This window comes from Pinus tabuliformis, chromosome 2_1 (genome assembly GCF_031772625.1).
Source record: "Pinus tabuliformis cultivar Carrire ecotype Pingquan chromosome 2_1, CPIR1, whole genome shotgun sequence".
In the NCBI taxonomy this organism is placed as follows: Eukaryota; Viridiplantae; Streptophyta; class Pinopsida; order Pinales; family Pinaceae; genus Pinus; species Pinus tabuliformis.
The window spans coordinates 812,823,065-812,895,153 of record NC_142299.1 but is presented as its reverse complement, the minus strand read 5'-3'; the positions used below and the strand labels follow the sequence as shown (position 1 = coordinate 812,895,153).

At 37.7% G+C, this 72,089-nt stretch overlaps 2 protein-coding genes across 3 annotated transcripts; one reads left to right on the top strand and one right to left on the bottom strand.

Annotated features, from left to right (window-relative positions):
* Window positions 1-50,334: 50,334 nt before the first annotated feature.
* LOC149203078 (protein TIFY 9-like) lies at window positions 50,335-52,228 on the bottom strand. Its single transcript, XM_089400101.1, has 6 exons — window positions 52,039-52,228; window positions 51,692-51,884; window positions 51,476-51,578; window positions 51,186-51,342; window positions 51,005-51,062; window positions 50,335-50,842 (listed from the first exon to the last, which is right to left on the bottom strand). The coding sequence occupies exons 1-6, from the start codon at window positions 52,166-52,168 to the stop codon at window positions 50,737-50,739; spliced, it is 747 nt and encodes a 248-aa protein (XP_089256227.1). The 5' UTR covers window positions 52,169-52,228; the 3' UTR covers window positions 50,335-50,736.
* Window positions 52,229-58,271: 6,043 nt separating this feature from the next.
* On the top strand, window positions 58,272-61,664 carry LOC149203077 (uncharacterized). 2 transcript variants are annotated; one of them, XM_089400099.1, is made up of 6 exons: window positions 58,300-58,732; window positions 58,840-58,930; window positions 59,144-59,204; window positions 59,562-60,174; window positions 60,327-60,423; window positions 61,327-61,664. In XM_089400099.1, the coding sequence occupies exons 4-6, from the start codon at window positions 59,921-59,923 to the stop codon at window positions 61,435-61,437; spliced, it is 462 nt and encodes a 153-aa protein (XP_089256225.1). In that variant the 5' UTR covers window positions 58,300-58,732; window positions 58,840-58,930; window positions 59,144-59,204; window positions 59,562-59,920; the 3' UTR covers window positions 61,438-61,664. The 2 variants fall into 2 exon arrangements, with proteins under 2 accessions (XP_089256226.1, XP_089256225.1); XM_089400100.1 differs by lacking the exons at window positions 59,562-60,174; window positions 60,327-60,423; window positions 61,327-61,664 and having other exon boundaries at window positions 58,272-58,732; window positions 59,144-59,478.
* Window positions 61,665-72,089: the final 10,425 nt, after the last annotated feature.

Genomic DNA, 72,089 nt, shown 5'->3' with positions numbered 1-72,089 from the left:
TGCGATGCAGTGCACCCTGGCCATGGAGCAAGTGCATTGATCCAGTTTTGACCAATTTTGAGTAGTTTTTCATGGAGAACTTCTGGGAGACGCTGTAATCTGTTGACCTTGTTCCTTTAGGGGTTAGAACAACACTTTTAAGGACCTAGGAGCCCTTGGTTTATGGACATTTCATGCTTGGTGTTGTAAGGCACAAAAATGTCTATAACAGTTGCCCCCTAAAGTATGAGGCGGTTAACCTTTTAGTGTCGGGTGAAATGCTTTATTATGAGGATCCGAAGTTCTTTCAATGCTGGGAGGAGACCTGTAATAAGATACAATACAATACATTATATTCATATTGTTTTTCATGATCTAGCTGAGGTGGGCATTCCCAGGCTCAGCTTTATAAATTCATTTTCATGTACATAGGACAGACAATCGTCTGATTGTAGACTGATGATTCTGATAGAGCCATCATCCTTTTGGTAGGATGATTATCTGTGCTGCAATGCTGTACATTTAATGTCTTTATTTCCCTAGATATATATCGCAGCCCGGATGGATGAAACTAGATCCGGGGTCTTCAATCTCGTCCGATCTTCACTCGAAGTACAAGTCGATCCATGTGAAAAATGTTCTGAAGTCGAACATGGAAAGACATCGCTTGATTACCAGTCAATGATGTAAACTGTTAACAAGCGCGAGAGGAATCACCGATAATGATAATGATCCTCAAGGTACTGTAGTACAATTCATGTGGTGTGAATAAATGACTTGGCGTCGAACACCACGCAAAATCTTTCAGTCGAAGGTCATTGATGTAAACCTGTCGCTGGAAGTGAGAAACTTGCCATTGAGGCATGCAAGCTTCAAAGTACTGAATGGGGTGTTCCTAGACCAACCTCTTGGATAATGAGCTGATGTCGACAAGAAGTGATCCGTCACAGGAGGGCCTTAATGAATCCCACATCAATGACACGGAACAGAGCAAATGATTTTGATGGAGGTGAAAACGATCTGATGATATACGGTTCAGGGTGGCGGTCATGGAAAAATGGAGTATAATGTATGGTAGTGGGTGGGACACAGGTGGCTTCTCTGGATGACTTCTCTTGAACATGTCGGCGACACTGATGTGATGGATTGGTAGCATTAACCCCAAATGTGGATGGTATGGTGTGACCATGGCGATGTGACCGATGAATGAAACAACCCAACCCGACTCGGACACGGAGTAGAAGTGTCATGTTCAAGAGCGACTTGCTACCAATAAAGATTCTTTGAGTTTTCTTCCCAATTTTTCCCCAGTCATTGCTGACCAGTACCTCTTTATTTTTGTCAATCTTGAGGAGGATAACATATGCTTGTTCTATAATTTGCCCTTCGGGCAAACCCATCGCTATGTTTTAACGAGCCTAGCGATAGTGAAACTCGTTCTCGTCTAAAGACAAGTTCGTCGCTATTAATCTTTTTAACGAGTTTAACGACAAAGATAACTCAGTCCTTTTCAATTTTAGAGAGTCTGAAAAGGTACGTAAAGGTAACTCCAAAATTCCTTTTTCGTCATCTAATCCCTTAAGTTCGAAAAAGTATAAAACAATACAAAAGGGATGAATTTTCGATAGTTTTAACGAGCCGAACAAAACAAGCGCTCGATCTTTTTGTGTAATAATCCCTCAGGTCCAAAAAGATTAAAATCTAGAGGAGGGATAGCACTTCCTGTCCCTTTAACGAGTTGGAAGGCCAAGGACTCGACAATCTTTTCATATTTTATGAGTCAGTTGAAAAGAGCTTAAAGAAGACTCGTCTTTTGAGGAACGAGTGATAAAATGGGTAGCAGCTGATTCCAGGTAAGGCTTGGAATTTTCCAATCACGGCAGTGTCACAAGGATGGCTAGTGAAATCACTCTTTGCAGCTGTTCCTCAAAATGGGTAAACAATCAAGTGGAGGTGAATGATCGGCCAATGAAAAAGTGGAGGTGACGGTGCAAACACGACCAAGGCTTTAATGGCTGAAGTGCTACATTCACGGTGGTTATTTACCGGGGAATAGTTCATTTTTTAATGAGCTTAAACGCGGGTGGAAACATTTGCTCATGTCTTATGTTTATTTTTTAACAAGCTTGAACTATGTGCTAAAACTGCTCGAGGCGGGTTTATTTTTTAACGAGCTTGAACCCTGCGGTAACACTGCTCATGGCGGGTTTATTTTTTAACGAGCTTGAACCATGCAGTAACACTGCTCGTGATAAGTTTGCCTGCCCCCAGCATAATAACGCAAATCAAGGTGCGTGCCCCCCAAGCTTCATTGCATTCAACTCGGTGGTTGGAATGAAGGTTTACCTTTGAGATTTGGAAAGGGGATTTGTTTCATTTTTTAATGAGGTTGACACAGTAAAAGAACTATCCTCATGACTCCTTGTTTCATTTTTTAACGAGGTCGACACGAGATAAGAACCATCCTCGAAATCCACCATATATACAGTATTTGATAGAGAATCAAAAACTGAAGGATGATTAAGGTTGCTGGAATAATCTTCGCGGTAATTTGGAAGACGGGAGCGATGGTGGTAATATTCCCATGGTGCCTCCCCTATCATTGAATGAATGATTCCTTCGTCTGTTGAATGTACATGCGACAAAGGATTTGAAGAGGTGTCATATTCCTTAGACTTATCTATCCAAACACTCGATGAGCGTTGATTTGGGTTTGATCCATGCTGACAAAATGTTTAGGAATCTTCTGAATCCATTAGATATAGAAGACTTCATATTCCACTGTGGCCATTTCCGCCAGATTACTCGGAGGCGGTAGGGCAAAAGTACCCATTAAGGCAGGGTCTTTTAGGAGACCTACTCCGATATTTTGGAGCGAATGATTGCTTCCATGGATCATTGGAATGCTTCCCGTAACTTGTGAACTGTTGGGGAGAAATGTTTGTTGGTCGACGATTGTAATTCCTCCTTGGAAGGGAAATGCAATCTTCCTGAAGTAGGTCGACACAACTGCGGCCATGGCATATATCCAGGGCCTTCCCAGTAGGATGTTGTAATCAAGGTTTCCGTCGATTACTTCAACATCAATTTCTACTGTTTTACCCCCCAGCTCAACTTGCAAGTTACTTAAAATCCCGTATGGAGTGTATGATCGTCCATCAAATGCTTTTAACATTGTTGACGATCGCGACAAGGGTGGTGAGCCTAAATTTTTCCAGCAACTCATCGACATAATACATGTGGATGCCCCCTCATCAATAATTGTTCGATGAACAGTTTTGTTGAGGGCTTTCACTTGAATAAGGAAAGCTAGTTGAGTTGGTAACTGAGGGTCATATCCTTTATGATCAAAGGCCACAAGATTGGAATCCATTGGGTCAATCCCACCTATTGCTGATAATAAAGCTTGCTCTTGGGAGAGGCAATTTTGCGGTACCTCAAGTGTCGACATAGCGGACAGCGATTGGGCCAGGTCCTCTATTATATTATAATTCTATGCCGTTTGTGCATGAGGATTAAATGTTGATTTGTGTACTACTCCCTTTGGCAACTTTATCATTTGTTCAGGAATGATGGGTGGCACAACTTCGGTCAAAGTTGTTGTCGAACTACTAGGTTGTTCATTAGCCTTGTTATTCGACAGCCGTGGATTCCCGTAATCTTTATTCCTTGTCAAAGCATTGTTTTGCTGCTTTGAGATAGAAAACATAAGCACTTGAGATCGGGAAGCATTTTGATTAGCAACCAGTTTGGTTCCCGGGTTTGGAAACGGATCAGTCAATACTGCTGAGGTTTTTCAACTCTTAAAGAGTTTCTTAACTTCAGCTTTATGTGGACAATCTCTCGTCCAATGATCCTCATCGCATATATGACACCCCAGAGGGGGTTTCCTTCACCCAGAAGGGTTTGTAGAAGGTTTTTCAGGAGATGACTCATCCTGCTTCCTTTTTATCCCTTTCTTTTTCTTCTTGCCCCCTGGTTGCTTCAGTTGTTTGCCCTTGTCGGTCGACACGGTATTTACCTTCGAGGCAAGAAGTTCCTCATTTGCATTTTGACTAGAAATCTCACGGGCCTTTTTAGATGTAGCCTTTGTCGATTTCGTGTCTGTTGCGCCAATCACGCCATCGCCGGCATGAGAGTCATTGTTTGATTTAGGAGGACGAGGAACTGAGAATTCTGGTCTAGGAGCGTCAGGTATTTTATCGTAGAGCATGCCAGACTGAGTGTAAATCAAGTCTAAATATTGCGCACGAGCGATAACTTTCTCTTCTGTTACGACTCCCCCCTTTGCCACATATTTCGTGATGGAAGGCAGTAATGACTTGATAAACCATTCAGCTAAGAGCTGATCGGGGACGTACGTTTTTACCATCCTACAACGACGTCGCCACTCATGTATATGATCAGATATGTGAGTGGCCATTGTCTGTTTGAAGTTGGTAAGAAGTTCTGTTCCCGTTTCGTACCTTATTGGTAACTGAAAATGGGTTAAAAAGGTTGTGGCTAAGGTACTGAAGTTGTCGAACGAAGCTCTAGGCAATTCAATGTACCATTTTGCCGTCGGAACCGTTAACGTCCTCTGAAAGAGGCGAAGCCTAATCGAATCATCGTTTAGGGTGTTTGATGAACACCACAGATGAAATGTCATCACATGATTCGACGGGTCTTCACCCGGATTTCCATTAAATTTAGGAATATCTGACGGAAGTTTATGCAGAATCGCTGGCCACCAAGGGGCATAAGCAATTGGATCATTCGTCAGCCGCTTTAGATCTGGTAATTCTAGAGTTGCTACAAAGGGCAACTTTTGATTCAGGTTAGGCGAAGCATACCTAGGATAAGATGGAATTGCCTGAGCAGTGGGTCTTCGTATACCAGCATAATGTATTTGATGCTGGCAACTTTGACAAGGTTGATGGGCATAACCATTATAATATGATTGTTGATAACCGCTTTGGAAATGCGGTTTCCCATTACTTACAAAGACTTGTTGCTCGAGTCGTTGATATGATTGCTAGAATTGCGGTTGTTGAGATTGAACCAGCGATGGTTGTTGGACCATTTTCTGTTGCCCAATACTGGATGATTGACCAAGATGAGGAGTCATAGTACTTGTTTGAGCCTGAGTTGCTCCAGATAAGGAGTCACTAACCTGAGGTTGTGATTGAGTCGTTGAGACAAGAGGCTGTTGTATTGCAACCTGAGAAACTTGGGGTTGACATACAACAGGTAGTGCTTGTACTTGCGATGCAGTCACCATAGCAGGTATAGTGGGAATATCCGACACAAGGTGGACTGGTTGCATTGAATATACAACCCTTGGTTGTTGAGGCAGTATTGGTACCCAACCGCTGGATGTAATTCCAGTTTGACCTGAACTTTGTTGTAAACTCCCATATGGTTGTTCTCTGGGAGGGAACAATGAAAAGGCATACTGCCCTCCATATGGTGGCAATCCAGTACTTAAAGGGTAGATTTTCCTTTGAAGACACATTGGATCAATTTGTTGAGTTTCAACATAAGAAATACCAGATGATAATCCGGATGAAGAAATAGGAACTAACCATGTCGTCGAAGCAGTCCCTGATTGGACTCCGGCTTGTTGTTGATAACTTGCCGGGACATATGGTATACCGGCGAACATCGTTGGAGTAGCAGCAGGAGACTCAGCTGCTGCTGTGTCAGACGACACAGTCCTGGATGTCGATGGATGTTCAGACATATCTAGTCTATCCAAAAGATTTCCTAGCGATTCTACAAGAACTTGCGATGAAGGGAGACTAACTTATAAGACCAATGAGAGAACAGTGATGTTATTCCGATTAAAATAAATTTTAGACGCTTTGACACAACTTGTTTTTTCAGTTTTTAAGAGTTGAGAAAAAACAAAAGATGACTCTAGTCTTTGTTGAGAAGGTAAATCCCCTCTACGGATAGAGGCGATCCCTACTAGCCCAATAGGGGTCTAGCAACAATCACACAATGCTGCCACGCATGTTCCTAGTTACAATTAAACAAGAAGTAAAGAGCACCTACTTGGATTCCTGCGCTGTCGTGTGACGAAGAGATGTTTCCTTCTCTCCTTCGCTTCAGCTGGTCACAGTCCTCTGCGATCTCCGCGAACGGACACCTGCACACACGAAGAGAAGGCAAACGCAAGCGTGAAATCTAGTAAAAGTAACTATATGCCAGTCAGAAAAGACATAATTCACATTTATCCATTGCATAAACAAACGAGAATGGAACAATAATAGCAGTCATCTATTATTAATCAGAATAGAGAAGAGTACAACCAAATGTTCTGACGTCGGTAAACTCCTCAGGAGGGATCAGTCAGCATGTATCTCAAGCATTCACCTTTGAGGATGGTTCTCCCAAGACAAACAACTCTCTCTCTCTCACACAAATATCACAAATAAACTTCCCAAAGCAATCAATCACTTCCACTCCTAACACACCACACCTATAGCAGCAATCTGAGCACTACAGGCTCTGTACAATCCAAGCTAAGTCTAGCTAGTTTCCACTAGTTTCTCACTAGCTGCTCATGGTAATGGTGGAAGTTTATATAGGAGAATGAGTCTCCTAAAAAGGTGGAAGGATGAGCTTATCTTCAAGGGGAGTAGTTGCAAAGGGTCGAACAGACATGCCACAGAAGGGAGTCGATATTCACAAAGATAACAACCAAGCCTGGAGAGATCTGGAAGGCTGGTTGTTTGAACAAATTCGCCCAAACTGGATCAGCGCGGATTATATGGAGACTGCCGCACTGTCAGCACATAACAATAACTGAACAAGTCATGTCAGCGCGGAAGGACACGCGAAAGCCGCGCTGTGCGTCATCGCGGAAAAGTGATGTTCTTCCGCGATGGAAGCGCACGAAATACACTGTGGGGCGCTGGTCATCGCGGTTATTTTATGAACAGACGCGCTGATACACAAAACTTTGGAAAAATGGGTTTTAAGCCAGTTCAGGGATCAAACACTTAGTGATTGTGACTTCTGGACACAGCAGGGTGACTGACAGGAAGGCAGTGATAAATTACTGTGTAACAGATGCCCCCTAAAGCATGAAGACCAAGAGAGTGGGAGGGGTGAAATGCTTTACAACACACGCCGAACTGGAACACCACCGGGAAGTACCGAAAAATCTCTGACAATCATATACATGCAGTCTAGGCATGGGCGGAGCCATCCAAAAGACATGCGAGACTGGTCTATGGTATGGACGCAGCCACCCAGCTAAAGAGACCATAATAATGACAAGGTATGGTCGCAGCCATCCATGAAGACTCAGGTATGGGCGCAGCCATCCATCAATGAGTCATGTAATGATTATCCACAAAATCGCAACCTGGACCACAATGAGCAAGGATCCAGGGTCTTGCGCTCCATCTCGACCCGAACAGAGTACAAGTCCACACATGTGAATACAGGGGTTGGAGTCGAACATGCATGAACATCGTCTGATTACCGGCCAATGATGAGAACCGTTAACAGACGCGAGAGGTACCACCAATAATGACAATGGCCCTCAAGGTACTATAGGTACAATCCGTAGCGTGTGAATCAATGAGCTGGTGTCGAACACCCACGGAATCATTCGATCGTAGGTCAATGATGTAAACCTTGCGTCGAACACGAGGAACCTGCCATTGAGGCATGCAGGCTCCAAGGCACCTGGAAAGAGTCTCTAAGTCACTTTCTCGGATAATGAGTTGAAGTCGACGAGAAGTGGCCTTGATCGAAGGTGGGCCATGATGATTCCCACATCATCGATACGAGACAGAGGTATAATAATTTGCGACGAGATAGCGAACGAGGTTGCATTGGGGCAGAGGACAACTTCTCTTGAACATATAACGGCACTATAATGGATTTGGGAGTACTTGACATCAAATGAGCAGCGGATAAGATGATGACGGCAATGAACAGATGAGAGGTCAAATAGAATATCCCAGACCCATGGAGGCTAGTGAAAACGAGATGAGAAGACCCCACCCAGACACGAAACAGCGGAGTGCCATGTTCAAGAGTGACGTACTGCCGAGACGACTGTAATCAAAGTTCCATTTTCCCCACCTTTGCAGGCAGGTACCCCGATTATTTTTGGATGACAAGCTTGACGGGGATAACATATGCTTGGTGTGTGTCATGTTGACAATATCCGATGTCATTGAGTGTTTAACGAGCCTGACAAAGGAAAAACTCGGCTTCTTTTCTTGTTTCGAGAGTCTGAAAAGAATGCGGAAAAGGAGACTCCAGGGGGGGTCCTTTTTCGTACAGTTGTGTCTCTCGAGCCCGAAAAAGTATAGAACTGTGCTCGAAAGAACCGCCCGGTCATTACAACCAAGGAGTACTTTTCATAAATAGTGTCGCCGACCGGAAAAAGTAAAAAAGTGGTCGAAGACACGTCGTTTTAGAGCCAATATCGAGTGCGAAACGACAAACACCCGGCGATCTTTTTGGTTTAACGGTCGGGAAAAGAGCTTAAAAACGACCGCCCTTCGTTCCCTTTAACGAGCTGAAAGGGAGCTCGGCCATCTTCTCTTGTTTAACGTCGGAAAAGAGCTTAGAGACGACACTTTGGGAATCATATGAATCGTGAATTGTCATGACCAAGCTGCGATACCTGTACCTGCACAAGGGCATTACCCGCATAAATCCATTCGATATACGTAAAAAACATATGGAAACATGCTTGAAAACAGAAACAAGGCTAGTTTTATGGCTAAAAATGGTAAAAACCCAAAAAATATGGTAATTTAGGAGTTTTTACTATAAATAGGGGGAGGTAATAAGTCATTTTTACCATTTTACTATTTGGAGTGCGAAGAACGTGGAGAAACCAAAAAGTTGACGGAGCGATTACCAGCCCATCCGGAGACCATTTTCAGATCTGCTTCTTCCAGGTAGGTTCCCAGTCCTTTGCCCTGCATTCTGGTTCATTTTAGGAGTTTTTTAACGGTCGAATAGGCCCAATTGGGCATTTTTTATTTGCATGGGTGCGCCCTCGGTCAGCGCGGAAATTGCCCACGGGGTCGCGCTGATCGAAAAATAGCCAATGTAACCAACTTCGGGTCAGCGCGGAAAAGGCGTGTTCTTCCGCGCTGACCTCGCATTTTTTACAAAGAGCTGCCATTGTCAGCGCGGCTGTTTCTAAAACAGCCGCGCTGGCGCGGAAAAAATTTTGTTTTTGAAAATGAACGTGAATTTTTACATGGAAGCACTTCTGATTGGTTTTTATTGTTCATGCAGGACACCATGGCCTTTCAATGGCAAGAGAGAGTCCACGATGTAGAGGATGTGGCTGCTTGGGGAGACGTAAATTGCTGCAACGCCATGCGGGCGTGTGGATTCATGAAATTCTTCCTTACGCCGCGTCTGAGGGCCCAACATGATCTGCTGGAGCTGCTGATCAGGGCATGGAACCCGGTGGACCAAAAGTTCACCATCCGTGGTCACGACATTGATTTTGACCATATGGATATCTTTTTCTTGACTGGGTTGTCGCGCCGAGGTGCGAGGCCCATCTTAGAGGGGCAGCGACCTAGCGGTGGTACCCTGGATGACTTGATGGCTGAGGTTTGCCCGGGGGCGGTGAAAACGCGGAGTGGGAAGTGCTCGATCCCCACAGTGAGAGACATAGTGCTGCGCACCATCCTGTTCATGGTGACCCGGGCAGCGGGCAGCATGGCGAACCATGAGGCATCCAAGACTCATCTCTTACTAGCCCTCGAGTGCCTCGAGCCTACCGTGTTTGACTGGTGCACTGCAGTGTGCAACAATATGAAGAGGCAATTGAGCAACTGCCGTCGCGGAGAGACGAAGCAGTTCGGGTATGGATCGATCCTGGTCCCGCTCATCCTGGAGCGAGTACCAGCCATGCGACTGCAGTCTATGGCTGTGGATGCCCCCATAGATCCTCGAGAGACGAGGGCCTCACGATGGGCTCGGATTATGCCACGTGGGGGTGGCGGCCGACCACATAGCTGGGGGGTATATTTCAGAGACTGGTTGGACCAACAGGAGATCTTCGTACAGGATTGGCCATATGCGGGGATGGATTTCCGCAATGATCCTGACTTGGTGCTGCCTCCGGGTGAACAGTGGGATGATGCAGGTATGACACTTTTTGTCTTTTGAGTTTTGTATTTTTTTTTTTTTTTTTTTTATGTACATGTCCTAATAAATGTCTTGTCATGCAGATGTGGGGCCTACTAGACCGATTGGCCTGGCTGCCATGGCACGGAGAGAGGGCCCGGGAGCCGGAGCTTTGGCCTTAGCCCCTCCAGGGGCCAACACACCAGAGATTGTGGCTCGCAACCTTGAGGGGTTGCTGGAGGGGGTGCCGGACTTCCAGGGGGTTGAGGAGGTTCCTGTGGAGCATCAGATCCACACAGTGGGTGTGGAACCCAGAGTGCACCGCCTTCTGAGGCGGGTGGCACGAGCGGCTGTGTACTACAGAGAGCACCATCCAGCCGATTAGTCACCTAGGTTTTATTTCCACTGTTTATTATGAGACATTATGACTCAGATGTATGAGATTTTGGGACATGTATTTCTATTTTTGAGCGCCTCAGTGCGCCACACGATATATATATATATACATACCGGTTTTGGATGAGTCGTTTGTTACATGTGATGATGTGTTATCTTGTGTTATGCGTTTGTTCAGTACAATTTGTGATCTTATGTATGAATTTGCACGACACTCGACTCATGGATTTTATATGTTTAATGCAAGCTTAAAAACACACGTGCAAACTATGCTTGGAATGATTTATTTACATATGCTTACGGTCTTACTATGCTGTTCTTTCCTTCCTTGTATGATGTTTATCTGTTTCGCAAATGTCTATCTAATACACGATTTGCCAATGCATCAGCCAACGTATTTAATCGTCTCGGAATATGCTGATAAGTAATGTAATCGAAATTCCGTTCTAACAATCTCACACGTAGGTATAACCTTAATATGCGCTGGTCTCTGACGGAATATCGCCTGTTTAGTTGATGGACAACCAGCTGGGAGTCCAGGTTCACCACTAGCTCTCGGATGCCGAGGTCAACTGCTTCGGCAAGTAATTCTATTACAGCACTGTACTCGGCAACGTTGTTAGTGGTACGACCTAGGCACACACCCTGCAGGTTTATCAACTCCCCGTGAGGATCGTAGATCACCCACGCTGCCGAAGACAAATTACAAGTACTACGGCAGGCACCATCAGCGAAACCAACATAAGGAGTACGAGACATCTGCGCAGGAAAGAGAAAGCATAATAAGGGGCAAAAACACGCCTTCACACCAAAGCAAAAGAAACTCATGCAGTAAAAACTCAAAAACACACGTATATACAAAGTGACTGTGAGCGGCTATGCATAGTACTTCTTCAGATACAGCCCATTTCGGGGCTTGTCAAGAGGATTTCCTTCATAATCAATCAACTCATATGCACCCTTTTGTAAAACACGTTTCACGATGTAGGGACCTAACCACATGGATTCGAGTTTTCCTGCCCCCAGCTTATCCTTAGCTTGATCGTAGAGCAGTACTAAATCTCCTTCAACAAAGGAACGAGGATGAATATTCTGATCGAAGTGAGCTTTGACTCTCTTCTTCTGCGCTTCGATAGCCAGAGAGGCCAAACGACGAGTCTCGTCTAACCGTTCTAGGTAAAGAAGCCGTTCCTCCACCGGAGTGGTGTTGGGAAGCAACTCGACAGCTAATTTTAATGAAGGAATTTCACATTCGACGGGAAGGGTAGCCTCCAGTCCATAGACCAGTTGAAACGGGGTGAAACCGGTGGCATCCTTCACAGAAGTCCGGTAGGCCCACAAGGCTGGGAAAAGCATTAGATGCCAGTTCGATTTGTGTGTATTGACGGTGCGTTGAAGCATGGTGATCAAAACTTTGTTCACAGCTTCAACTTGACCGTTAGATGGAGGATAGTACGGTGACGAACTATCTTGACGCAAACCTAACTGGCTCGTTAACTCTGTCATCATATGATTTCGGAAATGCTTTCCATGATCTGTAACAATAGCCTGAGGGACTCCGAAGCGAGTGATGATATGATTGAATAAAAACTGCGCCGCTGTGTGACCGTCTTCGTTTAATGTAGGCATCACTTCGGCCCACTTGGTGAAATAATCCACGGCAACGATAATGTACCCATGCCCCCCGGCCGAACGAGGGTTACAGGACGTATAATCGATGCCCCATTTGGCAAATGGACCTACGGTTACAACAGGGTGCAGTGGTGCAACAGGTGCACGCATCTTCCGGTGGTAAACTTGGCATTCGTGGCATGCGCGTACAGCAAGGATGCAATCCTTGAATATAGAAGGCCAGAAATAACCAGCGCGGAGGATCTTTTGAGCGGTAGCGTATCCGGACATGTGGCCGCCACAAGCGCCGGAGTGGCAGTCATTCATGACTCGCTCAGCTTCCTCGAGAGTTAAGCATCGGCGAAGAATAGAATCGACGCCGAGGCGGTACAGGGTGTCGCCTAAAATGCGATACGGTTGAGCCTGATGACGTATCCGTCGTCGGGCTTCCTTTGATGTATTGGGACGAAACGAAGACGTTTGTAAATATACAATGATGTCCCCGTACCATGGGTCGAGAGTGCTGATGAGAAAGAGCGTTTCATCCGGAATTTGCTCCTCTGCGTAAGATGGTGCAGATTGAGATGGTAAGGAACAGAGCAGTTCAGCAAAGACCAGTGATTTCTTGGACTTGGCGGCAGTAAATTCCAAGTCGAACTCTTGGAGGATTACAATCCACTTCGAGTATTTGCCCCCCAGCAACTGACGTGATAAAATATAGGTCATGGGGTTGCAGTCAGAGATCACGGTCGTTGTGCGCAACAGGATGTAATGACGGAAACGTTGGACGGCACATACAGCGGCCAATGCCAACTTTTCGACATATGCATAGCGAGTCTCCGTATCAAGGAGGTTGCGACTAAGATAGTATACAATGTGCTCCGAGCCATCGTCATCGTCTTGCACTAAAACCATGCCGATGGTGGTATCGGCAGCGGCCAGATAAAGGGTGTAGTCACGGTGGTAATTTGGAGGTCTTAGGAGCGGAGCTGAGACCAGAAGGTCTTTAAGACGCTCAAAAGATTGCTGAGCGATAGCGTCCCAATGAAAGGGCGTGTCTCGCTTTAGTAATCGCGTGAAACCCTTGGCCACCTCGGCATAATTTGGGATGAATCGTCTGAGAAAATTGGCTTTTCCCTGCAAGCTTTGTAATTGCTGTAGAGTGGCAGGGGGAGGAAGATTCACAATGGCCTCGACTTTAAGGGGATCCAAACGGATGCCCTCTCGGGAGACGATAAACCCGAGTAGTCGGCCAGATTCCACGCAGAAGACACACTTATGCGGATTGAGTCGAATACGGTAGTGTCGACAGCGAAGGAAGATTTCGCGTAAATGAGATGGATGGTCTTGACGTTTAGCTGAATGAGCGGGTAGGTCATCCAGGTAAGGCTGTACGATGTTTCGGATATCATGAAAAACATACGACATCGCACGCTGGAAAGTGGCGCCGGCATTTTTAAGACCGAAAGGTAGCTTCTTGTAAGCGAAGGTGCCCCAAGGACAAATGAAAGTAGTCTTGTGCTGGTCTGCGGGGGCTATGTTGATCTGGTTGTAACCAGAAAAGCCGTCCATGAACGAATAAATTTCGCTTCCTGCGCAATCATCGATAAGCTGATCAATAAAAGGCGTAGGAAAGTTATCTTTTGGACAGGCGCGATTGATATCGCGATAGTCAACACAAACCCGAATAGTGCCCTGTTTTTTATTGACAGGAACTATATTAGATACCCATTCCGTGAGGGGAATGGCATAAATGAAACCAGCGCGAAAAAGCTTTTCAACTTCGGCCTTGATGGCTGCAGCCTTTCGAGGGTGCACCGGGCGTAAACGCTGACGAACAGGCTTAGCCCCAGGATAGGTAGGGATTTCGTGCTCCACGATACTGGGGTCAATGCCGGGCATTTCTTCGTAAGACCATGCGAAAACATCACGAAATTCACGAAATAGATCTATGTAGATTTGAATTTCCTCAGGAGTACATGTGACTCCAATATGAATATTTTCGACAACCCCTGTTTTGACAGAGATGTCGATAGCCAAAGTCTGCGTAATGTTACCCATGTTCCCTTCCGAAGACACTTGATATAACTGGATAGGTGTTTGGAGAGGGATATGTGGGAGACATGAAGCAAACTTTCCGAGACACGTGGCCATTTCCGAATGAGGAGGGAGGAACGAAGAGCGATGGTGGTGATCTAACCAAGGGAGCTCTTCGGGAGACATAGTCTCGATAATAGCCTCGTCGGATGGGAATGATTCCTTCAGGGGGTCCGAGGTGGCCTTCTCTCCCAACCAGGGGAAGGTTTGAGGTGAATCGGGAACGCTGCCTGGAATAGCAGGTCCGGAGGTTGAAGCCGATGCAGCAACTATTTCGATGTAGTTGAGCTCGGCTGGGCTCAACGGCATCATCTCGCCCCAAGAGTCTTCTTGATTCACGGGAGGGAGAACCCATGGATCAGAATGCGTCGTGATCATGTTAACGGAGGCGAGATTTGGAGGTGGGAGGGGAAAGACTCCCATCAAGGAGGGATCTTTAAATAATCCTGCACCCACACTCTCGAGCGATTTGAAGGTATGCTCCACGAATGGTACATTCCCTTCAGAAGAGGAAGCAAAAAAGGACAGCTGGTCCACCGTGACGATTTTTCCTTGATGGGGAAAACGAACGACACGGAATAAGGAGGAAGCCACGGCTTGCATGGCATAAGTCCAGCTTCGTCCTAGAAGGAGGTTGTAAGTGAGGTTAGCGTCAACGACTTCAACCTCGACTTCTACAGTTTTCCCTTCTAAAGAGATAGGTAAACGCGGGAGGATACCAAGTGGACGAGATTCTCTTCCATCGAACGCCTCTAGGGTGGTGGGAGACTGGCTCAGAGCAGGCGAACCAATAGCCTTCCAACAAGCAACCGACATGATGCAGGTTGAGGCTCCTTCATCAATGACAGTACGGTGAATCGTCTTGCCTTTGATGAGAACTTGTATAAGGAAGGCCACCTGATGAGGTAATCTCTGCGTGAAACCTTCGAGGTCGAAAGAGATGAGATCCGAATCTGCAGGGTCGATGCCACCAATTGCTGATAGCAGGGACTTCCTCTGGGAGGGGCAGCTCTGGAGGACTTCTAACGCGGACATAGCAGACGGAGCCTGAGCTAAGTCCTCGACAATGCTATAATGCTGAGCGGCACGAGCATTGGGGTTATAAGATGACTTCCTGAGTACACCTTTGGGAGGGGGTCGGGGGATCGTCTCGGTGCTGGGCCGTTCAATGTGAAGAGGGCCAGAACTAGACGCGGGAGCGCTGGAGGGGACCTCCGGCTCCTTCCCGGCTGAAGATGGATATTCTTTCGTTCGAGTCGTGACGTGGACGGGGATGGTTCCTGCCATGAATACTTGAGAACCGAACGAGGAAGAGGATTGAGAAGGGTCTGCCACCTGATGCGTCTGCTGGGATGGGAAAGGCTCTTTAAGCATGGCGGGGGACCCTGAAGCACCTTTTAAAAGCCGACTAACCTCGGACCGCCTGGGGCAGTCCTTGGTGTAGTGATCCTCCTCGCAAATGAGGCAGGGATACTTAGGCTTCCGCTTGGCTCCGTCCTCGGTGGGAGGTTTAGGAGGATTCTGCTTAGGTTGTCCGGATTTTTCTTTGGCCTTTCCTTTCTTTTTGCCTTTCGAGGATTTGTCTGCCGCGGTGGACTGAACGGCATTTACCTCGGAGGTATTCCCAGGAATAGATGGGCTCTGAGAAGCATTCTCGTTAGAGGCGTTTTGTTTCTGCTTCCCAGAGTTTGCGGTTGATTTCTTACTTGGTGAATTCACGGAGCCAATAACTCCATCCACAGACGGTTTCGGTGGAGCTTTGGTTTGTCCGTGCCTCGGGGCATCTGGCAAATAGTCATACAAAGTACCTGACTGAGAATATACTAAGTCAAGGTATTGAGCTCGCGCAATCGCTTGCTCTTCAGTTACACACGCCCCCATTGCAATATCTTTGGCAATTTTAGGAACAAAGGACGTGGTAAACCAGTCGGTCAGGAGTTGATCGGGAATCCAAAATTTAATCAAACGACGGCGCCTTCTCCATTCATGTATATGATCAGAGATGTTCGTTGCCGTATCCTGTTTTAGAGACGTGAGCAAATGGGTCCCAGTCTCGTACCGAATGGGTAACTGAAAATGAGTAAGAAAGGCCATAGCCAACGAGTTAAAGTCTGAAAACATACCGCGATGAAGTTCGATGTACCATTTTGCGGCTGAACCAGTGAGGGTCCTCTGGAAGAGGCGCAGTCGGATAGAATCATCAAGCCATGAGTTAGATGAACACCAAAGGTGATATGTCATTACGTGGGCTTGAGGATCCTCTCCGGCTTTGCCGTCGAACTTTGGACAGTCACCTGGTATTTTGGTTGGAACCGGTGGCCACCATGAGTTATGCAAAATAGGATCGTTTGTTAACTTGGACACATCGGGTAGTTCCAACGTAGCCAAAAATGGTAGCTGCGGGTTGAAAGACATTTGTGGCTGAGGGTTCGAGGCGGTATTAGGGTTCCACCCAGATTGGGGTTGCCCCCACGAACTTTGTCCAGACGGACCTGGCCCAAAAGGACCGGCCGCATAGGAATTTTGTCCCGATGGACCTGGTCCGAAAGGACCTGGCACATAGGGAGTTTGTCCGTGGGAGTTTTGTCCATGTGCGGACGACTGTCCCTGTGTTTGCCCCCCAGCTCCCCATGAATTAACAGCTTGCCCGCCAGGTTGACCATATTGATAATTTTGATAGGGAGTGACCTGTGGTCGCTGATAATTTTGGTAAGGAGCATACTGATTTTGCCCCTGGGGTTGCTGGTAGCCATGTGACTGCTGGGTCGCATACGGAGCCTGGTAGGCAGGCTGCGTTTGATATGGAGGTTGATAACCTGTTTGAGTCTGAGGCCCAGAGTATTGTCCTTGAACCGGTTGAGGTTGGACTACACGTCCCGAAGGTTGACTTGGTCGGATTCGAGATGGACCTGGTTGGCCAGCAGGATAGCCTTGCTGAACGCCAGGTTGTCCATGTGCCACCAAGGGTTGTCTTCGCGGAACGGGTGGTCGAATTGGTTGGATAGCTGGTTGACGCCGAGGCTGGCCAGCTTGTCCAGGTTGACGGTGAGGGTAGACCCCGGGTTGATTTGGCTGTATAGACGGTTGGCCCGTTTGTCCCCCACTGTAACCGGGTTGGGAAGAGGGTTGGGCTTGCTGTACGGCAGGCTGCCCTCTTGGGTATATAGGCTGGGCAGAGGGTTGCCCCCCTTGCCCAGAAGGATTTGCGTTTCGAGGGGTAGGTGGGCCCTGTTGAACATAGGGTTGTCCACCCTGGCCATAAGGATACCCTTGCTGGACGGCTGGTTGATTTGAGGGATTGTAAACTGAGCCAGTTTGTCCAGAGGGGTACCATGGCTGGAAACCAAGCTGGTCTTGAAAAGACGGTTGCTCTGGCTGCCCAATAGGTTGATTCTGATATGGGTATGGCGGACCTCCCATGTCCATAGGTTGTTCCTGGTAAGGTTGACCTTGTGGATGCCCAGATTGTCCTGGGTCAGGCAGGCCATATAATGGTTGCCCTTGAGGGGGCTGCATATAGACTGACGGGTCCTGATGGGGTGGTCCTATGGGCTGCCGAGGAGGGTCTCGGTTTCCAAAGTACTTAGTAGTGTGGTCATACCTGACATTCAAAGATTCCTCGTTCTCTTCGAAGGGGTGACGGGGGAGACCTGAGATTTCCTCAAGGAACTCACCATTTGCATCGAAGAAGAAAACAGGACCATCGTAATCTGGGTCTGTTATAGGTTCCCCATAAGCATCATACGGTCCTGATCCTGGAATGCCTCCAACAAAAGAACCAGCTTGAGGAACTTCAGACGAGGGAATCGGTACAGCACTGACGACCGGAGTCGAACGTGCTACACAAACAGTAGGTTGAGCGGGAACTGAGGTGACGGGCGGGTTGAGTTCTGACGTGAGGGGTGGGAAAAGAGGCTGCGAAACAAAAGGGCCGATCGAGGCAGCGAGAGTAGGATCCCATATAGTGGTAGAAGTTGTTCTAGCATCATACCTATCCCTTAGCGATTGATATCGTGGAGGGAGGGGAGATGAAGACGGGATCGGGGTCTCAATGTCTGTGACCGCGGGTGTCTCGATGTCTGTGACTGCGGGTGTCTCACCCGTGCTGGAAGCTGCCCCCTCCATTGGAGATGACATACTTAAAGGGGTACGGGGGGTTTGGGGGGTATCCCAATCTTCTTCCCAGACGGGATTCCAATCCTCCAAGTAATCTGGGTTGCCTGGGGACCGTACGTTAATAGGCTGGATACTCGGAACAATGGGAAGAGTACCGCCTTCAACTGGTACCTCGGGAGCAACAGAGGATTGAGAACCTTGGTCACTTATACCGGGAGTTGATGGGTCAGCCAGGATGACCAGACCCCTTAGAACTCTTAAAGGAAACTATCGATAAAAGCCTACTCAAAACTATCGCACACAAGACCTAAAAAAGGAGATGTTATCGTAGCCAAATTAATTTTTAAGACGCAAGGACCAAACTTGACCTTTTCATATTTCAGGAGTCGAGAAAAGGACAAAGATGACTCCAGTCTCCTTCGAATGTTTAATGAGCACGAAGTGACAAGACGCTCACAGGCACCTTTTCGTTTAGGGAGTCCGAAAAGGATCAAAAGTGACTGCTCTGGAACTCTAGGTAGAGGGTGTGCCAAACTCTTCGCAAAACCACAGAATACTTTTTAGGGTACGGGTGGTCAATCTTCGTGAATGCTGTGTTCACTGCATTGCGAATTGTAGGGCGGCCGACTCGGCTTCCTATGGATAAAGGATAAAAGCCTAGTGGGGTCTCCCTATATACTCGACGGTACGTGGGAGCGCAGTCCGTATTAGACCACTATCGAGTCACAGAAGGAGGAATCACCCAACCTAATGTGAAACAACAGTGACTATGTTTTAAGACGCCGGAACACGTCTCTAACCTAGACCTCTAAATATTTGCGTTTAGTTCCAATGCGTTTTTAGATTGATTTGGTTCATTTTATAGTTGATCTTGAGATTAAGTTTCGATTTCAAGCTCTATCGTATGTTCGCTCACAATTACTTAGATGCAATCTATATGCAAAAGAATTTCGTTTCGTTCGATGAATTCTAGCTACGAGAGAGCAAAGAATTTTTAAACAAAACGAATACAAACAAACAAGCAGCTAAATGCAACTAAAGCGAGGAAAGGAAACTTTTCTTTTGAAAATGGAAATCAATGAAATGTTCTTTTCCTTTTTGAATTTTAAAGTAAGCTACTAATTCGTTTTATTTTAGTGACATAAATCACCTAAAGGAATTTGGAGGAACTTGAACACCAAGTAAACTACTTAATGAGAGCACACGAAGTTCCCGAAAACACTCAACCAAAGTCTCGAAATCAAAGGGAAACAAGGCAATGCACGAGCTATGTGATCTAAGCTCTGCAAAACAAGCAAGGATCGCAAGCAAGGAGGGAGCGAAAAAGACCACTTGGAAGCACAAACCAATACATTCTGACAATCACTGAAAAAATGCGAAAAGCGAGTCTAGAACGAGCTGGTCAATCAAGCAAACAGGGATCCTCACGGGAGGCTGACACACACACGGCCACTAGATGTCCTAGGGTTCAGAGCGTGAAATCAAATAGAGAAAAGCAAACATCCGACGGACCAGAGTCGCAACCAGTCAATTAGAGACCCAAACACAATCCAGTAATCGCAAAAGTAAGGACGAAAACACGAACCAAGCAGCTAGAAGGGAAGTTGTTTGCAAACTTAAAACCAAGCAAAACGAAACTCTATGGAGTTGAGCTCCGTAATCAAACAGTTCAAAGTTCAGAGAGTGAAAAACAAGTCATCAGACAAGTGGGGAGAAGAAGGGAAAGTCACAGCAAGAGGTTCAGGAGGTCAAATTGGACGAAAAAGAGTTTTCCAGGCTCAGCGCGGGTAGCCTTCAGCAACTTGGCGCTGACAGGGGGAGGCCTTCAGCAACTTTGCGACGTCAGCGCGGAAAGTCAGGGAGAAAGCGCGCTGCCCTAGGACAAACGAGGTCAGCGCGGATATAAGGCACACAGACGCGATGATCGAAATCGCAAAGAAGAGGGGGCGCGATGTCAGCGCGGAAGAACACGAATAAAGCGCGCTGCCCTTGAAAACGAGGTCAGCGCGGCTGTTAGACGTACAGGCGCGATGAAGAGAAAACCAAAAGAACAGAGTCGCGATGTCAGCGCGACTGTTCCGAAATAAAACGCGCTGGGAGTAAAAAACAAGGAAAGCCAAAATAAAAACTTCCCAAACCAAAGGCAGGAGCTTTTTAATGATAAAGACGCTTTCCAGAAACACCCAGAAAGTTCATAAGCAACAAAAGACAATCCCAAAAACCCACAAAGAGATCAATCAAAGCCAAACACAAGAGTGGACTCAAGAGACAAAAAGGCTGATCCCCAGTGGAGTCGCCAAATTGTTGAGAAGGTAAATCCCCTCTACGGATAGAGGCGATCCCTACTAGCCCAATAGGGGTCTAGCAACAATCACACAATGCTGCCACGCATGTTCCTAGTTACAATTAAACAAGAAGTAAAGAGCACCTACTTGGATTCCTGCGCTGTCGTGTGACGAAGAGATGTTTCCTTCGCTCCTTCGCTTCAGCTGGTCACAGTCCTCTGCGATCTCCGCGAACGGACACCTGCACACACGAAGAGAAGGCACACGCAAGCGTGAAATCTAGTAAAAGTAACTATATGCCAGTCAGAAAAGACATAATTCACATTTATCCATTGCATAAACAAACGAGAATGGAACAATAATAGCAGTCATCTATTATTAATCAGAATAGAGAAGAGTACTTTCTGACGTCGGTAAACTCCTCAGGAGGGATCAGTCAGCATGTATCTCAAGCATTCACCTTTGAGGATGGTTCTCCCAAGACAAACAACTCTCTCTCTCTCACACAAATATCACAAATAAACTTCCCAAAGCAATCAATCACTTCCACTCCTAACACACCACACCTATAGCAGCAATCTGAGCACTACAGGCTCTGTACAATCCAAGCTAAGTCTAGCTAGTTTCCACTAGTTTCTCACTAGCTGCTCATGGTAATGGTGGAAGTTTATATAGGAGAATGAGTCTGCTAAAAAGGTGGAAGGATGAGCTTATCTTCAAGGGGAGTAGTTGCAAAGGGTCGAACAGACATGCCACAGAAGGGAGTCGATATTGACAAAGCTAACAACCAAGCCTGGAGAGATCTGGAAGGCTGGTTGTTTGAACAAATTCGCCCAAACTGGATCAGCGCGGATTATATGGAGACTGCCGCGCTGTCAGCACATAACAATAACTGAACAAGTCATGTCAGCGCGGAAGGACACGCGAAAGCCGCGCTGTGCGTCATCGCGGAAAAGTGATGTTCTTCCGCGATGGAAGCGCACGAAATACACTGTGGGGCGCTGGTCATCGCGGTTATTTTATGAACAGACGCGCTGATACACAAAACTTTGGAAAAATGGGTTTTAAGCCAGTTCAGGGATCAAACACTTAGTGATTGTGACTTCTGGACACAGCAGGGTGACTGACAGGAAGGCAGTGATAAATTACTGTGTAACAGTCTTCTTCGATTTTTAATGAGCCTGAAGTGACAAGTGCTCAGATGGACCTTTTCCGTTAAGGAGTCTGAAAAGGAACGAAAGGAACTGTTCTGGAGATCTAGGTAGAGGGAGTACCAAACCAATCGCAAAACTGCAGAATACTTTTTACGGTACGACAGTCAATCTTCCCGAATGCTGTGTTCAGTGCATTGCGATCGATAGGGCGGCAGACACGACTTCCTGAGGATAAAGGATTTAAGCCTATAGGGGTCTCCCAAAATATACTCGACGGTACGTGGGAGCACAAGTCCGTACTGGCACTTATCGTCTCAAAGTGGAGGAATCACCCAACCATCAGTGAGGACAATAGTTACCAGGCTTTACGACGCCGAAACACGTCTCTAGCCTAGACCTCTAAATGTTGTGCGTTAAGTTCCAAAGCGTTGTTAGATTCATTGAATTTATTTTAAGTTGATCTTGCTTATGAAGTTTGCCTTTTGGGTTCACCACGAGATGTAGATGTAATTCCTAAAATGCAATCTAAAGATGATAAACAAAATTTTATCTCTTTTGTGCAATGAAAATCCTAGCTACTAGAGGAAAAGAAAGACACAATCTTTTCACAAAGAGCAAAGAGCACACTGTAAATGCACTTTCCTAAATCAAGCCAAACAGACTGTCTATATGCAAATGCACATGCATGTATTTGTTTTCGACTTTCTTAGTATTGATGCTAAAAAGAAAGTTGATGTACAAATCTGAATTTGCTTTCAAGTGACAAACACAAACAAGCTTCTTTTCGAAATCAAAAGATAAAGACGATTACGACACTTTACGATTTTGAAATGAATACTCGTTTTTGACACTAGAAAATCACAAATTCAGACCAAAGGCAATAGTAAAAGTATAATCGACCATCAACAGCAATCAAGCTTTCTCCTATGATTGAAATCGACACTTGCGACAGATCTAAATCAAAGGACGACAGTATGACTATTCTACTTTTGCAATGGAAAGCTGTAAACGACTCACCAAACACACAAAAACATTTACAGTTCTTTTGTACAAAGGGGGCGGAATAACAACAAGGAAAAGGGGTTTTAAACAGACATATACTGATCACAGGCAGCAAAATTCAGAGACAAAATTGGAAAGAATGAAGCACAAGAACCTCAGCTGCACAAGGCTAGGCTGATCAGCGCACCTGTAACACAGAGAAACTGCATTGCAACGCAGGTTGCCCTTTCGGGAAGTGCGTTGAAATGCAGGATCTCTTCACAGTACCTGCGCTGGGGCAGAAACGAGAATTCTATCTGGGTTCTGGGTCACAGTTTGCAGTTTAGTCTTTGGTTTTTGGCCGAGTAAAAGCAATCAGTAATGCACAATCAGGGGTAGATCTAAGGAGGGTCTAAGAGCTATCACAAGGGAAATCAGATAGTCTGTGAATCAGCTGTTCAAAACATAAACAGATCCAGTGAATGGATAGAAGCAACAGATGTCTACTTTGCATTTGTTATGGCAAATGCAGTTCGAATGCTACTTATAAGTTTATGAAACAAACAACAAAGAGATACACAAACAAACTAATTAGACAATCGTCCCCAGCGGAGTCGCCATTTTGTTACCGGGAAAAGTGTCAATTTAGATATGCTCTATCCCACTAAGGTGTGACAGCTGCCTTAGAAACAAACAGAGAAAACTACTTTTGTATTTTGTTTATGAACTATAGATAGAGAGGAATAGAAAGAACCAACCTGTGTCTTGCGCTAATCCTTTGATCCAATCCCTCTCTTCTTTGACAGCTTCCAGCTACCTGCTCCCTTACTTGCCCAGCTTCACCAAGTACCTGTAAGATCACAGAAGGAGAAAACTATACAAAGACATGGATCTATATTCATAAATAACTTAGGATCAGATTTAAGTTAACCATACAAATGTAACAAGCATCAATGATACAAAAGCATGGAGGAGAAACTCAAATAGTTTTTATTGATAAACAAGAAGATCCAGGAGGAGTTACAACCAATGATTCCTGACCCAGCATCAACCTCCCAGCAAAGAAGCCCCTCTTCACCTCCAACAAAGCATAGATCACTCAATTCTCTGATGTTTGTCTCAAAACCAACAGCAATTCCTTACAATGTGCAAAATTCCAGCCTCTAACCTCTGGATCTATGGGATGAGAGATCTATATATAGATATTTGTGGAGGTGTGAGTCAGCTCTGGGTTTTTGATTAGTGTCTTCTCTCTGATAGTTCTTGATGCCACTTGGAGATCTCATTGATCTCTTACTCATCCTTGGGCGATTTTGAGAGGCAAGTGTCCCAGGAGAAGTTTCTGGAAGATTCCATGATCATCCACCTCGCAAACTGTCTCCGCCACTTGTCTTTTCCCGTCCATCGCACCCTCACAGTGTATTTAGGTGCATTGCAACGCACTTCTCGTGTGTACAAGGTGCGATGCAGCGCACCATGGCCATGGAGCAAGTGCATTGATCCAGTTTTGACCAATTTTGAGTAGTTTTTCATGGAGAACTTCTGGGAGAAGCTGTAATCTATTGACCTTGTTCCTTTAGGGGTTAGAACAACACTTTTAAGGACTTAGGAGCCCTTGGTTTATGGACATTTCATGCTTGGTGTTGTAAGGCACAAAAATGTCTATAACAGTTGCCCCCTAAAGTATGAGGCCGTTAACCTTTTGGTGTCGGGTGAAATGCTTTATTATGAGGATCCGAAGTTCTTTCAATCTTGGGAGGAGACCTGTAATAAGATACAATACAACACATTATCTTCATATTGTTTTTCATGATCTAGCTGAGGCGGGCATTCCCATGCTCAGCTTTATAAATTCATTTTCATGTACATAGGACAGACAATCGTCTGATTGTAGACCGATGATTCTGATAGAGCCATCATCCTTTTGGTAGGATGATTATCTGTGCTGCAATGCTGTACATTTAATGTCTTTCTTTCCCTGGATATATATCGCAGCCCGGATGGATGAAACTAGATCCGGGGTCTTCAATCTCGTCCGATCTTCACTCGAAGTACAAGTCGATCCATGTGAGAAATGTTCTGAAGTCGAACATGGAAAGACATTGCTTGATTACCAGTCAATGATGTAAACTGTTAACAAGCGCGAGAGGAATCACCGATAATGATAATGATCCTCAAGGTACTGTAGTACAATTCATGTGGTGTGAATAAAGGACTTGGCGTCGAACACCACGCAAAATCTTTCGGTCGAAGGTCATTGATGTAAACCTGTCGTCGGAAGTGAGAAACTTGCCATTGAGGCATGCAAGCTTCAAAGTACTGAATGGGGTGTTCCTAGACCAACCTCTTGGATAATGAGCTGATGTCCACTCATGAGATTGATCATGAGATATTTCAGCTGTGAGGGATGGTTCTCTCATCTTTATGCTTATCACATCAGGTTACTCATGCATTTCACTAGGGTGCGGATGATGAACATTATGTATTTCATCTGCCAGAGTATTGAGAGGATGACTACCTTTATACAACATAGAACTCCTCAGCAACAACTCAACAGTGTCTATTATTTTGCTCTTATAAATATTCTGGTGGTTCATCAGCTTGGTTTGTAGGGCATCACTTGGGATGACTTCATTTAACGTGATTTCTTCAGAGCTTCACGAAGAGTATCAGAGGTGAAACGCGAGGGTGAACCTTCTCAACAGTATGAGCGTCATGAGACTAGGCCTATTTTCGTTACATATCAAAGAGGCTATCCGAAAGGCACCAGACCTTTGTTTGCAGCAGCAAAGCGAGTGTTATCTCCACCTAGCATGGAAGGGGCCTCGCTTTCGACATCAACACTACAGGCACAGGTACAGGACAAGGGTAAGAAGCCCAAGCATGAGAAGGGGCCTTCAGGTGAGCCATCAGGTTTCGTTCTCATTCTTGATGATGAGACAACTACGGATTCAGAGAAGTCCAGATATAGAAGGATTATCGAGGAACAAGAAACAGACATTCAAGCCTTGGAAATCCAGTTGGAGATGGCCAAATGGAACATCAAGTATCTAGAACAGAGAAATAAGCAGCTTGAAGACCAACATGCGATCATGGAGCTACAGAACATCCGTGAGAATCGCCAAGCTGCCCGACATAGGAGGATTGAGTTCACTTCTCTAGAGCGACAGGTCAATGAGGATCGAGAATCTAATCTCGAGAGGGTCAACATTTACTTGGAGAAGCGACTTAACAAGGCCAATAGAGATAATGCATTGTTGAGACACATGGCTTTCCACTACAGGGCACGGAACCAAGTTTTCAAGGCTCGGATAAGGAATCTAAAGGCGAAATTGAAAAAGACAATCAGCAAGCAAAAGAAGCAAAGGGAGCTCGATCGTCTTCATATTTTGGCCGAGGCCTCTTTAGCCCATCATCGCACTTGATAAGGAATCTCCAACCCAAATTTCAAGAGATTTGGGGCATTTTTGGTCATTTTGGAATTTTAGCACTAAAAAAAAGGCTTTTTCCCTATATGCGTCGCACACCTTGCGCGACGCATAGGATTGGGAGCTCCAAATTACAAATGGCTTGTAGTTTTGGATTTTTCATGAGAAATCATGAATTTTGGTACTTGAACAAGAAATTTGGGTGAGTTATGGGTCCCCAAAAGGTCAAAAAACATGCAAAAAATGACCCCATTGCCCCTATTTTGACACACAGGAAGCAGCCTTGGGAGAATACACTTTTGGAGGGGCAAATTAACACCAATTTGGAAAATTCCACTTGAGTTGGATAGTAGACAGGAGGGGATTTCCAACAAGACAACCTGAGCTCAATTTGGACTTCTGCAGGTGCCTCAAAATCATCAGCAACGTAGCGCGGCGCATATAGATTTTTTGCCCAATTTTTCATCTTTCAGCTCAGAAATTCGGCCAGTTTGACTAGTTTTGCTTTGTGATGTAATTTTTGACTTATCTTGATGTAATTGAGTGAACATGATGTAATTTTGACACTTAGTTACTTGTTCTAGAATATTCATTCACCAATGAGTGAAAATTTAATGAATGAATCAGTTTCCTACCTTATAGAGGCAAGTTGTTTTGACTGCCTAGATTGTAGTGCTTTGTTTAGAATTGATTGAAACAACTCCTAGAATGATGAGCTCGACCCCTAGAGGCAAGGGAAGAGGTTGGCTTGCCTATATTATGTAATTTCTAAGTCATTTTCAGGGTTGGACTCTTGGGAAAAGCTTGACACTCTATTGTACATTCACTTCTGCATTTTTGGCAAAGGAAAGACCAGGGTTTTGCAGCACTGTTTGGGATCCATGTGGCTTTATGTATTGATGGTGTGCTTCTTTTAGTATTTTTAAGTTGTTATGTGTATCATCTTCCTTCTCTCATCTTCTGCAATTGAACAAATGAAGTGTTAAGGTAGAATCCATAGATTGTTATGCTCTGCCTTTGAATTTGTTTGATTTTTCATGTTTTCATCTGTTTAAGGAGAATCCTTGAAAGTTTCTTGCTCTCCTTAGCTTCTCACCAGTCAGATCTAGCCATTCATTTTCTTTAAAAGCATCAAGACAATCGCCTACCTTGCCCCAAGTAGACCTCTGCAAAAAACTGTGTCTCATCCCCGCACCCAAAATTGCCTTTTCCTTTGATTCAACAAAAACCTTAAAAATCAACCTCAAACTCCTTGTACTTCATACTTAGCTTAAGATCACTTGCAAATTTAGTCATCTCGAGCCTCATCGATTACCTTTTACCGAGATTGACCCGGAGAGAGCCCTCTCCTGTCCTCATAGGGCTAGCTACGAGGCTGAGCGTGGTTTGATGTGGACCTAGAACCTTGTCTTTTCAGCCTGAGACAAATATAGGCTCTAACACCTTGGATAGATAGTTCTAATGAGGTATTTTGTGCATCAAATGGAGATCGTATGCCAAAGTTACGACCCCAGGAAGTTGATGTACCAATTTACCCAAACGTAGCCCATAGTTTTGGCGCTTCATCTCATAAGGTTAGGTTTTTCGATGTTGATGGTTTTTAATTATTTCTCATTAATAAATAGGCCTTCGAGACGCATTGTAACACAGTTTAGAGGCATGTAGCCACCACATCTCTCCTAATAGATAAGCTACCATCACCCGAACTAGTATTATTTCCTTTCTATTTGTAAGCATAGTTCAGTATTTGACATTAATGAAATGAAGTGTTATTTCTATTGCATCTCTATATTTATGGTTATATCTTTAATTTTTTGCATTCATGTTTAAGTTCGGATGATGCAACAACATGACATTCAAACGTCAATCAAGTAAATGGAGGAAACTCAACATAATTAGGAAAGGAATATAATCATTCTCGTAATTAATTAAGAAGTCTTATGCTCAACTAGATAATGTAACATGGAATTTTCTACAAAGTCATTATTTGTGCATATCTAGTTTTCATGTTTTTGGGATACCTCTTAATTAGTATATAATTGGACTAATTTGAAAGTGAATTTTACTAGTTTATTCCTAGATCCTACTTTAGTCCTGAATTCATTACATTATATATGAAAACTATTAATATAAATGGAAGTCTAGCTTTCTATACCTCAAACATGCAGTTCACATTTCAACACAATCCACAAATCAATTTACATTTCAATCCAGTTCAAACTAACAGTGATTATCTCTATGCACCATGAAGCTAAAGAAATTTGTGATTTTTGATGTAGGGATAATGTCAAAGGATTGCAAAAAATCCTTTCCATAAGCAACCCAAATAGAGCTTATGACAAATAGTTCAAACAATAAATGTTCATTGTTAACAAGAAGGTTAAAGATAGTTCTAATAAACACTACAAAATAAGAAACAAATATACCATGAACATCATTGATTCAATGTTGGGGATAAAGCAATTACTAGAATGAATTTAGGCTATTCATAAGTGATTCCATGACACTTTGAATATTTCTTGTCAAAAATAAAAGATGGATATAAAAAAATAAAATTAATTGTCATTTGTAAGGCTACAAGAAACAATGCTTTCAAGTTAGAAATAAAACAATAATTTGTTTCCATTCTAAAAGATAATGCAAAATTTTCTTGGAAAAAACATACTATGCACCCAACATCTAGAGTGGGGATCATGATGATGCTAAGAAAATACAAAATCCTTTCCAAGTAAATCACTTGAAAGAGTTGCATCATAATTTGTACGCGAAATCATTAGCTACATTAGTTAATAATTACTTAAATAAATAATTAATTACAATATTGACTCTTATTCCCTCACTCTTTACATTATTCTAACAAAACTTCATTACATTATAAAAACTTGATTAATTCATTTACTATACAAAAAACCCCTGCATCACTATCATTGCTATGATTATTGTAGTTACCTTTTAACTATCTACAAAGCACCTCTTACTTATCACAAGGGAATAATAATTATATTCATAGATTAAAATTATAGTTTTTATTTGTAATCACAATGTTCATTAATAACCTTGTTCAAGTCATGACCAAGTCAACAATAGAAGCTTGAGATGGTTCAAACATCTGCAATTCAATGGCCAACTACATATGTTTTATAGAACTGAAGATATCATAAGTCTCCAAATATTTTCAAGCGGGCCTAGTTTCACTTGTAGGAAATAATGACATGGTTTTATCATACATAAATTTTGAAAACCAAATTTCCCCATGAAGTATAAACAAAAGTTATGGTATCATTTTGTCATGTGAAAGGTATAGGGAAATCAAGTCCAATTTTCTAGAAGGTAAAGGAAGAAGATACATTATCCAATATTAAAAACATTGTGATTAGGGTTCTTGTGAATTAATAGGACTTAAAGCAAGCAAACAACATAGTGTATCATGATCTTATGACTTTCATCACCGTGTCATCATTACACAAGCCAAAACTCAAATGCTAGCCCCTAGCACTAAAGACTCAAACCCTATTTTCAAGTAACTTAATAGAGGATATATTCCATTTAAACTTGATGCAAAACATACCTAGTGTTGTCTCACCGACAAAACTATCTACATCCCTTACACAAATTGGAAACTGCCTAATAGGTCTTTAAGTAAATGTAGCAAGCATGATAACTAAATCGACATGCATGGTGTAATGGAGCCCTCGAAATTGCACGCAAACACAATCCTATAGTGAAAATCCAAACATAAACCCTAACATAGAATTTACATCAATAATTAGAACAATGTCCCACAAAATCTTCATGACATCTCTAATTTGCTTAAAAATGCAACGGGGATTATCAAATTTGTAAGAGTATATTTCTACTTGTTAAAATTGTCTCTATAACCACCATAGCATCATTTGTTAATGTATTCTAATATGGTTTTTCCACTCAATAAAGAAATCCATTTCTTTACCATAAGAGCCACATGGCACATTAAAACTAAAGAGAAATACCTTTGTCTATTGTAGTGGTTGGTCATCCACAAATATCTAAGTTGTGCCATTTTTTTCATTTCTCCATAAGTAGTTTAGTCACATTAACAAATTGACACTAAAATGATCTTAAGCCAAGAAAAATAATCATATAGACAAAATGGATGTGACCACCTTTTGTTTTTAATACAAAGCTCAAATGATCTTAAGCCAATAAAACTAATCATATAGACAAAAGTATGTGACCACCTTTTGTTTTTAATACAAAGCTAAAATGATCTTAAGACAAGAAAAATAATCATATAGACAAATGGATGTCACCACCCTTTGTTTTTAATACAAAGAAAATGACAAGTGTAAAGTAAACACGGAGTGGACAGATTATGATGGATAAATGGAGAACAAGACATAAAATTGTCTTATATCGTGAATAATGAGCAAAGTTAACTACCAACTACAAGGAAAGATAAATATACTCTATCCATTAGCCATAATGAGCACATATTATAACTCATTCAAAACCACCAGTAAAGAGAACAACGACGAGAAATGGATAATACAAATATAGAAAACTACTCATTTGAATGTGAATATAAAGTTTACTTACCTTCTCAACAAAAGCATAAACATGACTATTGTATGATAGATTTGTCACTATTCAAGTAACCATTTAAAATCTTTTTAAAATAAAACCTTGTTAACCTCCCTCACTTATTGCCATTTGTAATGCCTCATCGTATGAAATGTAACCTCCTTGAATTACTGCCACTTGTAATTCGTCATGGTATGAAATGTAACCTAATGAAGCATCAACTCTAAATCACTGTGCCAGCTCATCCACCAACTATAACATTATGACCACATTTAATTTTTTCAAGAGAGATCAATATAAATTTCCAACTCGGAACACCTGATTGCCATCTGTAATGCCTCATCGTATGAAATGTAATCTCCCTAAATTATTGCCACTTGTAATTCGTCATGGTATGAAGTGTAACCTAATGAAGCATCAACTCTAAATCATTGTGCCAGCTCATCCACCAACTATAACATTATGACCACATTTAATTTTTTCAAGAGAGATCAATATAAATTTCCAACTCGAAACACCTGATTGTCATCTGTAATGCCTCATTGTATGAAATGTAATCTCCCTAAATTATTGCCACTTGTAATTCGTCATGGTATGAAATGTAACCTAATGAAGCATCAACTCTAAATCATTGTGCCAGCTCATCCACCAACTATAACATTATGACCACATTTAACTTTTCAAGAGAGATCAATATAAATTTCCAACTTGGAACACCTAATTGCCATTTGTAATGCCTCATCGTATGAAATGTAATCTCTCTGAATTATTGCCACTTGTAATTCGTCATGGTATGAAATGTAACCTAATGAAGCATCAACTCTAAATCATTGTGCCAGCTCATCCACCAACTATAACATTATGACCGCATTTAATTTTTTCAAGAGAGATCAATATAAATTTCCAACTCAGAATGTGAAACATATAACTATATTGTTCTCGTTGCGATGGTGAAGATGCATGATGTGCTTTACATTTGAAGTCATAAATCTTATGATCATCTCGATGCTAGTAGAGGATTTCCAATATTTAATTTAAAAAAACACGCTGACTGTCATGTAAGAACAAAATGAACACTCACAATGAGGACTCCCTTGTATGCTTTATAATTTATAAACTATGAGTTAAATGGCCGCCTCCCATTGGATATGATTATAGTGAGGGTAATAACCTGAGATCTTTCTTTCCAAACATGTAATGTGTAAGTTATAATCCGGTAAGAAAGCGATTTATGAATTTTATGTTATTAAAATTAAACATTAAATTTTCTTACATAGATGTTATTTGTTTGCAGCAAAACACACCATTCGAATGGGTTATATTACATTGCATTAGATTATCATCGATGTGTGCGTGCCATGAATCCAAGAACGTCTGGTTTAATAAAAAAAAAAAAAAATTGTGTAATATAATTTTTTTGGTGATGTAGCGGAAGGGGAATCAATAATAAGTAATGGTTGAATCCATAGTGGATGGAATTGAAATAAGTTTAGGTAAATTTGTTATTTTAGAAGACTTTTAGTTTAACTAGGCGGAGGAGTTGCTCGAAAAGTTATGGAAATTTCGATCATATTTAGAGAAAATTTGGCAAAGATTTTTGCAAAACTAAGTTATAATTGTTAAATTTCAAAATTTTAAGTGTTCTAGGTGTAGACATTTTTGATGGTGTTGAATCCATTTCCACCATCAAAAATACGATTCAAACACTGCCTCTACAAGATTTTTTGAAATTTTTTTGCCCAGTTTCTGGCCACTTTTGGTCGTCCAGGCAATAAGCATAGAAAATATTCCACCATCAAAAACACAATTCAAACACTGCCTTTACAAGATTTTTTGAAATTTTTTCTCCGACCACTTTTGGCCGTCCGGCATACAAGATTTTTTGAAATTTTTTCTCTGGCCACTTTCCGCCATACGGCATAAAAAAATATACTAGCACAACCATATTTACCAATATGGTTGATATACGCCGATAGGTCTATATCAACCATATCTACAATCACATTTTCCAATGTGGTTGATAAACGCCAATAGACCTATATCAACTACATTAATAATTATTATGCTTATTTTTTTAAAAACCAACTATTTATGATTATTAATAAATATATAAATAATAACAACCATATTCTTATATATTTATATATTAATGATTATTATATTAATATTATAATAACAATAATATTAAATGATAATAATATTAGTAATTATAATTATTATTAATAATAAATGATAAAAATATTATAAAAAGAAAATTATATTATTATTATATTACTATAATCATATAATAATGATTTTAATAATAATAATAATAATAATATTATTATTATTATAATAATAGTTATAGTAATTATATTATATTATAATTATAATTATATTATTATAGTAATTATACTATATTATTATTATTATTATTATATTAATTCATAATAATATTAGTAATATTAATTAACAAAAATAATATTCATAATATTAATTATTTAATAATAATAATAATTATTTTAGTAAATGTGGTTGATATACCCATAAAGCTTTATTTCTATTAATGACACAAACCGTTGATAAATATATAATAATAATACTAATTTATTATTATTTTTTATAAAATGTAAATAAATAATTACTTATTTTATTAAAAAAAATAAATTTTAATATTATTTTTAGAAAAAATATAAATATTTTTATTTTATTTTATTTTATAATAATAATAATAATAATTTAATAATAAAAAATAATAAACAACAGTTAAATATTTAATTATGGTTAAACAATAATAATATTTTTAATTAAATATTATTAAATAATAATAATATAATATTAATTAATTAAATAAAAATAAAAATAATTAATTCATCTTTACATAATAATAATTAACAATGATAATATTAATATTGACCATGGTTGATTTTCATTTTGAGACAATCTTTGTCACAAAGCGACATTTGATCATGGTTGACTATGATTCACCATGTCTGACTCAAAGAAATAACAAACCATTGGGATTTATACTAAAAACCCAAGATTGACCATGGTTGACCATGATTGACCATGGTTGAACATGTTTGATTCTATAACACATGGTTGACCACGATCAACCATGGTTGACCATGGTTAACAAAGATTGTCCATGATTTTTATATGGAGACATTTTTTGTCACATTGCGACATCAAACCATGATTTACCATGGTTGACCATGATTGATATTATAAACCCAAGGGATTGATATTATCAACCGAAGGGAAAGATAAATCCAACGGATTAATATTAAAACACCATGATTGACCATAGTTGACAATGGTTGACCATGACTGATATTATAAACTGAAGGGGATAATAAACCCAACTAATTGATATTATAAACCCATAGGAATAATAAACCCAAGGGATTAATACTAAAACCCCAAGGGATTATGAACCTATGGGAATAATATTAAACCCAAGGGACTAATATTATAAACCCAAGGTATAAAACCCTAAGATAAATATTAAAAATACTAAAATAAACATGGTTGAGCATGGTTGATTTTCATATTGAGAAAATCCTTATCACAATGCGACATTGGACCATGGTTCATTATGGTTAACGATTGTTGAATATAATTAAACCCTAGGAATATGAACCCTTAGATCAATAAACACAAGGGATTTGTATTATAAACCCAAGGGAATAATAAACCTAAGGGATAACAATTATAAACCCAAGGTATATAAACCCTAACATCAATATTATAAACCCTAAAATAAACATGGTTGACCATGGTTGACTATGTTGATTTCCATATAGAGACAATCCTTGTCACAAATATGCAACATTGGCCCATGGTCAACCATGGTTGACCATGATTGATTTTCATATCGAGACAATCATTGTTGAACGCAATGTTAGACCATGGTTGACCATACTTGATTTCCATATCCAACCTTGTTTGACCATGGTTGAACATGGTTGGTTATTATTGACCATGGTTGATAATGATTAATATTATAAACCCAATGGATTGATATTATAATCCCAAGGGATTAATACTAAAATCCCAAGGGATTATCAACCCAAGGGAATAATATTAAACCCAAGGGACTAATATTATAAATCCAATGTATATAAACCCTAAGATAAATATTATAAAAGCTAAAATAAACATGATTGACCATTGTTGATTTTCATATTGAGACATTCCTTATCACAATTCCATGTTTGGTTGACATCATAATCAACCATGGTTGACCAGGGAATAATAAACCCGAGCGTTTGATATTATAAACCAGAAGGAACAATAAACCCAAGGGATTAATAATAAAACCCCAAGGGATTTTGAACCAAAGGGAATAATATTAAACCCAAGGGTCTAATTTTATAAACCCAAGGTATAAAAACCCTAAGATAAATATTAAAAACACTAAGATAAACATGGTTGAGCATAGTTTCTTTTCATATTGAGAAAATCCTTGTGAGAATGCGACATTGAACCATGGTTGACCATTGTTGAATAATATTAAACCCTAGGAATATAAACGCTTACATCAATAAACCCAATGGATTGATATTATAAACCCAAGGGAATAATAAACCTAAGGTATAAAAATTATAAACCCAAGGTATATAAACCCTAACATGAATATTATAAACCCTAAAATAAACAATGTTGACCATGGTTGACCATGATTGATTTAAATATAGAGACAATCCTTATCACAATGCAACATTGGACCATGGTTAACCATGGTTGACCATGATTGATTTTCATATCGAGACAATCTTTGTGAGAAAAAAATGTTGGACCATGGTTGATTTCCATATCCATGTGGTTTGACCATGGTTGAACATGGTTGCCTATGATTGACCATGGTTTACCATGAATAATATTATAGACCTAATGGACTAATATTAGAAACCCAAGGGATAATGAACCCAAGGGAATAATATTAGAAACCCAAGGGATAATGAATCCAAGGGAATAATATTAAACCCAATGGACTAATATTATAGACCCAACGTATATAAACCCTAAGATAAATATTATAAACACTAAAGCAACCATGATTGACCATTGTTGATTTTCATATTGAGGAAATCCTTATCACAATGCCATGTTGGACCATGGTTGACCATCATTAATTTTGATATCGATTCAATATTTGTCACAATCTGACGTTAGAACATCGTTGATCATGGTTTATTTTCATGCTGAGACAATCCTTGTCACAATGCGACATTCAACCATGGTTAACCATAGTTGGCTATGATTGACAATGGTTGACCATGATTGATATTATAAACCTAAGGGAATAATAAGCCCAAGGGATTGATATTATAAACCTAAAGGAATAATAAACCCAAGGGATTAATACTAAAACCCCAAGGGATTATGAACCCAAGGGAGTAAAATTAAACCTAAGGGACTAATATTATAAACCCAACGTATATAAACCCTAAGAAAAATAATATAAACACTAAAATAAACATGATTGACCATCATTGATTTTCATATTGAGACAATCCTTATCACAATTCCATGTTGGACCATGGTTGACATCATAATAAACCATGGTTGACTAGGGAATAATAAACCCAAGCAATTGATATTATAAACCCAAAGGAACGATAAACCAAAGGGATTAATATTAAAACCCCAAGGGATTATGAACCTAAGGGAATAATATTAACCCCAAGCGACTAATATTATAAACCCAAGCTATATAAACCCTAAGTGGAGATAATTTTTGTCATAATGTGAGATCCGACCATGATTGACCACAGTTGACCATCGTTGGTTATGGATGACCATGGTTGACCATCATTGATATTATAAACCCAAGTTAATAATAAACCCAAGGGATTGTTATTATGAACCCAAGGGAATCATAAACCCAATGGATTAATACTAAAACCCCAAGGGATTATGAACCCAAGGGAATAATTTTAAACCTAAGGGACTAATATTATAAACCAAACATTGGTAAACTAAAATAAAATATTATAGACACTAAAAGAAATATGGTTTATTTTCATGGTGAGACAATCCTTGTCACAATGTGACATTCAATGATGGTTGACCATGGTTGGCTATGATTAACAATGGTTGACCATGATTGATATTATAAACCTAAGGGAATGATAAACCCAAGGGAGTAATACTAAAACGCCAAGGGATAATGAACCCAAGGGAATAATATCAAACCCAAGGGACTAATATTATAAACCCAATGTATATAAACCCTAAGATAAATAGTATAAACATTATAATAAACATGATTGACCATCGTTGATTTTCATATTGAGATAATCCATATCACAATTCCATTTTTCACCATGGTTGCCATCATAATAAACCATGGTTGACGGGGGAATAATAAACCTAAGCAATTGATACTATAAACCCGAACAATAAACCCAAGGGATTAATACTAAAACCCCAAGGGATTATGAACCTAACAGAATTATATTAAACCCAAGGGATTATTATTATAAACCCAAGGCATATAAACCCTAAGTGGAGACAATTTGTTTCATAATGCGAGATCGGATGATGATTGACTAAAGTTGACCATGGTTGGTTATGGTTGACCATGATTGATAGTATAAGCCTAAGGAATTGATTTTATGAACCCAAGGGAAACATAAACCCAAGGGATTAATACTAAAACCCCAAAGGGTTATGAACCTAAGGGAATAATATTAAACCCAAGGGACTAATATTATAAACCCAACATTGGTAAACCCAACTATAATCCCAACGAATTAATAATAAAACCCCATGACTGACCATAATTGACAATGGTTGACCTTGATTGATATTTTAAACCTAATGGAATAATAAACCCAATGGATTGATATTATAAACCCGAAGGAATAATAAACCCAAGGGATTAATACTAAAACCCCAAGGGATTATTAACCTAACGAAATGATATAAACCCAAGGGACTAATATTATAAATCCAAGGTATAAAAACCCTAAGATAAATATTAGAAGTACTAAAATAAACATGGTTGAGCATGGTTATTTTTCACATTGAGACAATCTTTGTCACAATGTGACATTGGACTATGGTTGACCATGGTTTATTATGGTTAACCATTGTTGAATATGATTAAACCCTAGGAATATGAACCCTTAGGTCAATAAACCCAAGGGATTTGTATTATAAACCCAAGGGAATGATAAACCTAACGGATAACAATTATAAACCCAAGGTATATAAACCCTAACATAAATATTATAAACCCTAAAATAAACATGGTTGACTATGTCAATTTCCATATAGAGACAATCCTTGTCACAAATATGCAACATTGGCCCATGGTCAACCATGGCTGACCATGAATGATTTTTAGATCGAGACAATCATTGTTGAATGCAATGTTAGACCATGGTTGACCATGCTTGATTTCCATATCCAACCTTGTTTGACCATCATTGAACATGGTTGGTTATGATTGACCATCATTGATAATGATTAATATTATAAACCAAATGGATTGATATTATAAACCCAAGGGATTAATACTAAAATCCCAAGTGATTATGAACCCAAGGGAATAATATTAAATTCAAGGGACTAATATTATAAACCCAACGTATATAAACCCTAAGATAAATATTATAAAAACTAAAATAAACATGATTGGCCATCTTTTATTTTCATATTGAGACAATCCTTATCACAATTCCATGTTGGGCCATGGTTGACCATGGTTGACATCATAATCAATAATGGTTGAACAGGGAATAATAAAGCCAAGCGATTGATATTATAAGCGAGAAGGAACAATAAACCCAAGGGATTAATACTAAAACACCAAGGGATTATGAACCTAAGGGAATAATATTAATCCCAAGGGTCTAATATTATAAACCCAAGGTATAAAAACCCTAAGATAAATATTAAAAATAACAAAATAATAAAATCCTTGTCACAATGCAACTTTGGACCATGGTTGACCATTGTTAAATAACATTAAAAACCTCGGAATATAAACATTGACATCAATAAACCCAATCGATTGGTATTATAAACCCAAGGGAATAATAAACCTAAGGTATAAAAATTATAAACCCAGGGTGTATAAACCCTAACATGAATATTATAAACCCTAAATAAACATGGTTGACTATGCTTGATTTAAATATAGAGACAATCCTTATCACAATTCCATGTTGGACCATGGTTGACCATGGTTGACATCATAATAAACCATGGTTGACATCATAATAAACCATGGTTGACTGGGGAATAATAAACCCAAGCGATTGATATTAAAAGCGAGAAGGAACAATAAACCCAATGGATTAATACTAAAACCCCAAGGGATTATGAACCTAAGGGAATAATATTAAACCCGAGGGACAAATATTATAAACCCAAGGTATAAAAACCCTAATATAAATATTAAAAATACTAAAATAAACATGGTTGAGCATAGTTGATTTTCATATTGAGACAATCCTTGTCACAATGCGACATTAGACCATGGTTGAACATGGTTGACTATTGTTGAATAATATTCAACCCTAGGAATATGAACACTTACATCAATAAACCTAAGGGATTGATATTATAAACCCAAGGGAATAATAAACCTAAGGTATAAAAATTATAAACCCAATGTATATAAACCATAACATGAATATTATAAACCCTAAAATAAACATGGTTGACCATGGTTTATTTCCATATAGAGAAAATTCTTGTCACAATTCAACATTGAACCATGGTTGACCATGATTTATTTTCATATCGAGACAATCTTTGTGAGAAAAAACATTGGACCATGGTTGATTTCCATATCCATATGGTTTGACTATGGTTGAATATGGTTGGCTATGATTGACCGTCGTTTACCATGATTAATATTATAAACCTAATGGATTGATATTATAAACCCAAGGGATTAATACTAAAACCCCAAGGGATTACGAACCTAAGGGAATAAGATTAAACCCAAGGGACTAATATTATAAACCCAATGTATATAAACACTAAGATAAATATTATAAACACTAAAGTAAACATGATTAACCATGGTTGATCTTCATATTGAGACAATCCTTATGAAAATGCCATGTTGGACCATGGTTTATTTTCATATCAAGACAATATTTGTCACAATGCGGCATTTGACCATGGTTGATCATGGTTGATTTTCATATCGAGACAATTTTTGTTACAACACGACATTCAAACATGTTTGACCACGATTGACCATGGTTGACCATGTTTGATTCTATAAAACATGGTTTACCATCATCAACCATGGCTAACCATGATTGACCATGATTGTCCATGGTTGACTATGGATATAAACCCTAGTGTTAAAATAAGTATAAATAGTGGGGCGAAAAAAAAATGTGTCTCCTCCATATTTATTTCTATTCCATTTCATGTATTTATATGATTTTCTTTACAATATTTCCCTTAAGCTTTTTTAATCCTAAATTGATTTGAAAGATAGAAAATCTAATATGTCAATTGTACCAAATCTCAACTTCAAACCTACAATATATGAAATACTAAACATTAATATATTAATGCACTGTATTATTAAAGTAATTATCAAAAAATTAATATGTTATTTAATTTTTATTGATAATAAGGTTGTTTTTTGGATTAATCACATTGTAGAGATTTGGTTGACTTTTCGAACCAACTAATGTGGTTGATCCTCATGACAAATGGTGTGAAACATCTAACAAATGCGATTTTTCGTGAGGATGAACCACATTTTTTGGTTCGAAACGTAGACCAAATCTCTACAATGTGATTAATCCCTAAGACAATTGTATTATCAATATGGATCACAAAAGTCTAAGATCTAACATTAATTTTTATTACTAAAAACATTAATTAAATTATTATTTATAACCTTTATAATAGATGAATCACTATATATTAAATCACATAAATTACAAAGTAACATATAAAATCATTATATATTAAAACAATGTTTTGCATTAAATCATTTTATATTATATTACATTACAAATTGTCATATAAAGGTAATATACTTTGAACTACACAATATTGTATTGATTACAAATTATTATGTAAAAGTAATGTATGTTAAACTACACATTATTGTATTGATGAGGGTGTTAAAGACTAAAAATGGATTCTATTAAAATGATTTGGAACCATTATAGGTTAAACCAATGTTTTGTATTAAAATCAATGTCCATTAAAACATTGTATTTGTTTATAAAATCAATGTATATTAAATTAAAAATTATTATTATCAAATCAATGTATATCAAATTCCACATTATTTTTTTATAACTAAAAAACTATGAAACCACTTTAATAAAAAAAAAATTAGCACCTTAAATTAAATTTTGAGATTGCAATATATTAGATTACAAATTTTGAAATAATAAAATTAAACCTATGTTTTGTATTAAAATCAATGTCCAAAACCCTAGTGTTATAATAAGTATAAATAGTGGGGCTCAAAAAAATTGTATCTCCTCCATATTTATTTTTATTCCATTTCATATATTTATATGATTTTCTTTACAATATTTCCCTTAAGATTTTTTTATCCTAGATTGATTTGAAAGATAGAAAATAGAATATGTCAATTGTACCAAATCTCAACTTCAAACCTACAATATATGAAATATTAAATATTAATATATTAATGCATTGTATTATTAAAGTAATTATCAAAAAATTAATATGTTATTTAATTTTTATTGATAATAAGGTTGTTTTTGGGATTAATCACATTGTACAGATTTGGTGGGCTTTTCGAACCAACTAATGTGGTTGATCCTCACGACAAATGGTGTGAAACATCCAACAAATGTGATTTGTCCCAAGGATGAACCACATTAGTTGGTTCGAAACTTAGACCAACTCCAATAAGAGGGACTCCTATTTGCGTAAATATGTATACAATGATTCTTCCAATGGCATTAAGTGAAGAAGAAAATCATTGGAAGCTTATATACAATTTTTGTTGATCAGTGAAAGGCGATCTCTGTGGAGCGAACAGTACTATGATGACTAATCATCTGATCTCATTCTCGTGAATTTTTGGGTTGTGGTTGCAATATGTGTAAATTCTTCTGGTTATGACCATTTGTTTCATGGAGACAACGTTTTGGTGAAAACAAATCTCACGGTTAGGGTTTCCTCCTCGAAGTTTGGTTTCATTTTGAAGTGTTGTTATGATATTATATTGTATAACGCATTAGATATTTTTTTTACTCATTGCCATATTGCCATATTAAGCTGTAGAGCAGCTCTTGGCGTTCTATATATTATGAAGAAAATAATTGTTTTATAAATTTTTATTTTGATATTAAACATGACTCTTAAACTTCTAATAAATAATAATAATTAGTGTCTTAGCTTAATGTCTCACTTGACATTACTGAATTTGCAAATGAAAATTAATTAACTAGAAAAGCAACCTCTTGATTTCTATGGTTTTATCCTTAATCAAAATTCGCTACCGACTTACAAGTTAAGATCAACAGTCGTCTCATTTCATTTCATCGACTTGGAATTCACTAAATATGTGCTGATTTTAGGTAGAGGCAGATCATATACACATTGTGAAGTGCACTGCGTTAAGAAATGGACTTCTCCTCTCTTTGCCAGTCGAGTGCAGTTTAAGTTACCAACTCTCCTCTTAGTAAAAAGAGCAGAAAGAAGACATGGACAAGTATCAATTTATACATAAACTCGGGGAGGGAACATATGGGAATGTCATCAAGGCGAAAGTGAGGGAAACTGGTCAGATTGTGGCTATCAAGAAAAGTCATGCAAATATTACGGAGGAAGGATTTCCTACCAGTTCTTTCAGAGAAATCACAACTCTCAATATGCTCTCTCGTTGTAAACACATTATCAAGTACGAATATATTTCTAATTTTCATAGGGCAGTTCATATCGCTCCTTTTCTGTTCTATCAGTCTACAACAGATGATGCGCTAAAATGCTGAAAGAACTCTCTGCTCTGCTCTTTTATTTTTTTTATATGCTGTAGATTGCTGGCTGTGGAGATCGAATGGATTGAAGGTCGAAAGCTTTCTCTCTACTTGGTGTTTGAATATATGGACTGTGATCTTTTTGACTTCTACGATAGATGTACCACCCTCAATACCCAAATACCATCAATTTTGTCGGAAAACATTAATAATTCCAACCACCAACATTAAATATAGAGTCTAGCTTCTTTTGGAGAATTCGGCTGAAGTCTCGAGAGCTAGATAACTTCCTGAAGAAGCCACCGACTCCAGAAACTTCTCCACTGTATATAAAAACCCTCTTTGGCAATCAAATGAGTAAGTGTTCTGTGTTTTGTGTTCAATATTCTGTTGGGTTATCTGATTTGGTATCAGAGCTCAGGTGAGCTGTGAGCTCAAAGCCAGAGTTGTGGGCTCGGTGAATTGTGGGTTCTGTGTTGGTGAGCCGTGTAAACGAGGCAGTGAGTCTCGGTTGTGTGCAAATAGAGTAGTGGAGTTAATAGTAAAGAAGCTTTGTGAAGCCTGTGGAAGTGCGGTCAGACTTCCAGAAGTGCCTGTTGTGTGTGGCTTGTGATTACTTGAAGTCAGGTTACACATTGAAGACCAGAGGTGAGCATGTGAATACCGGGTGTCTTGGGAGGTGAGCGTGTGAAGACCTGGTGTCTTGTTGCTGACTGTGTGAGAGGATTGTGCTGCCTGCTAAGGAGCCGCATGGTGTGAAAGATTGTGCAACTTGTTTGGGTTTAGTTGCTTTGATTGATCCAAGTTGAGAGATTCAACGAATATGCTGAGACAGAATGTGGAGTGTTCGTTGTGAGTGGCTGATGAAAGTAAGCAAGCATGGTGCTCTATTTTTTTTCGATTTTTTGTAGAACTATTCTGCTAGTGTTTTTTTTTTTTTATCTAATCTAGTGGAATCTTGGCCTCAAACCTCAGCTGGTGGCTATTGTTTTCTGTTCCTCCTGTGTTGCAAAAAAAAAATATGTTTGTAGGGGGTGAAGGCTCTGGTGAAGGGCGAATTGGCTGAAGTTACTGCCTGCGGAAGAGACTGTTCAATGTGATTTTCATGTTGCAGCCACGAAAGAGTAGTAGAGACGGTTGTTTTTTTTTTGTTTGGAGCTCAAAAGAGCCTTCGTTGGAACGAACTGTGTGAACAAAGCACTTAATATTCCACTGGTAAAATTGATTTTATAAATGCGGCTATACAATAGTATGAGAAATTTGTTATGAGCAAAACAAAGTTGAAGTTTTTCTGGTTTAAAAAAGAAAAAAGAAAAAAAGAAAAAAAAGAAGGTATATTTCCAGATAGTTTCATATATATAGTGAATGATTCCCATGGATTTTTTAGTACTGGCCATATATTGCAAGGGTTAAATCTTGAATGGATTTTCATTTTTATTAACCCAAGCTTCATGTTTGAAATTTGAAGAGTAGTGAGATCGTGCGTGAGTGGATTTATATTCTGAATTTTCTGGAAGTTTTGGAGTGGTGAATTTGGAGTTTGATCTGTTGTGTTAAAAAAAAAGGGGGGGCAGCCATATTATCCAATGATATTGGATTAAATTTTATGATTTATGCTTCAGGGTTTATATTTGTGAAAATTAGTAATTTTTTTTGGTGATTGGTATGATGAAAATAAGTAACATGGCTAATGTATTGGCAGAATCTTATTTATTTGACTCTAACAAGTTAGACGGTGAAAATTATGCAAATTGGAAGTTTAAGTTGTAGACTTTGATGGAAGGAAACAATACATGGACGATTGCGTCTGGAGTTGAAGTTAAGCCAGTGTCCTCTCAAGCCACAGATGTTGCAATTCAAGATTGGGAGTGATGGGAAAACAAAGCAAAGGTGCTTTTGCAGATGACGGTTAAGGACAACATTATTCCACACATTAGAGAGTGCAAAACATCCAAGGAGACATGGGACACTCTCAAAAATTTGTATGAGACGGAGACTACAAATCGAATATTGTATTTAAAGAGTAAGATTATTTCAATTAAGATGGAAGAAAATGAAAGTGTTAGTAATTTTATTTCTAGAATTAAAGATCTAAAGGATAAATTAGGTGACATTGGTGAATCAATATCTAGTATAGACTTGGTTACTGTGACATTAAATGGAATGTTTGATGAATATCAAATGTTTATCACTGGTCTTTCAGCTAGAGAGAAGGCTCCTACTTTTGATGAGTTGGCAGGTATACTTATGCAGGAAGAAGAGCGAAGAAGAAGCCTTAAACAGAAATCTCCCAATTCAGATTTGGCATTGATGGCCAAAGGGAAATAGTCCTTCAAAGGCAAACAGTGGGAGAAAAATAAAGGCAAAAAGCCACAGCTAAATTCATTTCAAGGTACACCTTTACCAAGTACAAATGCCAAATCAAGTAGAAATGATGTGTGTTATTACTGTGGAAAACCTGGTCATTTTTCTAAGAATTGCATGAAAAGAAGGACTGATCAATTTAAACAAAGAAGGCATTCAGGAAATTATGTTGATAGAGATGAAGCAATTAATCATGACTTCAGCAATTTTAAATTGTTTGTGTCCAATGCTGCTCTATCAGTAGAAACTAATGATGATAATACTTGGTTTATAGATTCTGGTGCATCAATCCATATGTCATGCAAAAGAGATTGGTTTGATACTTATCATGAGATTAATAATGGTGGACACATCTATTTAGGAGATAATATATCACATGAAATTAAAGGATATGGTGATATAAGTGTTATGATGCCTAATGGACAAGAAAAACAAATTCAAAATGTGGTGTATGTTCCAGGATTAAAGAAGAACTTAATTTCAGTCTCTACTATCACAGATCAACATTTAAAAGTTGAATTTGTGAAATCACATTGTTTGGTAAAGGATGTGCAGGACAACTACAAGGCTGTTGCAAAAGGAATGAGAGTTGGAGGCTTATACAAGTTAGATGTAATGAAGAATGGGCATCAAGATTTGGCATCAACAAACATGTCAACTATAGAGCTTTGGCATCAAAGGTATGGACACTTAAATCATAATGACCTAATGTTACTACAAAAGAAATTGATGGTAGAAGGTCTTCCAATTATTAAGGGTGAACACTTTGAATGTGAAGGTTGTGCACTAGGAAAACAACATAGGGAAGAATTTCCTGTGCATGAAAATAGAAGAAAACGTGAAATACTTGAACAAGTGCATACTAATGTATGTGGTCCAATGCAAACTAAGTCACTTGGTGGAGCATATTACTTTCTTATATTTATTGATGACAGCACTAGATACACCTGGGTGTACTTTATAAGAAATAAAAGTGACGTGTTTGAATACTTTAAAGAATTCAAGAGTATGGTTGAAAAGCAAACAAGAAAGGGCATTAAAATTCTTCGATCAGATAAAGGTGGTGAGTACACTTTAGGAGCCTTTTATAAAATATGGCAAACAAAATGGAATTATGCAACAATTTACAGTACCACATACACCTCAACAAAATGGAGTAGCTAAGAGAAGAAATAGAACATTAGTTGAATGTGCTTGTAGTATGTTAAAAAGTAAAGGACTTTCTAATATTTTTTGGGCTGAAGCCATTAATACCGCTGTATATCTTAAAAATAGAAGCCCTACTAAGTATCTTGAGCACAAAACACCATTTGAATCATTTTATGGTTTTAAACCTAAAGCTAGTCATTTAAGGATATTTGGATGCAAGGCCTTTGCTCATATTCCTAAAGAGGATGGGAGAAAGTTAGATGCCAAAGCCATCAAATGTATTTTTATTGGATATTGCACTGATCAAAAAGCATATAAAATGTATGATCCAAGTACTCACAAGGTCTTCGCAAGTAGAGATGTTATATTTCATGAGCATGTAGATAAACAAATAAAAGAAGATGAACATAATATATGGTAGTCTCCTTATGAAAGCTTTAAGGAAGAAGAAGAAGAAGAAGAAGAAGTTGTGGAATCAACTCAAGTTCAAGAACACATGGACATTCCAAAAGACACATCAAGGAATCAAAGTCCACAAAGAAGTGATGAAAGCACTCCATAGAGAAGAAAAGGAGAAGGTACTCCACAAAGTAATGAACCTCTAAGAAGGTAAACACGACAAATTCAAGCCCCCATCAGGTATAAAGATTATGCTTTAATGTCTCAAGTAATGACTATTTTTTAGCCCTTAAATTATGAACAAGCCAAAAATCATAAAGAATGGATGGAAGCTATGAAAGAAGAATATGACTCTATAATGAGAAATGAAACTTGGGAATTAACAGAATTACCTGAAAATAAAGTCCCTATAGGATCAAAATGGTTGTACAAGACAAAATTTAATGCAGATGGTAGTATAGATAAGTATAAGGCAAGATTGGTTTCAAAAGGTTATTCACAAAAAGAAGGTATAGATTATGAAGATACCTTTGCTCCGGTTGCAAAAATGAATACAATCAGAATAATGATAGCATTGACAACTAAATATGATTGGAAGCTACATCAATTAGATGTAAAGTCAGCTTTTCTAAATGGTGACTTAAAAGAAGAAATTTATCTTGTTCAACCAGAAGGATTTGTAAAGAAGGGTCAAGAACATCTTGTATGCAAGTTAAAAAAGGCCTTATATGGACTAAAATAGGCCCCCAGATATTGGTATGAGAAAATCGACAAATTCTTCTTTCAGCAAAGATTTAAAAAAAGTAAAAATGATCCTAATTTGTATGTCAAGACAGATAGAAATGGGGATATAGTATTACTCTCTGTATATGTTGATGATCTAATAATAACAGGGAGTGCTGATAAATTGATTACATATATAAAAATGAAGTTATCACAGGAATTTGAGATGAAGGATCTTGGTGAGATGCACTATTGTCTAGGTCTTGAAGTATGGAGAGATGATGGAAGAACCTTAATCACACAAAGCAAATATACAAATGAAGTACTAAAGAGATTTCATATGAATGGATGTAAAGCAGTGAGTACTCCATTAGAACAAAATATCAAATTAAGAAGTGATGATGGAACAAAAGAGGTGAATGGAACATTGTATCGACAATTAGTGGGAAGTCTAAATTATCTCACTACCACTAGACCAGACATTGCTTATGCAGTAAGCATACTTAGTCAATTCATGGCTAAGCCTCATGAAAGCCATTGGATAGCTGCAAAAAGGGTCCTTCAATATTTAAAGGGAACTATCAATTTTGGTATTGAATATACTAATGCTTGTAATGTTGAATTGACAGGTCATTTTGATTCTGACTGGGCTGGAAATCCACCACTGGATACGTCTTCAATATAGGATCGGGAGCTATATCATGGAGTAGTAAGAAACAAGAAACAGTTTCCTTGTCATCAACTGAAGCAGAATATAAAGCATTATATAGTGGCACTTGTAAAGCTATATGGCTCAGAAGAATACTTGAAGATGTTGGTGAAGGTCAACAAGAACCTACAATGAATAGATGTGATAATCAAAGCACCATCAAACTGGGGAACAATCCTGTATGTCATGCAAGGTCAAAACATATAGACACACAATATCATTTTGTAAGAGAAAAGGTCCAATCAAAAGAAATTTCTCTAATATACTGTAATACAAATGAGAATGTAGCTGACATATTCACTAAGCCTCTTGGAAAGGAAAAATTTGAGTTTTGTAGAAGTAAGTTATGTGTTGTAGAAAATCAAGATTATATTGTAAGCCTAGCTGAGACTTAGACCAGCAGGCATGACAATTAAGAGTATGTTTACAGTGTCTTATATATTGTGCTATAGTATATTTGTCATATGGTTGGAATTAAGGGGGAGTGTTGGAAAACATTAATAATTCCAACCACCAACATTAAATGCAAAGTCTAGCTTCTTCTGGAGAATTCGGCGGAAGTCTCGAGAGCTAGATAGCTTCCTGAAGAAGCCACCGACTCCAAAAACTTCTCCACTGTATATAAAAACCCTCTTTGGCAATCAAATGAGTAAGTGTTTTGTGTTTTGTGTTCAGTATTCTGTTGGGTTATGTGATTAATTTGTCATGAAAGTGCCCCACTATTACACATATAGTAGCATTGTATTGTTAACAATATATTGTAAGATAATGTTATAAGATGAGATGTAGAATATTTGGAGATGGTTGAATTTGTGGATTTTGGGAATATTTTAGAAATAGATGAAAATGAACGAGTTATATATTTTGTTTATTTTTATTTTAAAATATTTTCAAAATCCACAATTGTGATAATGAGAATACCAGCAATTGTTATAATAATGACAGTTGGTTATAGGTAATTTTAGGAGGATTGCGAATTTCAGGAATATCTCAGGATACAATATGGGAAAGATCAATTATTTGAAGTTGTTCATCTAAAATATTCTTAAAATCTACAATCACTTAGTCCTAATATTTTTAAAATCTACAATCGATTAGTCCTAACATTTTTTTATTTTTTTACTCTGATGATTTTTGTGTGAAAGTAGTTTGTTTGAAAGTTGGTGAAAGCAAAAAAAATTATTGTTAGGAATTGACATGGCTCAATCCTAATATAAATAATAGGAAATATGTAGTTTAGCCTTTCATTTCATTGTTGAGCATATGCATGAGTTTGCATTGTAGGATATGATGCAACAACTCCTTAAGGGAGTAGAATATTGTCACAGACACGGCGTGATGCACAGGTTGATTATGTCACTTTTCTTTTGTTCTTTGTTCTTTTTCAATATTTTTCTCAAACTCATAACAAAGTCCATTGTGGAGATTAAAATTTATGACTGTTAAATCTATAACAGCTTGACAATCCTCTACCAAAACACCATCTAAAATGGCTAAAAAACCTTTATGAAACTGAATACTCGCTAGCTCAAAAAATATAAATAACTAGTAATGAGATAAATGTATAATAGCCTAACAATCCTCTACCAAAACACCATCTAAAATCACTGAATTTTTTTTTATGGAAGTGAATATTAGCTAGCTCTAGAAATATAAATAACCAGTAATGAAAAAACCCTGAAATGAGCTTTGTAGTTGAGCTCAAAAGATCAAACAAATTCATATTGCCTTGTAATGAAAACCCTTAACCATGAAATGGGTGAGGGAATTAGTAACCCATAGGCAACCACTCGCTTTACATGATATCTGGTAGGAGTTGAGTTCAAAAGATCAAACAAACCACTCAGTTTCGCTGATAGACTGGAAAAAAAACACTTGGCAAATGGTTGAAGAGGCATAAGTTTAAGAATGTGAATAGACATACCTTTCAAAATCGGGTTTGAATATATGTTTTATAATTTGTTTTAAATATATTTTTCAGTGCTTGAAAAACACTTGGCAAATGGTTGAAGAGGCATAAGTTTAAGAATGTAAACAAACAACACTTGGCAAATGGTTGAAGAGGCATAAGTTTAAGTATGTAAACAGAGATACGTTTTAAAATCAATGCTGGTTTGAATATATATTTTATAATTTTTTTAAATACATTTCTCACTAATGAACATACGTTAGTGGTTATCAACAAGAAGTACAATAATTTTTTAATCATTTTTTGTAAAAAAAATTAATTTAAGTATGCTTTAAAAATGTGATTTAGAGATGCAAGTAAATTAGTGGTGTGAATTCTATCCATTAATATAGTGACAACCACGAGAATATTATGACCCATCCGATCAAAAAAATTAATTAAAAAAATATTAAAATATCCAACTCCAATAAAAGGGACACCTATCACAGGGACACCTATCAGCGTAAATATATCTCAAGTGGTGTCCAATACGATTTGTACAATATTAATATTGACATGTCCGCTGTGGTGCAGATCGAACACTGCCCGATTAGGGAACTGCTTTGCAATTTCACTCTACTACGAAACTACCTTGACGTTGCAAGTTGCACTTTCCTCAGCCGACCATGTCCGGTGAGCTTCACCTGTCACAGTGTACTCACTGTCCGCAATACGGAAAACGCGTTGCCGTCATCGGCAGTACAAAAACGGGTTCGTTCCCTCGATTAAAAGGGCGAAAATAACAGATCGTTTGATGCAATTAAAGGTCAATAGCATCCACCGACATTTTAAATTCGCTGTCACCGACAACCCAACGACAGTATGATTTTCTCATCGGAATCCTTCCCTGCTTTCGAAGGCAATGTCGCCGTCTCCACTGTGCTGTAAGGAGCTACGCTGTTCAATCTGAGCTCCACCAAAAAAACCATCGCTTCAATACACATTTGCGTATTCAATCATCTCAATTTAAACTAAAAATAATCGATAGATGATCTATTCGATTCATTTCCTATTCAATCATCTAAATACACAGACAATAAATTGTAGATGATGCTAGAGTTTGATTACCTCTCCTTTCGCTTTTGGAGGAAGCGTTGCAGAGACAATTTCTTCACTATTTCCAAGCCTGCATGCGGAACAAGAAACCATGTTAAAACAATTTTATACCTAAAAAAACCTTCATTTACCCTTTCACATTCTATCTATCCAACCCCTATGCAAAATAACATATGTGCGATACGCGTCTTACCTGCCGCCACTTTTTGAGGTTGATTTTCATTGACAGCGTTCCATGCAGATTTGGAAGGCTGCTGTCCCGATATTTCTTCAATTTTGCCGGTCGTAATCTTAGAGGTTCTTATGTTGCTCGAGCTATTGGCGCTGGCGAGCTTCATAATGTCTTCAACCTGCCAAGAAAATTGCAAAGTACTCCGTCAAAAATAAAATAAACTAAAAAGGATGAGCGATTCATGTGGTTTTCTCAAAATATACACCATTTTTCTTCATGCGTTATATGTGTTGCTGGGATAAAAATAAGACCTTCTGAGCAGACATATCGTAAACATTCACCACTCCGTTATAGAAAATAGTGAATTGAGATGTGGAATATAGTTTCTCCGGCACTTCTGCTACAACGAACCGGCTGAAAATAGTGCCATAAATATATAGTTAGCCTTCTGAACGTTTAAATCGCTTTCAATTGAAAGAATTCCCTTAAAAATAATTCAAATGGCAAGTATCTGGACAAGAAAATACCTGGAATTCGGATTAGTGAGGCCGATTTCCGAAGGCAAGGTTATATTTGATTCTGTAACTCTTGTGTTTGAACCGAAACCGGTGCTTAATGGAAACAATTCCATAATTTCAACCTTCTTGTCCTCTGATTGTTTGTTCGATGAAAGCAATTTTTGCATAATCTCAGGTTTTACCAGCGACAGATGTTGCATGACTGTTCCATTCATGAAAAATAGATACAATATCAGCAAAATCATTCCTTCAAAACCCAAATGGAAACAAATTTATTGAGAGAAGGCATATTGCACTGATCGATCTGAAAACATAACGGCAAGAAAGATTCAGAGTGTTTGCAAAAGAAAGCATACATCTTTGCTTGGCTTGGTGTTTTCCAGGACCGAATTCCAAACTATTACTGTCCTTCATTACAGTTCCGTTTGCTTCAGAGGCGTTCTGAACGCGTAGATACTCGAAGGCCACAGATGCACCTGCCGACATAGCCTGCAAACTCAAATATTGTTCCGATAAATCACCAAATTTTTACCGCAATCTACCCTTTTCCCGAAGCTATACTTCTTCAGGAGATCTATCGAACTGCCGAATAAATATAAACCATAAGAATTCAGGGGCATGACAAAGCCTGATAAACACGCACGTGGAAGTATTATTGCTTTAATGAATGGAAATGGATTGCAACTTCGGCAGCACCTCCGGCACCGGCGTCCCTTTAGCGTGACCATGTGAACCACGTGCTCCTGCTTTCTGTCAGACCAAACTGCAAAGTGTCATATCTGGAGCCAGTGCGTCACTCGCATAATCGCATTATGCATATTCACCAAATTTTCCACGGATTTGACGTGATGAATCCTTTTGCGTCCTTTTCAGCACGGGAAAAACATGAAATGAATTGTGGGTTGCTTATTGTTAGACCAGATCAGCTTTGATTTAATTTTGAGTTGATTATAGAGTATTCAAAGTATTCAAAGCCATATTGAATATTTGAACAAATATTTAAATAGGTGAACACAGAAAAGTTGTAATGATATTTTCATAGTATTTATAAGGTTTTAATAAATTCAAATAATTTAATTAAATATTAAATTGTTATTCATGTAATTGTAAGAAAAATATGGAAAAATACCATGAATCCGTGATGGGTTAGCATCCAAACTCTTCAAGATAACATTTGAAGCATGAGAACCTAAAAAGATAGTGTTTTCTAGTGAGGAGAATGTGGTGATAATTTCTTAATCAAAAAAAATTTAAAAGTTTTCTGATTTATTTTCTGATTTAGTTTGTTTATAATGTGATAGGGATTCATTGAAATCACAAATTTGACTATTGAACTTTTTACAATTGTGAAGATTTTCGAGATTACTAAATTCACATATACAATAAAAAAATCAACTTAAATAATATAATCAAGATTTAACTACAATTTTTTTATCCAATTCTTACAAAATTTTTTTGTAGAAACACCAAAATATTACACTTCAAAATTATTATTAAATGCATCATCTTTATTAAATTCATCATCTTTAAGTAATCCAACATAATTTAATAATAAAAATAAATAAATGATGCATTTGCGTCCAGCCGTAAGTATTCAATATTAAGATTGTTGTTTTTCCTTCCTCTTCTTTAAATACGGTCCTCGTTCCGAGAGTTTAATGGATATGTAATTTTTGGTATATTATGTTAATGTTTATTATTTTTATGTTATTATATGTATTTATTTTTAATATAATTTATAAAATTTTAATTTAATTATTGATGATTATTAAATGGTAGGTAGAGATTTAATTTTTATGGAATATTTTAAAATATCTATATATATATAGCAATATTTGCAAATTAAAGATTGAGATTTATTTGCAAAGTAATTATGTTTTTTTAGTTATTTAAATTTAAATTAATTAATTAAAAGAATTGTCAAATGAAATGAGTTATAATTTTTGGGCATATGACATTGATAATTCATAGTATTATGACATAATCTATTTACACATCAAGAATTTCTATGGTGAAATAGATTGTACTAAATATGCATGGTTAGAAGAGAACCAAGTGTTTGTTGGAAGGAAAAAATTGCATTTGAGCAGAAAAGCCCATAGTGAAGGTGCATGATGTAATTTAATTTTCATAGCATAAAGTTGTATGATTTGTTTTGGTTTGTTAGGTAATGTGAGTTTTGAGATGACTGCTATATTTAATATATGGTCTGCTTAGTTTTGACCTCGGGGCTTCTAAGTTGTCATGTAGTCAAAATTATATGTGATCCACACCAACTTTTAGCATGATTTGATTTTTGCCCATGAAAAATTCCAACAAGTGACCCTTTCACCACGGAATGCCTTCACAAAACACCCTACACATCTAAGCCATCACCTCCTCAAAATCATCTAGGGATGACACTTTGCCTCGACCACACCAACCATTAGCATAGCAAAATTTTTCCCATAAAATTTCGAACAAGTAAACTTTTTATCACAAAACGCCTTAACAAAACACCCTATCACCTTTTATTATACGCTTAATAAACTTAAAATCTTATAATATTTTTATAAATACATATCCACCATGTTAACCGATTTATTAATCTATTTAAATTTTAAAATAATTCACAAACTTACAAAGAATTAATACCCACTGTGACTCCCATCTATGTTTTATTTAACCATCATTTATAGCGTAATAGAAAAATATTTAAAAAAGGGATAATGCCTAAAGTTATAAATAATATTTTACGGCATAGTATCTAATACTCTCTGTGATGAATTTTCAATTATTGAATTTAAAGGTGCTTTAAATTCCATGATGTAAAATCTATCATAGAATACGTTAAGTTGTTTAACTTAATATTTTTGAATACTCTCTGTGATGAATTTTCAATTATTGAATTTAAAGTTGCCTTAAATTCCATGATATAAAATCTATCATAGAATACGTTAAGTTTTTTTATTTTAATATTTGTTTATCACGGATAACAAACAGCAATAAAATTAACATACACAAGTATCGAAGTACATTATATTTTCTCGAACCAATATTAATCTGTATATCGCATCATTTGGCAAAAATAATTTATTTAAAAATTAATAATTTAAACATAATATAAAGAAAATATTAATTTTCATGTCGTAAATTAATAATTAATTTATTATGGCTTATAGTTTGTAAAATATATGGTGATGGGTATCTTATCAAGTCACTCTATGATGTGAAAGTTATTGGTTTGAAATTTTATGAGAAAAAATTTAGTACTAGTGTGGCCTAAATCAAATCTGATACTAAAATGATTCTCATGACTTAAATACTCCTAAGTAGTAATTTTTCAAACCAAAAATTAAACTTATAATAATTTAAAAAAAAAACAAAACAGCTTAACAAACCAAAAAAATAATTAATTTATTACTATATGATACTTCTCACCTTATAATGTAAAATTAAATACAATAAAAATAACAATAATTATATTTATTTTCAAACGTATAATAATTAACTTATTATTGTAGGATACTTCTCACACTATATTTATAATAAAAATAAAAATAACAAATAACAAATATATATATATATATATATATTCAGATGTATTTATGATGTGGTAAAGATGGAATGTTACCCAATTAACAAATCACTCCACTTTAATCCTAACTTGGCATGAAGATACCTTGCTATTTCAAGTTGCACTTTCTTTTGCCCCCGTCACAATATAATCTAGTCATCCGAATCTTTCGCTGATTTCCAACGCCATGTCACCGTCTACATCGTGATCTAACTAGAATTAAACAAATTGAAATATTTTCAATGAATCATATTAAATATCTCAATATCTTTAAATAATATTCAAAATTATTAATTATATATTCATTACAGATAGAAAGTCATTAAAAGACATCAAACACTAAACTAATTTGAAAACTTATAAAGAAATAAAATTACATTCCGTTAAATAATATATCTTATTATAATTAAAAAATATTCTATAATAATAAACTAATAATTTTTATTTTGAAATTTATATAAATAAATTACATATATATAATTTAAATATTTAAAATTTATTTTTACTATGTAATAATAATAATATTTTAAAAAAAATATAAGTAATTTAAAACTGTAATTATATAAAAAAAACTAATAATACATTTTTGTTATAGTTAAAAAAATAGCACTGAATTTTACTTTAAAAGTAATTTCAGTGATTCATTATTTATTTTAAACAGTCATTGTATGAAAACATTTGTTTAACCTATGAAAACATTTTTTTAATGAATAAAATTAGAAGTATTTTCATTTAAAAATTTTAGGATTGGTTATTTTTTAGTAATTAAATGTTTTTTTTTTTTTTTTTAATATATTGGTTGAAGTTTTATATTAAATTATTTTTTTAATTTGTACACATAAGTGGGTCAAATTCTATCTTTATCTTCTTCTTTTTTTTTAAACTATGAAACATATGGAAGGAGAGGATCAATCACATTTTTAATAACTAATCATCAGATAATGATGTAATATGGGAAAAATAATTGTCTATCTTATATTTTTTCTTTTTAAACTATGAAACATATGGAAGGAGAGGATCAACCACATCTTTAATAACTAATCATTAGAAAAGGATGTAATTTGGGAAAAATAATTATAGTGTTCGTGAAATAGTAATACACCACTCTTGGTCATTATTAGATTATGAATTTGAAAGTTTGGATGCCACAATTTTGCATAATATCTAATTATTTATATCTCCTTCTATCAATCATTTTCCTCCAAGAAGCCCATATTCTAGCCCTTTAGCCTTTTGGAGCCATCCCGCCCTTGGATTCCTTAAACTTAATTTTAACAGAGAATTAAAAGGAAATGTAGGTTTTGTTGGTCTTTGGAGGAATCTTCTGTGACAACTATGGGAAACAAGTGAGGAATATTCCGTGACAACTATGGGAAATAAGTGTTTCTATCTGTAGTTTGTACCGGATATTCAAGTAAAAATAAAATTGAATTTGTAGCTCTAGAGATTGGCCATATTATTGCATTATTGCAAGGCTTCTCTAGGATGATTATGGAGGGTGATTTTCTATTGGTCATCTTAAGAGTAAGGAAATTGATCCAGAAAAAAATTGCCACAGTTTAAGATTGGAAAAATATATCACATACTAACCATCTAATCCATATGATTCCACTCAGTATTCCCTCTCACATGGGAGAATAGGACATGGGAGAACAGGAAATAAGGTAATGAACTTTGTGGCCAACTCGGAATGCAGTGACATTAGCCTTCATCTTTCAGCAAGGTGGAACTATCACTTATTGAAGGAGGAGAGACCTGAACTTATTAAAATTTAAAAAAAAAAAGAAGAGACCGTATCGGATGTGAAAGAACATGAAGGAATAGCAAGCATTGAAGAGAAACCACGCAAAAAACTAAATCTTGTACCTTCAATTAATCCATCCATTTATGACACTATTATTACTTTCATGTCATCTTGATGATTTTAGTTAAACTTATAATTTTTCTACTTCACTTGGAATTTACCAATACTGCGGCATAATGAAGTTGTGGTTAATAGATTTTATATATATGTGGTTAGTATATGGATGTTTGGGATAAAAGGTATTAAATTTTGTCATAGATCTGGTTTCAATATGGTAGAACAACGTAAAATGATATTGATATTATGTAATTTGGTATTAGTTTAGTAAAAAAACATATTTACTATAATATATATATATATATATATATATATATATATATATATATACATATATATATATTTTCTTCCAAAATGGGATGATACAATTTTTGGCCAAATCATGAATTGTTTAAAATGTATTTTTGAATGGATTCAATTGAAACTTAAAATTAGATTACACAATTGAAACTTAAGATTCTAAAATCTCAGCCAAAATTGAAAAAAGAAACCCCAAAAATTTTTTAACAATTAAATTATTAATTTTATTTTTTTATATAATATCATAACATTTTTCTCCATACTTAAGTCAGTAACATATTTTCAACGTGAAATAATAACCAAAAGTTAAAAAAATATATATATCTCATTAAAATTTAGATATGTGCAAATTACATAACTAATACTTAAAATTACAAAATTTCAACCAGATTTGAAAAAAAAAATCGATAGAGAAAGCAAAATATTCTAACAATTAAAAAAACTACATCTTTTTAACGTAATTTCATAACAATTTTAGCCACTTAAATTCAATGACATGCTTTTAGCATAAAGTAATAACCAAAAGTTTAAAAAAGATACCCACTTAATTTTCCACATCCTTTGTTTTTATACGTGTGCAGCTCTTTTTGTCCTTATTCTTCTCAATAGATCCATCTTCTTTTCCTGTTTTTAGCAGGGTGATCATTCTCAAATAATTAGATTCATTTATTTAGATATGGTTGGCTGGTTGGCTTGCTTAATCTTTTTGAGAATTCACATGAGATTCAGTTTCTTTTTTCAAGTTTATCGTTTTTGAGAATTCACATGAGATTCATTTTCCTTTTTTAGTCCCTGCCATCTGGCATCCGGCAGGGACTATTGTAATCGTTTCATGTGGACTTAGCATTAGTTCGGTGGTGCTTTCCCTGTCTGTTATGCGCTTATAACAAAGTTCTGTGAGGTGTTATGTGCGGTGTTATGTGCAAATAACCAAGGTGGGATTCGGCTTTAACCTTTTCCATCTTATTTGGCCTCTTCCCGAGGCGGAAGAGGCCCGAACATAGGTTAAGTTGCAAATTGTGGCCAGTTTCATTATCCCTGACCGTCAACCGTTAGCGTTAATGCTAGCATTAATTCGCTATTTGGTAAACAGGTTTCGTTATTTGGTAAGGTATATGCTAAGGTTGCATGTTGTCCAGGTGTTGTTGCAGGGTATTAACAGCTGCATCGCTGTTCAAGGTTTTGGTTCAGAAAGAGCGGCTCGACAATGCGAGCTCAGCAGTGGAAATAGTGAAGAAACCTGTGGATCGGCTCTGTTTGCAGCGGTGACGATTACAGAGCGCGGGCGGCTCTGTGAGGGCGCGGGAGCAGCTTTCTCCAGAATGTGCTTGAGGTGCTGTATTAGCGCTGCATCTGCAAATTAAGCATTGTTACTGATATGCATGATTCAGAATGATTCATGCCATTGCTGTTTTGAAAAACTGGCATTTCTCTTTTCAGTTTACTATTAGGGTTTTATAGCGGTGACGATTACAGAGCGCGGGCGGCTCTGTGAGGGCGCGGGAGCAGCTTTCTCCAGAATGTGCTTGAGGTGCTGTATTAGTGCTGCATCTGCAAATTAAGCATTGTTACTGATATGCATGATTCAGAATGATTCATGCCATTGCTGTTTTGAAAAACTGGCATTTCTCTTTTCAGTTTACTATTAGGGTTTTATTTTGTGAAACTGTTAGTTCTATTTTCAGGTTTCTATTGCGTTTCTATTTTGCAATATTGTTTAAGCAGATGATATTGGAATCTGCAGGGTGGTTCTTGGCAGTGTGAGTGACTATTGCGTTCACCATGCACAGTGCCCTGTTGTTGTGGTGAAGCCCAAGAAAGAACAGGCTCATTGATTTTTATTACCTCGTGCCACCTTTGTGCTTTGATTCATCTTATACTTGTTGGTCTTTATGCCTGATATGAAGCAGCAGATACTACATCTAATTGAAATATTCTAAAACATAAATATGGACTGAGAATTTCAATAATCACTCAGGATATCTGTTAGTGATTTTCATTATTCTATTTGAACATCAAAATATACTCTATTTTTATGTACGATATATATATACTGTTGTTACATGATTTGATATTTCATTTGAATCATGCTCCCTTTGCATCTTATTGTGTGGCATCATATTTATCTCTAACAGACATTCTAATTCACTGTGATTATTTAGGTAATGACAATTCACAAGCAGGGAGATTTATATGGGTTGGAGTTTTGACGAGACGAACTAGCTGTTCCATCCGTGGCCGCTTTATCCTCTGCGGGAGTCAAATTCGTTGCTACGGACGGCGACCTCACCACAATACTTTGATGAGAAGACTGCCTAATCTTGAGAAATCTGGTGGCATTTGAATCTTCTGCGGCTCCGGGTGCGCTGGTTTTCACACGATACACCGATTTCATAAACGGGATGATCGACAGCGAAGAAGATGTTAGATTGCTGAAAGAGAGTTTCTGAATGAACGTGTATTCGGGTCGTGGAAATTCCTTTCTCTGGTAGCTGCAGCGATACTTTGGCGGTGATACGGAATGTTTTACTTTACGTTGCTAACATGTGGCCACGTTTCTTTGCGCATGCAACATTTGGGAGCCTGTCGTATTCATTTTTCTAACCGGCATATTCACTTTACTAATAATTTTAATGAACTTCAATTTATGTTTAAATATAATAACAACTACTTTGGTGAGACAGTTTCAAGGAATGCCCTTAGCTGGACAACCTTAGCTCGACAACATTCCTTCTTGCCTGTTGTTGGAGCCTCCACCAGAACCACTATACCAGGGTAATATGATTGTCAATGCTGATGTTAAGTTGTGATTTTAGTTTAAGGTTTGTAAATATATTATCTTACTCTCTGTATGGTTCATGCAGAATGCCAATTATCTTTAGCTTCATTGTGGATTGACAAATCTGTGGGCATTTTTGGTTTTGAAGGGCTGTTGCCAGTGTTTCTGAAAAGCCAGCAGGCGCACAGCTGACAATTTTCTATTCTGGCTCAGTAAATGTTTATGATGATGTTCCTGCAGACAAGGTATGCCCAAATAAGGTTACATGAACACTTGCTTGTGTGCGATTAAAATGCTGAGGCGTTTCATATGTTACGGATCCTAAGAAACTGAGCAGATCATTGTTTATAGCTTATGTATAACGAATTTGACCTCCTATCAGCCGCGTCTTTTTCCATGCAATATGGAAGGTTTATTGTACTTTTGTCAAAAAACAGAGAACTGTAAAGGATGCCAGTTTTCATTTTAGCTGAAAGCTATTTTTATAAAATTTCTTAGCAGTAGCATCACTTGGTGCAAGTGTGGCATAACTGAACTTATATAGTAGGTACTAATTGATGCAGTTACATAGGTAGCACAGTAGTGTATCCAAGCACACGATTTCAATAGTGATGGGCCTGGTTTTGATTAGCTCCCTCCAACCAGTATCTGGCATTCTTGACAACCTTGCTGCTAGAACACATGTTGCTATCCATGTAAAATGCAAGTTGATAAACTGAACATTTTCTTGATGGTTAGTCGTTGTCTTTATCATTAATTGAAAATGGATTGGATTGAGAATTTCACCTCTCCTTGAGGTGGACTGTGTGCAAAAATATTAGGAGCTCAAATAGCCTTGAAAATTATAGCATATGAATAAAACTTAGCATTCTTGTTTAAGTCTCTTTTTAGTTTTTGGTGACAGTAATCACTGTGATACCACATTTCCCAGGTCATCCCAGTTTCCTTCCTTCTATCTCCCAAATAGTGGAAGATAAAGAGTAAGAGTGGTTAGAGGTTTGTGCAACTCTAAGGCTGAGGATGCTGATCCCAGTTCTGGTTGGAGCCATATATATTCCTACAAGGCCTTGGATTTGTCATCATGATTATTCTCTCATTGTTTTATGCCATTGACTATATATTGATATGTGTTTTCCTCTACTTTGTAGTGCGTAATAGACTGGAGACTTGATGGGGAATGTCTCCTCGCTGAGGATGCTGATCCCAGTTCTGGTTGGAGCCATATATATTCCTACAAGGCCTTGGATTTGTCATCATGATTATGCTCTCATTGTTTTATGCCATTGACTATATATTGATATGTGTTTTCCTCTACTTTGTAGTGTGTAATAGACTGGAGACTTGATGGGGAATGTCTCCTCTCTTGCTCCCATGCCACTTGTAAAACGCTTTTCAAATTTTTCCACTTAATGAATATAATTTTAGTATACAATTTGAGTTTGAAATAAAATCAGTCTACGTATTTGCTGCTTCCGGAAGCTATTTGGTGCTTTCTTCCGCATTTAGTCACCAGGGATGCCTTCTCTGAGTCAGCATATATATTAGAATGTCTCTATTTCAGCTTTCTGTGATGAAATGAAAAAGAGATTTGGAACCATTAGTTGGATGTAACTTTAATGCAAACACTGTGATAATATTATTTGATTCCTGTTGTATTGATGTGAAACAGAGTATGCATATTTAATTTTTGTGGTTGCCTAATTTACAAAACTTGCATATTCAACTTCTGTTGTTTGATTCACAGAGCTTGTACATTCACTCACTCTTTTGAGACAGTGATCTTAATTCATACTCGTGTCTTTTGGTAAACATTGACTATTGCATGAAGGAAAGTTAATCTCTAAAACCATACATTTATGAAGATTCCTTCAACAAAATGCCTACACAATCAATCGTTAACTTTATGATGCTTTCAATTTACACAAGCAGGGGCTCTTAACCTTTTGCTTCGTGCGCACCCTGGCATTGGAGTTTCTGGGCTAAAGCTGGGGGTTTTCCATGAGCTAGAGCTAGTGTCCAAGACAGACAATGGACTAGTGCTCTGAATTGGGTTTGCTATATGGGGCTTCTCTTCGTCTTTGTTTGTTCTGTCATCTCTAAATTTCGAAGGAAATATTGGCTTGGGCGCTTGTTCGGTTGAAAATGGAACCTTTCGCCTTTCATTTAATATGTCACTTGTGAAAGCAGTGGTTATGAAAAGACAATCTGGCTCTTGTTTCTTTATCTATTTGAGTGGTTTGCTAATCTGCTGAGTGGTGTGTGTTATGTCATATTCTAGTGTGATAACTGCTGTGGTTTGACTTCTGATTTAAGGATCCTGTGTGTATAATTTTTATGCTTTGTCTCTAAGATTTACAGAACTCAGCTAAATTTGTTTCATATTTAAATCTGCAAATCCGATGGTTGTCCGTGTGGTAAATCTTTATGGGAAGCATTATATACTTCTTTGTGTGAACACTGATCAGAAGTTATAATAATATTCTTTCATATGCTCTGAGGTGTCTGACTCTTTCAACACTTTGTTTCTGAGCTTTGGTTTAGGGTTTCAATGTTGTTATCAATAGGTAATGTTTTGATGAAGTGTTGGTATAGAGATATCATAAAACGAGAGCTAGATCTACAGCTCTTGAGTCAATAACTTGTGATTTCTCTAGGAAGCTTCAACCGCGTCTTTTTCCATGCAATATGGAAGGTTTATTGTACTTTTGTCAAAAAACAGAGAACTGTAAAAGATGCCAGTTTTCATTTTAGCTGAAAGCTATTTCTATAAAATTTCTTAGCAGTAGCATCACTTGGTGCAAGTGTGGCATAACTGAACTTATATAGTAGGTACTAATTGATGCAGTTACATAGGTAGCACAGTAGTGTATCCAAGCACACGATTTCAATAGTGATGGGCTTGGTTTTGACTAGCTCCGTCCAACCAGTATCTGGCATTCTTGACAACCTTGCTGCTAGAACACATGTTGCTGTCCATGTAAAATGCAAGTTGATAAACTGAACATTTTCTTGATGGTTAGTCGTTGTCTTTATCATTAATTGAAAATGGATTGGATTGAGAATTTCACCTCTCCTTGAGATGGACTGTGTGCCAGTATGGTGATTGGTTCCCCTCTCTCTCTCAGAGCATAGCCGAGTGCTCATACTGTGTGCAAAAATATTAGGAGCTCAAATAGCCTTGAAAATTATAGCATATGAATAAAACTTAGCATTCTTGTTTAAGTCTCTTTTTAGTTTTTGGTGACAGTAATCACTGTGATACCACATTTCCCAGGTCATCCCAGTTTCCTTCCTTCTATCTCCCAAACAGTGGAAGATAAAGAGTAAGAGTGGTTAGAGGTTTGTGCAACTCTAAGGCTGAGGATGCTGATCCCAGTTCTGGTTGGAGCCATATATATTCCTACAAGGCCTTGGATTTGTCATCATGATTATGCTCTCATTGTTTTATGCCATTGACTATATATTGATATGTGTTTTCCTCTACTTTGTAGTGCGTAATAGACTGGAGACTTGATGGGGAATGTCTCCTCTCTTGCTCCCATGCCACTTGTAAAATGCTTTTCAAATTTTTTCACTTAATGAATATAATTTTAGTATACAATTTGAGTTTGAAATAAAATCAGTCATTTGCTGCTTCCGGAAGCTATTTGGTGCTTTCTTCCGCATTTAGTCACCAGGGATGCCTTCTCTGAGTCAGCACATATATTAGAATGTCTCTATTTCAGCTTTCTGTGATGAAATGAAAAAGCCCTGATGAAATGAAAAAGCCCCAAGAAATAAGCTGGTGTGGCGCATGTATGTTTGTTTCCTAAAACATTTCTTGCTCCTGTGAAATGAATAAGATGTCATGTGAGACCGGTATTCGTCGTGGCTGGAGTAAACTATGTAAAGAAGCACTGGAGCTCTCACTGTTTCAAAAGTCCCTAAAACTATAAATCCTCATTCATAATATCCCAGGGTATGACTCATATGCTATAGAACCACTTTTAGCTAAGAGATATAGGCCTATGATGAGTCGTAGGTTTTATGTTCTGTGTAGCTATTGTATTGAAATTATTGTCTCTTACTGTTAGGAACAACTTGAAATTATTGTATGTGACCATTAGGAGCAAAGCTTTTGTGTTAAAAATGGATTATATGTCAATTTGCAGACAATCTTTACCACGCTGTCTCCAGCTTTACATTGTTTTTGCACATGCCCTGAATCACCAGGGCCTGTTTCAAAAGTCCCTAAAACTATAAATCCTCATTCATAATATCCCAGGGTATGACTCATATGCTATAAAAATGAATTGGCTTCCAAATAATCGTTTAAAAAATGCAAGCTGCAGGGTAAAGGGACCATTGTAGGAAAAACAGGAAACACTCAATCCCATACTGAATTGTTCTTAATGATAGGTACTTCCCACTCTAGGTTGACAAGAGACATTTTGTTTTTTTGAAATAATACATCTTATGTTATCCAGAAAGAAATATCATATGTATAAAAGGATAATAAAAATTAACTTACTACAAATAGATTTGCAACAAGGTCAGTATAAGTAGATGCAAAGCTAGCAACCTGAATTATTGTAGTGGTTGAGAGGCCTATGACCTTAACTTTCTTCTGTTTTATTGTGCAGAGGGGGGCTACACTCCTTGGATCTAGTTTAAGGCAGCTAGCTTTTAGCAATTCAACTTTTGAAATGAATAAACAATACCTATTTAACCCTCCAGTTTGTCCCAGGCAGATCGTCTATCTAAGAAGTGCTGGAGTAAACTATGTAAAGAAGCACTGGAGCTTTGTCATCATGATTATGCTCTCATTGTTTTATGCCATTGACTATATATTGATATGTGTTTTCCTCTACTTTGTAGTGCGTAATAGACTGGAGACTTGATGGGGAATGTCTCCTCTCTTGCTCCCATGCCACTTGTAAAACGCTTTTCAAATTTTTCCACTTAATGAATATAATTTTAGTATACAATTTGAGTTTGAAATAAAATCAGTCTACGTATTTGCTGCTTCCGGAAGCTATTTGGTGCTTTCTTCCGCATTTAGTCACCAGGGATGCCTTCTCTGAGTCAGCACATATATTAGAATGTCTCTATTTCAGCTTTCTGTGATGAAATGAAAAAGCCCTGATGAAATGAAAAAGCCCCAAGAAATAAGCTGGTGTGGCGCATGTATGTTTGTTTCCTAAAACATTTCTTGCTCCTGTGAAATGAATAAGATGTCATGTGAGACCGGTATTCGTCGTGGCTGGAGTAAACTATGTAAAGAAGCACTGGAGCTCTCACTGTTTCAAAAGTCCCTAAAACTATAAATCCTCATTCATAATATCCCAGGGTATGACTCATATGCTATAGAACCACTTTTAGCTAAGAGATATAGGCCTATGATGAGTCGTAGGTTTTATGTTCTGTGTAGCTATTGTATTGAAATTATTGTCTCTTACTGTTAGGAGCAACTTGAAATTATTGTATGTGACCATTAGGAGCAAAGCTTTTGTGTTAAAAATGGATTATATGTCAATTTGCAGACAATCTTTACCACGCTGTCTCCAGCTTTACATTGTTTTTGCACATGCCCTGAATCACCACGGCCTGTTTCAAAAGTCCCTAAAACTATAAATCCTCATTCATAATATCCCAGGGTATGACTCATATGCTATAAAAATGAATTGGCTTCCAAAGAATCGTTTAAAAAATGCAAGCTGCAGGGTAAAGGGACCATTGTAGGAAAAACAGGAAACACTCAATCCCATACTGAATTGTTCTTAATGATAGGTACTTCCCACTCTAGGTTGACAAGAGACATTTTGTTTTTTTGAAATAATACATCTTATGTTATCCAGAAAGAAATATCATATGTATAAAAGGATAATAAAAATTAACTTACTACAAATAGATTTGCAACAAGGTCAGTATAAGTAGATGCAAAGCTAGCAACCTGAATTATTGTAGTGGTTGAGAGGCCTATGACCTTAACTTTCTTCTGTTTTATTGTGCAGAGGGGGGCTGCACTCCTTGGATCTAGTTTAAGGCAGCTAGCTTTTAGCAATTCAACTTTTGAAATGAATAAACAATACCTATTTAACCCTCCAGTTTGTCCCAGGCAGATCGTCTATCTAAGAAGTGCTGGAGTAAACTATGTAAAGAAGCACTGGAGCTTTGTCATCATGATTATGCTCTCATTGTTTTATGCCATTGACTATATATTGATATGTGTTTTCCTCTACTTTGTAGTGCGTAATAGACTGGAGACTTGATGGGGAATGTCTCCTCTCTTGCTCCCATGCCACTTGTAAAACGCTTTTCAAATTTTTCCACTTAATGAATATAATTTTAGTATACAATTTGAGTTTGAAATAAAATCAGTCTACGTATTTGCTGCTTCCGGAAGCTATTTGGTGCTTTCTTCCACATTTAGTCACCAGGGATGCCTTCTCTGAGTCAGCACATATATTAGAATGTCTCTATTTCAGCTTTCTGTGATGAAATGAAAAAGCCCTGATGAAATGAAAACGCCCCAAGAAATAAGCTGGTGTGGCGCATGTATGTTTGTTTCCTAAAACATTTCTTGCTCCTGTGAAATGAATAAGATGTCATGTGAGACCGGTATTCGTCGTGGCTGGAGTAAACTATGTAAAGAAGCACTGGAGCTCTCACTGTTTCAAAAGTCCCTAAAACTATAAATCCTCATTCATAATATCCCAGGGTATGACTCATATGCTATAGAACCACTTTTAGCTAAGAGATATAGGCCTATGATGAGTCGTAGGTTTTATGTTCTGTGTAGCTATTGTATTGAAATTATTGTCTCTTACTGTTAGGAGCAACTTGAAATTATTGTATGTGACCATTAGGAGCAAAGCTTTTGTGTTAAAAATGGATTATATGTCAATTTGCAGACAATCTTTACCACGCTGTCTCCAGCTTTACATTGTTTTTGCACATGCCCTGAATCACCAGGGCCTGTTTCAAAAGTCCCTAAAACTATAAATCCTCATTCATAATATCCCAGGGTATGACTCATATGCTATAAAAATGAATTGGCTTCCAAAGAATCGTTTAAAAAATGCAAGCTGCAGCTGGAGCTCTCACTGTTTCAAAAGTCCCTAAAACTATAAATCCTCATTCATAATATCCCAGGGTATGACTCATATGCTATAGAACCACTTTTAGCTAAGAGATATAGGCCTATGATGAGTCGTAGGTTTTATGTTCTGTGTAGCTATTGTATTGAAATTATTGTCTCTTACTGTTAGGAGCAACTTGAAATTATTGTATGTGACCATTAGGAGCAAAGCTTTTGTGTTAAAAATGGATTATATGTCAATTTGCAGACAATCTTTACCACGCTGTCTCCAGCTTTACATTGTTTTTGCACATGCCCTGAATCACCAGGGCCTGTTTCAAAAGTCCCTAAAACTATAAATCCTCATTCATAATATCCCAGGGTATGACTCATATGCTATAAAAATGAATTGGCTTCCAAAGAATCGTTTAAAAAATGCAAGCTGCAGGGTAAAGGGACCATTGTAGGAAAAACAGGAAACACTCAATCCCATACTGAATTGTTCTTAATGATAGGTACTTCCCACTCTAGGTTGACAAGAGACATTTTGTTTTTTTGAAATAATACATCTTATGTTATCCAGAAAGAAATATCATATGTATAAAAGGATAATAAAAATTAACTTACTACAAATAGATTTGCAACAAGGTCAGTATAAGTAGATGCAAAGCTAGCAACCTGAATTATTGTAGTGGTTGAGAGGCCTATGACCTTAACTTTCTTCTGTTTTATTGTGCAGAGGGGGGCTGCACTCCTTGGATCTAGTTTAAGGCAGCTAGCTTTTAGCAATTCAACTTTTGAAATGAATAAACAATACCTGTTTAACCCTCCACTTTGTCCCAGGCAGATCGTCTATCTAAGAAGTGCTGGAGTAAACTATGTAAAGAAGCACTGGAGCTCTCAGCTGGTACTTTTAGTATATGCGAAATTGTTGATGGCACTTCCATGGAATCAACAGACATCAGGGTATAGAGTCTTCGGCAGAATCTTTCGTTTGCAATGTTGAAAACAGAAGGTCTCTACAGGTATGACAACCGTGTTGTGTGGAGTCCAGCTGGCAATTTGTTTGGTAAGAAGTTACATGTTGAAAGCTGTTGCACAAGCATTGTGTCTTTTCCAGCTTTTGTGTTACTTTTATTATCCCTTGATGTCAACAGGGGTTGCCTATTCAAAGCACATAGTGCATACTTACACCTATAATGGTGGTGGAGATGTACGACAGCATACGCATACTTAACATACGAGCTATACAGCTATGATAAAGACTAGGTAGGGGCACCTAATTTCGCATTTACTACTGCCGCCACATCCATCATTCCATATGCCATTTGCTCCCAATGTCAGATCGATCACCTAATTGCACCGATCGCTCACTTAACGTAAGGTCTTCGTTTTATGCCCATCATTAAATACTGGCCTGCTCCAATCTTATCTTCAAGATTTCTGCACCTAGATATTGACATAGATTTCCTATCCGACCCAATCTACCACCAAGATTGCCCGACGTCAGATACATCACCTAATTTCGCATTTACTTCTGCCGCCACATACATCATTCGATATGCCATTTGCTCCCCATGTCATATCGACCACTTAATTGCACTGATTGCTCACTTAACGTAAGCTTTTCGTTTTATGCCGACCATTAAATTCTGCCCTGCTCCATCCGAGCCTCAAGTATTTTAGCTCCATTCACACTTAAAACCACCTTACAAACACGTTGAACTTTTGTATAAATTGGCCTCTTCTGCACCTGGATATTCACATACACCTCCCCACTTCACATAACATGGAATCCATTAGCATAAGCCAACTTACTGAACTCACAGCATTGTTTCTCTTAGCACTTATTCTCATGACTCTTCTGATTATTGACATCGTAAAAGTCGAAAGACAAAGAAAAAAGAAACCAAAAAAACAATAACATCTCTTTTGCATCATCTTACGCATTGTCTTATTTCCCCGCTTCCTTCTCTGTTACAGGTGTACGACGGATGCTTCAAATATGCATTCGGGTCCGCCATCGTGCTGCAACTCGCATTTTTATGCTTCTATCGTCTCTGCTCGACTGCGGCACTAATGTCCTAATTGTTAGCATTCGTGCTTGTCTTGTATTCTTCACATGTCTTATTTCCCCGCTTCCTTATCTGTTACAGGTGTACGACGGATGCTTCAAATATGCATTTGGGTCCGCCATGGTGCTGCAACTCGCATTTTTTATGCTTCTATCGTCTCTGCTCGACTGCGGCACTAATGTCCTAATTCTTAGCATTCGTTCTTGTCTTGTATTCTCATGTCACTATTTCTATTGCAGTTGTGTCATTTTGTGTCATTTTGGGCTAGCAACATAAACTGGTGTATCTTGAATCGTGTTTATGTATTACTGAAACTTGTTCATGTGACTATATATATTGCAATTGTGTGATTTATGTATTACTGAAACTGGTGAATTATATCTCCTGCTATAGCATGAAGAGTTTCTTACTGGGGAGAAATCTTGTAAATAGTGAAATTAGTGTCAAATGTTAGCAAGTTTAAATTAAATTGAAACGAGCCTATTTGCAGGAATACATTTCTTCTGCCTTGCAAACATGCCTTTTTATCCTCAGATTGTCTTTTCTTTCCTGTTCAAAACTTCTGGTATACAGAAGCTGCATTTTGCTCTTAGCTCTTGCTAGCCTTGCAAACATGCCTTTTTATCCTCAGATTGTCTTTTCTTTCTTGTTTAAAACTTCTGGTATACAGAAGCTGCATTTTGCTCTTAGCTCTTGCTAGCACTTCTTAAAGAAGCCTAAAGAAAGCCAAGATGCTTATTTGCGTTCAAACATCAACTCTGAATCTCCTGATCTAGTTCGGAAACTGTCGGCATATAGTGCTGCTATACGAATTCAAAGGCGGCTAGATAGAACTATGTGCAGGGACTAGCTGCTTCGCAGCCATCCTTTTTTTAAGTTTATCGTTTGAAGTAAGATTAGATATTTTAGGAAGAGTTTTTATTGATGAGAAGCTTGAGCAAAATCAAGTGGTTAATAATTAAATTGAAGTGAGAAGAGTAATAACTATAAAGAAACACACAAATGAACCATATACGTAAATATACAAATAAATTATTATTTATTTAGTCCAGGAAATTTTAATTTACAAAAAAAATATTTAAATATATCTTTATTGTTTTCCAATATGTCCAAACTAATCAACACCTTAGTCATAGTAAAGTGTTCAAATATGACACATTACAATGTGAAATTCTAAGACTTTTAAAGCTTTATGACATGTAATAGCTAGTGCCAGAAACCATTATTGTTACCCTAACAATCTTGACTATTTCTCTAGGTCATATTTACCTAACAATGCCCCCTTTAAATTTGTCAAGGAATTTTTTTTTGTATTTAATATATCATGTTCTTCTCCCTTATCACCTAGGTCTAAGTTAAGACTTTATCAATAGGGATACTTGTAACTAACTAAGTCTCACAACCATATGTCATTTACATGTAGTTTACAAATTTCAATATCCAAAGTAATTTTTTTTCTTTTGGTTATTGTTATCATGGAACTTATGTCATCGTTTTCTGGTTTAGAGTCACATCACACCATGTCCTCTTCTCATACCACTTCATCGCAACCAACATCATGATCTGGTTTTAGGTGGCTTTGGTCATTTTTTTTTTATCCTTCTCTTTAACCTATCATTCATGCACTTCTCTAGGCCCCTTTTAAACTTGACCAAACACTACATTTATTCCTTCAACCAAGTAGTCATTTATCCTTTTTGGCTCTTAGTATGCCACTTGTTGATAATTAAATTGATGTGATAATAAAATTAATTTCAAAGCAAAACACACATAAACCATATACACATGTTTTATTTGGAAAACCCCAACTAGAGAAAAACCATCTAACATTCTATATCTATTATTTTTCTTTGACTTAAACGTAGCCAAGGCATTGAACATGATGGCCACTTTGGCATATTGCAATGAAAACTCCCCAAGTATTTTAAAGAATTACAACATGTGATATTGCAAGACACCAATACAAGGCATCCCAAACCAGCATTATAATTCAACCTTCAATATTTCATTCAGTCAATTTTACCTCACACAAATCCCTTACACACTTTCCAAATCCCATGCAACATTTCCTTTATTCAAAAGCTCTATGACCTCTATTTTTTTAAAGAAACGATTATATTTCTATTAATCAATCTATAATCTGGCCAGCGCTATTACATTCAAAAGAAACAAAATTTCCACAACCCTCCAAAAATGCTTTGACCAAAGTCTATGAATATGCACAGATATCATTTCCAGATTTTCTACATCATTCTTCTTTTAGTTTCGCAAAAAAATCCCATTTATACTTACATACCTACATAACATAATATAACTAGCTAATAAATTAACTACCCAGTTCCTTCCACGTCATTCTGACCAAATTTTTTCTGTAACAGTCATGCCTGCTTCCTCTTACTGGATTGTTTTTGCTACTCCTTGTTGTTCATGCTCCTGCTGCATCTCAAGCATGCCGGAAAGCTTCGGAGGGAGATCCCCTCCCTCACCTAGTGCTAAATCTTGGTCACCATTATCACCGAGACCAAATACTTGTTTTAACACTGATACAATTGCATTCTCCACCTTAACCTCAAAATTCTCCACTTTGAAATCGAGGTTTTCCATCTTGGATAAAATTACCTCCACTGCTACTTGCACATTCTCAACATCTTTCTTCAGGCCATCTAATTTCCTCGAAACTAAGTTGAAATGAGAGTGGGCCTTAGAGATTATTTTCCCATCGATCTCGAATATCATGTCCTTCATTTCCTGCTTGAACACTCAATTAATATTTCCT

What these genes read in the sequence shown, in the direction of transcription:
- LOC149203077 (XM_089400099.1), top strand. Translation starts at nt 59,921, where the DNA reads ATGTTTTACTTTACGTTGCTAACATGTGGCCACGTTTCTTTGCGCATG. An exon ending in ACCAGAACCACTATACCAGG is followed by an intron (nt 60,175 to 60,326) that starts GTAATATGATTG and finishes TTGGTTTTGAAG; the next exon opens with GGCTGTTGCCAGTGTTTCTG. An exon ending in ATGATGTTCCTGCAGACAAG is followed by an intron (nt 60,424 to 61,326) that starts GTATGCCCAAAT and finishes TCTACTTTGTAG; the next exon opens with TGCGTAATAGACTGGAGACT.
- LOC149203078 (XM_089400101.1), bottom strand. Translation starts at nt 52,168, where the DNA reads ATGTCGGCAGGTGCATCTGTGGCCTTCGAGTATCTACGCGTTCAGAAC. An exon ending in ACCTCAAAAAGTGGCGGCAG is followed by an intron (nt 51,063 to 51,185) that starts GTAAGACGCGTA and finishes TTCCGCATGCAG; the next exon opens with GCTTGGAAATAGTGAAGAAA. An exon ending in CTCCAAAAGCGAAAGGAGAG is followed by an intron (nt 50,843 to 51,004) that starts GTAATCAAACTC and finishes GGTGGAGCTCAG; the next exon opens with ATTGAACAGCGTAGCTCCTT.